This window comes from Lytechinus pictus, unplaced genomic scaffold, assembly GCF_037042905.1.
Source record: "Lytechinus pictus isolate F3 Inbred unplaced genomic scaffold, Lp3.0 scaffold_19, whole genome shotgun sequence".
Lineage (NCBI taxonomy): Eukaryota > Metazoa > Echinodermata > Echinoidea > Temnopleuroida > Toxopneustidae > Lytechinus > Lytechinus pictus.
This window is the reverse complement of record NW_026974140.1, coordinates 19,307,884-19,379,972: the sequence shown is the minus strand read 5'-3', so window position 1 is coordinate 19,379,972 and position 72,089 is coordinate 19,307,884. Positions and strand designations below refer to the sequence as shown.

At 34.0% G+C, this 72,089-nt stretch overlaps 1 protein-coding gene across 4 annotated transcripts; it reads left to right on the top strand.

Moving 5' to 3' along the window:
* Window positions 1–15,838: 15,838 nt before the first annotated feature.
* LOC129260737 (probable phospholipid-transporting ATPase IA) lies at window positions 15,839–67,675 on the top strand. Of its 4 annotated transcripts, none has more exons than XM_054898690.2 (36): window positions 15,839–16,947; window positions 22,716–22,857; window positions 30,689–30,788; window positions 32,698–32,796; window positions 36,049–36,094; window positions 37,553–37,593; window positions 39,986–40,059; window positions 40,692–40,895; window positions 41,250–41,361; window positions 41,776–41,832; window positions 42,495–42,603; window positions 43,161–43,288; window positions 43,786–43,952; window positions 44,501–44,561; window positions 45,336–45,444; window positions 45,907–45,989; window positions 46,626–46,675; window positions 47,621–47,690; window positions 48,004–48,088; window positions 48,399–48,451; window positions 49,216–49,350; window positions 50,013–50,103; window positions 50,420–50,574; window positions 51,336–51,418; window positions 52,099–52,393; window positions 53,131–53,205; window positions 53,605–53,727; window positions 54,414–54,554; window positions 55,120–55,176; window positions 56,245–56,352; window positions 57,229–57,317; window positions 58,375–58,476; window positions 61,284–61,325; window positions 63,569–63,660; window positions 64,106–64,149; window positions 64,565–66,215. In XM_054898690.2, the coding sequence occupies exons 1-36, from the start codon at window positions 16,875–16,877 to the stop codon at window positions 64,640–64,642; spliced, it is 3,573 nt and encodes a 1,190-aa protein (XP_054754665.1). In that variant the 5' UTR covers window positions 15,839–16,874; the 3' UTR covers window positions 64,643–66,215. The 4 variants fall into 4 exon arrangements, with proteins under 4 accessions (XP_054754665.1, XP_063970606.1, XP_054754666.1 ...); XM_064114536.1 differs by lacking the exon at window positions 61,284–61,325 and adding an exon at window positions 59,534–59,548; XM_054898691.2 differs by lacking the exon at window positions 61,284–61,325 and adding an exon at window positions 59,459–59,473.
* Window positions 67,676–72,089: the final 4,414 nt, after the last annotated feature.

The window sequence follows — 72,089 nt, the reverse complement described above, 5'->3', positions numbered from 1 at the left end:
AACAGGCCCAAAACGAACAACAACAACAACAACAACTCAAAGTTAATTTTTGTTTGTTTCTTTGAAGGGGTAATATATTTATATATGGGTCATTCCACGGGGTTGGGGCAACAGCACTTTTTTGTGTTCCCTATGAATTGTTGGCTTTATCCTGAAAATGTGTTTGGCGTTTGGATGTTGCAATGTGGTTTTGTTGGAAGGCAGTTATGTAAGCAATTACTTGATGCAGAAATAAAAATGTTGAACCTCATTTTTTTTTTATGGTGAGACTTTAAATGATGATGTCCAGACTCTTTTTTGGGGTACCAAGTGTGACATCCAAAATGGTCATTTTCAGTTGAAGATATCTAATCAAAAGATAAACTTAGTCAAATTCAAATGGCCATGATTGAGAAAGCAACATTTGTTTAATAACAAAACAGTAATGGGATAGCAAATGAAAAGAGGCTTTATATCATAAATCATTCCTACAACATCGCATACCACCGTTACATGCGATGTCCGCGTTTATTTTTTCTGTAACGGCGGTAAAGTGGTAAATAACTAAAAGTCAGAAATCATTCTTTCCAAAGTTATGTGTCAGAAATAAAGGGCAGGCAGTAAGCAACTTTTCATCAAAAGATTAGCTTTGAAAACCAATGTTAATGTCATGTAAATTAATCGAGGGTCGCCGATGTTTTGGGCGATGTCCGGGCCAAATTTGTAACGGTGGATCACATTTCATCGCGTATGTAAAAAGGAGAGACCGGAGAAGAGACCGTCGTTGTATCAGACGGACGGGATGTTAGCCGAAATCCACGTGCACATGGACGGCTATGATATCGGGTGTTTTGCAGCATTGCAATTGGGAATCTTCCCGCAATGTCCGTGTAACGGTGGATTGGATCTCCACGATGTTTTCCCTTTCAAAGCGACGTAAGTACGGAGATTTATCCCGATACTCGTATTTTTAAATCAGTTAAACCTTATCTTAAAAATGTGAAACTATATTATCATGCAGAAAATGTTTTTAAGATTGAAAAATCTCGCTAATTTTTCATAATCTTTTACTACAGTCCCACATGTATCTTTTCGTGTAAGTAAAATATGTGATTGAGACATCGCCATGTTTGTTCCAGATTTGCTAAACGGCCCCAAAGAAATAATGTTTTTATTACTGTGATTCCGTGCAAACATGTTTTGAATGTTAGCTGACATGATTCAATCGCAATTTAGTTGATTTTTTTTAAACACCGAAATATGTTATTTCAATAGGCCAATGGATACTCAAAACTGCTCTATCCCCGATGATCATGCTGTCTTGCTGACATCTCAGATTTGGTACAAAATCTCGCCTTGTTTTACTTGGCTCCTACTGATTCTACGTAATATGGGTATCAAAGACCTGATGATCAAATTTGAATTTCCCCCAAAAAATGAGAGTTTAGAACCAGTGGCAGCGCCACGGGGGAGGCAGGCCCCCCCCCCCCCCCATTTTTTTTTTTTTTGTTTTTTTTTTGTTTTTGTCAGCTGATCCCAATCCGAAAGAAGGGGGGGGGGGGGCAAAATAATTTTTCTGTTACTACCCCCTACACATAGTACATGTGCTTTGTGTATGATGAAGCATGGCCATAATCCAATTACTAGTAATTCTTGGCTGTAGGCCTAACCTTCCCAAAACTTTTCATCTTGTTGAATGTTATACTTTTCAGCACATTCTTTTTTTCTCTCAATATTTTTTCAATATTTTGTATTTTGATTTCTATATATTCAATTGTAAGGAGAGGGGGGGGGGTTCGTTTTATCAGAAAGCAAAAGCCTGTGTGATTGTTTTCAATGTGATTTTTTTTTTATTGCAATATAATGAGATTTTTTAAACATGTACAAGTGAACAAAAGAAAATGTGACACAATCAAGTTTGTTTCACAAGTTTATTTGCTGTATCAGAAGGTAAATTGCAAATTTGAATTCCATTAATTCATTTAATTCCAATAAAACATACATATATTATGTAATTGCTTGAACAATTAAACTTCAGCGATGAAAATTAAATAGGATGGTCATAAAAAACTAAATGGAATTGTCTAGATAACCACCCTTGATTAGAATGCAGAATAAAATTAGATTAAATTAATCCATTGAGAAATGAAATTGAAGTACAGATAATTTATGAAAAGGTAATGGGCAAGTAATTGTATTGTGAAAACAAAGTAGAACACAACAACACAAATACAAAAACCTTCTATAAAACGTAACTTTATAATTATATTTAATTTATGAACTATGAAATGATGAATTCTATTTGCTATGAAAAAATACAAAGTGAAGGTTCCTGTGTATTTTGCAAGAACAGATCAGATTCATTGTCCCTAGTAATCCACCCCCTTTAATGAGAAAATGTCAAGACATAAATAAGTAAATGATTTGATATAATATAACAAGTATTTGCTTATTGCTTAAAAAATATAGTCAAACTTCCAAATACTATTTTTCTCAACTACAGGTAGCCTCTATTCAAGGTGAAAATGTATATCTTCAGTACATGAAGTGTCAATCTGGTGACCTGTACTCCTGGCCTGATGGCGAGGCACAATTCTACCTCCATCCACTTTGTGACATTGACAGAATCCTCTTCCAAACTGAAATTTCTTATTGGGTCACCAGTCTTCTTGAAGTTCATAAACTTGTAACCTGAATGTAGAGAGAAATATTGCATGTTAATTTTAATAGTCAGGTTTAGTGTACAGTGTAATACATTTTTTTGCATTTGCCAGTAAGAAGTTTACCAAAGAGTTCTTGCAGTTATATTTTTTAACATTAGAATAGCTTAGTACATTTTACTTTCTCGCTTACAACTCTGTTAAAAAAACAGAAGATATAAAGGTGGTGAGTTTTTTAAATTAAATTTGTCCACTAAGTACTTTACAATTGTCCTTTTCGCATGTTGGAACTTAATGTTTTATCTAATGTATGTAAGTTCCAGTGATGACATGATTATATTTTAATTAATGTCACTTCTACACTACCATTTTGAGGACATGATGTCCATGTAACTGAGGTAAAACAAATTAGAGTTAACAAATTGAACAAGTTTATATGTGTAAGGTATAAATGCGTTGTCCATGTCTTCCATGTCAACTTTGTCTTGTTTTGTCTTGAAAAACCATAGCTTAGAAGAACTAAACTAGTACCTTTTCCCTACATATTTTTCACCTGAATATTGTATCAAAGGTATCAAAAAAATTTGTAATTGTGTATGAATAAAAAAAACATTTTACCTGTTCATTGATATGAATTACAGAAGCTTGCTTGTAGATGTTGTATTTCTACACTTGAGTAAGATGAGTTAACTTGCATTTAGTGTGTTGATACTAGAAAAATATGTCAAATATTCAAGTAATGCTATTCAATATGACCATTACAAGGACATGATGTCCGTGTAACAGAGGTATCTACATTTGAAAGTAATATCTTGAAGGAGATATTTCAAAGTAATAAAAGATTTGGAGATCGTAAGATAGCACTGTTTCGTTTTTTCCCCTTTAGACAGAAACATAAATGTTTCCAGAGACAGACGGAAGTGGAACCTTGAGGATTAGTATGATTTTAAATATAATGTCAACAATTTTTGTACATTTTTCCTTGTTTAAACTCTAATTTAAAGTGCTTTAACTTGCAAAGAATTTGACATGCAAAATGTTTTTCTTCTAGTATAATCAATTGAACTTGTGCAAATATTCTAAGGCAGAAAGGGTAATTTGGTATGTAATGACCATTAATGGATCTTAACTTACAATGCTTCAAATTATACCTCTGTTACAGAGACATGATGTCCATGTAACGGTGGTAACACCAAACAAAAATAGAAGGTTAGGCCAGAGAGAGTAGTTGAGTTTTTCCAAAGAGAATATTCCATTCTGTTGAGGCATGACTTCTCTCAACTATTTAGTTCTACATGCCATCATAAATTGAATTTTCTTGACTGGACTGAGAAAAAAGAACGACACATAATTTGTCAATAATTTTGTACATTTTTCTTTGTTTAAACTCTTATTTAAATTTCTTTTATTTGCAAAGAATTTGACATGCAAAATGTTTTTTTCTAATATAATCAATTGATCTTGTGCAAATAATTTAAGGCAGAAAGTGTAATTTGGTATGTGATGACCATTAATGGACCTTAACTTACAATGCTTCAAATTATACCTCTGTTACAGAGACATGATGTCCATGTAACGGTGGTAACACCAAAAATAGAAGGTTAGGCCAGAAAGAGTAGTTGAGTTTTTCCAAAAAGAATATTCCATTCTGTTGAGGCATGACTTCTGTCAACTATTTAGTTCTACATGCCATCATAAATTGAATTTTCTTGACTGGTGAGAAAAAAGAACGACACAGAACATGGCACTGGTATACACACAGAGCATCAAGTTCCATTTATTGATGCTAAATCTTTCAAAATATATATGCCATGTTGGAAAATGTGGAATAAAGTGACTAAAAATGTTGTTAGCAAAATATTTATTAAGAGGAATTGAGATCAACCCTTTTATTTTGACAGTGGGAGAGTATAGTCTAAGTAAGGATGATAAATGATGTCCGTGTAACGGTGGTATTTTGTCAAATCTTGTTTCGCAATTTACTCAAATATGCAGGGTGGTATGAAATGCCTGTAAGTGGATTTAGTTGAAGAATTGTCCCATGAAACATATGAGAAAAAAAACTTTTCATTTATTACATTTCTATTTTTTGACCCTGATGTCACAATTTTTGCCCCAACCCCATGGAATGACCCATATATAATATCACAAGCCTTATTTAAAAAGTGCGAGCTTTTTGTTTATTTTATGTATTTGTTTTAAAATTCAAACATTTTGGGCAATGTTTATGATCCTAAACGAGATGTGTATTTAACTAAATAATTGCTGCGAGCGCGAAGCGCGAGCAGAAATATTTAATATACCTTTTCATCTGATAAAAAAGGATCTGTTACCAGCAAACTTTAATACCACATTTCAATTTTCTAAAATGCCATCCTTCTAATGGGTCAATTTAAGCTCTGTTTTTCAAGCACTTTGTGGGAAAATTGTGAGGTGGATATGGATCACAGTTAAAAAGAGCTGATAAGTTTCATTATTATTACTTTGAGTTTTGACGTAGGACCGGGACATTATGTCATCATATGAAAATGATGACTATCTTCCTATTTCTCTTCCTAAGCATGAGAGCGCGAAATCTCTTAATATTATGGCCTGGAAACTGGACATTTAAAGCATTTTTGTAATTATGAATAAGATGCATGAGTTGACATATTTCAACAATCAATGCGAGCGGAAATCGCGAACCGAAATTTCTGATAAACTGCATGTGATCAAATGGGGATTTTAAGTAGTTTGTTTTAGAATTAATTTTGAGATAAACATAACTCACCAATCAAAATGCGAGCATGCAGCGCTAGCTGATACGTTTTCACAATTTGACCTGAATAGGGATATTTTGATAACTTTATGGAATACAAGAAAATAATAGGTACCTGACAAATCAAATTTTGCGAGCGCGCAGCGCAAGCAGAAAATGTTAATATTCAGACCATAAAACAAATTTTTTTACAGAACACTTTAAAAATCAAATTTGCAAATCAAACAATGAAAGTTAAATTTTCGAGCTGAAATATGTTTTGTATATTGACTTCAAGATTTGATATTTAAGCTCCATATTGAGCAAGATATGCAAATCACCTAAAAGGCGATGCGAGCGCGAAGCGCGAGCAAAAAATTAATATCCCGGCATGAAAGATTTTTTATTATTACTTTCCACGTCTTCCCCTTATCTTATTCACTCGTCTTCCTCCTTTTATGTTTCCCTTTCTTTTTTCTCCTCTCTTTTCCCTTCTTCTCTTTTTTTCTTTCTTTCCCTTTTTTTTCTTTTTTTTTGCTCCGCCAATAGGGGGGGCCCGGGCCCCCCTGGATCCGCCTATGCTGTCATGCCGTGCATACCCACATGAAAAAAAACCCACCACGCACGTGCGGGTCTCCATGTGGGTGCTCGCGTGTACCCCGGCGTCGTACGTACAGGAACGGCTCATACATGTATATCCCCCCCCCCCCAGATGGTCACACTTCTTTTGTGACAAAAACATGGGGGGGACATTTGATATTGTGTCCCCCCCTGAAAAAATCATGGGGGGGACACGTCCCCCCCGTCCCCCACCGATTGACACCCATGCAGGTTGGTGTTTCATAAAGCTGTTCGTAGAGTTAAGCACAACATTACGCACGACTGGAATATGTTCTTAGGTCCTAAATCAATTACATAGGGATATCACAAAGCACAAGAAAGGAAGGATCACCAGTCATGCGTAAAGTCATTTGTATCTTACGAACAGCTTTATGAAACACCCACCACTCACCAGGTCAGAGCTGAGCGGTCGTGGGATGGGCGGTACACCCGGTGCGGTGCTAAGTTGTGCTCACTCACACTCGCACAACGCATGTCATTTCGTAATGAATTTTGACGTTTTCATTCATCACACAAATGTGAGACTGAGAGAATGAAACACGCCAAAATCTTCACAATATAGGATGGGGGGTCGGGTGTCCGGACACTTTATCTTTTTGAAGCCTTCTTTTTTGTCTTTGGATTACACTAAAAATATGAATTCAATAATACTTGTAATCATCTTCTGTTTTGTTCTTTATAATATTTCCTAACGTTTTGTACTAAAAATTGATGAAACTTCGCTTGTAATTTTTTCCAAATGACTTTCTAAAATTGATCGTCCGGACACGTACACAACCTGTCCGGACATACAACAACTGGGTATACTAAATTTATTCATCTAACTTTACATCTTATCATTTAATTTAATTTTAAAAATGTGCTCGAACGTATTTATAAAAAGGGATTTTAAACGCTTACCTCCAAATCTCAGCCAAGACACTCTGTCCGATCCTTAATACTGCGGTGAAATTACGCAAACAACAATCGAAAGGCGAATTTTTCCTATCGAACAGTCTAGATTCAAGTCGTCGGCGCATAATAGGAAATTGTACCAAAAAAATCAACAGGTTGCATCTCACGTATAATCGCTGATGGCGCTACATCATAAAATAACGCTGAACAGCGAAAAAAAATGCAGAGCGCCTAGAACGCAACCAGCAGTACAGCTGATCTGACGTAAACAAGCAAGTTTATTAAATAATATCGCGCGCCCTCTCTGTGCGTATAGAGAAACCCAGCGAAAATTAGCTCCATGCCTGCTTCGACATTAAGAAAAATCATCGATATAAAGTACCAGAAAGACAGAGAGGAAATGAAATTGGCTTCATATCGTTTGGTAAGTTTCATATCCAAAGCTTATCTCATTTTAAATAGGTATCTATTTCTAATTTTTACAAAAGAGGAATAAACTTATTGCAAGTGCCGTGCCAGTGGTTATCCTGTGCACGGCGGCGGTAATGTACCCGTGGGTGAGTTGTGCTCTGCCTCTGCATAGCCAGGAGGCTCCTAGAGCGGGGGCCTGTTGCATGAAAGGGTCTTTCGTAGAACCGTTCTAGGTAAGAACGAGATATCGCTCAACTGTTTCACAAAGCCGATTTGGGCGATACGAAGAATGGTCCTTGGAAAGACACCTCCAGACATGTGCTACGTAGGCATGATCTTTGCACACCGCCCGCCACCGTCGGCATTGAGAGAAAATGTGTTTACGGCAAGCCACACTGACATATCACCTTGAAACATTTTTGGGGGTCATTCGATTGCACTCTGATGCATTTTATCTGGGATGGCGCCTACCTCGAGCGATGTTCGTGCAGGCTCCACTTCACTACCGCTACACTACGCTCCACCTACCCGAACATCGAGACGGTGAACCAGTTCGGATATACCGAGTCACAAAGGTGGGATGGAAATCATGTTTATCGTAAAAATTAAAGAAAACAAATATAACAAGAAAGATGAATAACTTAATATCTTACTCTACACCCGTATTTCACTCCGTTTCCATCCTCTGGTTATCCTCAAAATTTGTGATTTTGGGCTTGTATCTTTTTCCTCACACGTATTATTCACGGCTGATTTCAAAACATCGCATGCGATCGCGATCGGTCGCAGGTCAAATCAGTCATAAATAAAACATTATTTGATCTCCTTTTATTGAAATATATGATTTTATGAAAAGTCGTCATTCCGAAATAAAAGGTTCAGGTGACGATGAAGACTAAATATTTTTCCGATACTATCGATATCATACAATGTCGCGGACTTGGAAGACAAAATTGCCTTCGTGAAACGGAAAGCGCTGATTTGTCACCAATCTTCCTATCTCGGAAGAATGGTCCTAGGACGTTCCTACGTATCGCTCATCTCGTCATGCAACAGGCCCCAGGGCTCCACATAGCCTTGAGGACTCCATGATGATAATTTGGAAAGAGTTCCATATGCACCCCCCACCAAAAATAACAAAAGATTGTTGAGACTTCCGGTTCGTTCATCTCAGATTTTTCTATCATTTTTTTGTTGCTTACCTTAGTTGGGACTCAAACTCACCTCGTTTAATCTGCAGTCAAGACCTCTTCCCACTTTGCTAGCGAGAAGCGCTGATACCGGAAAGGGGTATTTTAACGATTATCAGCCGATAGTTCGACTAGTCTAGACTCACAGACCCTTTACTGACTAAATAAATCGATGCCTATGGACAATTACATGCACTCGAACCTGCTCAAAATTTGACGGAATAAAGCCATATTTTGGTATGTATTTCCACTCCCCCATCATACATGTATAATGTACTATATTATGGCTAGATATATTATTCTGAACCTTCTCCATGTTTTTATTTTCAATTTTAGTTGGGGGTGCATATGGAACTCTTGCCGATATTTTTTATAATATTTTGAAATATACTTCTTCATCATGGAGCCATGAAACTCTATCTATACATGCATACCGTAAGTAACGGATTATAAACCGCACCCGTGGATTAACCGCACCCCCAACTTTGGACTAAAAAAAATTAAAAAAATCCTCATATTTACATGCATATTTGAGGTACGAAGAAACAAAAACTAAGTTAAAGATTTCAAAGTATCCAAAGAGATTACCGGTATGCGGAAATCTGCTGTTCTTGGTCAATTCATCTACAAATGTTAGCAAGAAAGAAAGGTCCCAACATTATTGGCCACTTACACACTCACCTCACAGTCACAGTGTACACACACAGCACTGCCGTTCTTGTACATTGCAAACTACGATACGGTACCAGTACATCTTATCAAATTATGATCTGTGTCTTTCCCGGCGTAGGAGGAAGAAACATTCACATTTCTTGCATCACAACCTAACAATCACTTTCAGAATTTGTCTAGCATTCAATGTTTTAGCATGAATTTTGGATATGGGATTACAGGAAGGTTCAAGAAACAAAGAAATTTGCATTTTTTCCAGTTGTTTTTAAGGCTTTGTGCCGTCTCTCGTGCGTGGTGTACATGGTATCTTATGAAAAGCAAACGGGAAAGAAAAAGTAAGCTGGCGCGAAACGGGACTTTGGAGGGAGGAATTAAAATGAATAGCGCCAGCTTAAGTCGCACTACAACTACAATACAACGCAAGCTAGCTCAGCTCACTCAACTCCCGCTCAGCTGTGACAAAATATTACCGAGTATGCTTGGCGTCTCTTCGAACTTAGCCTGGGAACTTCGCTGCTTTGAATCGAGAATAAAGTCGAAATTAGTGTCATGAAGGTGGGTGCGTTTGTTATGGACAATATTTGATTAAGATCGTAATAATCGCTTCTCATTACCCGCGGCTCATACCCCTCTAAACGACATTGCCCTGGGCGGCTACGCCCGGCCACTCGATGTGTTGTGAACTGGCAGACGTCTTACATGTTCGGGAGAGGTTACGACGGGCTGGCTCAGACCCGTCACCGTGGATAAACCGCACCCCGACTTTTGCTTCTATCCCGCCGAGAAAATGGTGCGTTTAATAGACCGTTACTTACGGTAAGCGAGACCTACACACCCGGATGGATTTCCCTAGGAAATCCATATTTACAGGGTGACGTGAAATGGGTTTATAAGTGTGAATTTTATTGATCTTTGAACCTTCAAATGCCTAATGCGTATGAAGGGATAAAAATTATTTCACTACGAATGGCAAAAATGAGAGGTTTCTTACCAGACTGATCTCGTGTACATGTAGATCCCTCGATCCGTTTGTCAACAAAGCAAATACAATAGGCCAGACCCTTGAACCGCTTCGTTATGACGTACTTTCGATTGGCAATGTTACAAAATGCCGTTTTGAAGAACAACTTATAGATAAAAATTAATATTTAACAAATACTAAAATTTAATACGTGATAACTATTCATAATCACATATTAAATTTTTTCTCATTGTATATTAATGATAAGTAACTTGTCCATTGTGTTAAGGTAAAGCTAAAATTAACTGTTAAAGTTGTGTTGTGTCACAATGTCGTGTCACTCATGGTATGTTGTGTATAAAAAAGGACATCAAATAATTTTTGAAGCATTTTACTAGATAAATTCAGGGATAGAGTCAAAAGGTTGTTCCTGACATCATTTAGGCCTATTTTAGGCTAACAATTTTCTCCATTTTCCTAACTTCACTCCTTTTAATGGAAATATTGAATTTGATGTTGAGTTCATCTATTTTCTCTCCTCTCCATAGTCACCTCGGTTTCAAAAATCCTGACAACTTTCCATTGGTGTGAAGACTCAGATCCTAATTCATATTTTGGTGAATGTACTGAGATTAAGAATATAACAACATAATCAATCAACATAAAATTATGAATGTTTTAACAGAAAAACCACTATACATTAGTAATGGACATATTTACAATGCATAAAGTGTTGGTGATGGTTATGGTTCAAATCATACAGGTACATGTATGCCTTGAACATTCTCTGTCTCCATTACCGAAATGAGCAGAAAGTTCACCTTTCTTTTTAGCAATGTTATTTATTTGTTTTACTCATTAAGAAAGCTAGCAAAGTCAGGGATCTTATTTTGAAATTTGCAGAAATAGATGAAATATTTCAATGGTAGAGCACAATGTAGTGTACATGTACATGTAGGAGATATAAGAAATCTCCGTGAACACCAGACATTTTCAGAAAAGAAAATATTTTTCTTTTCCTTCTGATTGATTAAATTAACCTTTTTCTGCTACAAAGCTTGTATTCGAGGACATGAAATAAACAAATTTGCAAGAACTTCTCAGCAGGTGAGAATGTGCTGAGATTTATTTTGAAAGAACATTTTGGATATTGCTTGAAGCAGCTGCCAAGTTCAATACCATTCTTTGTTCGGCCACCATTCATACCACTTGTGATGAACAAGGGTCTGAACAGCAAACTACCATAAGTGGGCTGTTGTGGTCTACAATTCTCATTTGTGTTTTAAATGTATTTGAAGAGCTCAGTTGCAAAGGGTTTAGGTCCATTTTCAACAAATTTTTATGCCCCTGCAGATGAAGTCTGGAGGGTGCATTAATCATTGCCCCTGTCCGTCCGTCCCCTTACTTGGTGCAATAACTTGAAAAATATTTAATGGATTTGGTGTGTAGGTACATGTACATGTAGATGACACCAAGATACAGGCTAAGTTCAAATTCGGAATCCGCAGGTCAAAGGTCACAGCTCATTAAATATGCGAGTTGTTTTCTGCATGATAACTTATGAAATATTCAACAGATTAAAAAAATTTGGGTGTGTAGGTAGATGACACCGAAATACAGGCTAAGTTCAAATTCGGAGTCCGCAGGTCAAAGGTCACAGCTTATTAAATGTGCGAGTTGGTTTCCGCATGATAACTTATGAAATATTAAATGGCTTTAAAAATTTTGGGTGTGTAGGTAAATGACACCAAAATACAGGCCTGCTAAGTTCGAATTCGGAGTCCGCAGGTCAAAGGTCACAGCTCATTATATATGTGAGTTGTTTTCTGCATGATAACTTTGGAAATATTCACCAGATATGCCTATTAAAAATGTTTCGTGTCTGGGTAGATGACACCAAAATACAGTCGGGTCACATCAAATGACCTGACTGTCGCATCTTCTGTCAGAGATTATTATGGAAAGGGTGAGTCTTTAGGTCAAAGGTCTAAATTTGTTCATTATGTATATGCATATTGGTTTCTGCAAGATATTTAGTTCAATCATATTGATTGAATTTCTGATCGCATTACGTGGGGGCATCTGTGTCCTTTGGACACGCCAAATTTCTATATTTTTGTTGTCTCATAGACTTTTTAGATTTTTAGTAGCTCTATATAAAGATGATACCAAAGAAAAGTTGAAATTCCCATTAAAAAGTGAACAAAAATGGCAGAGAAAAATCACTTTTTTCTCAAAGGGTTCAGGTCCACAAAGAATTTTTTGGAAAGAATATTTAAGAAAATATGAAGACAAGTAGATTTCTTTACTTAGTTTTATACCCAATTTTATGTTCACATGGTATGGTATGAAAATTTAGTTTCGCATAAGAATATTGCAATATGGGAGAATAAAAAAAAAAAAATCTTGGAGTGGACCTAACCCCTTTTTCAACCAAATTTTTCATAAATTTTATTGTTTTCTGTCTCAAAAACCTATAAATTTTAGTCACTCTGATGATACCAAAGGAAATTTGAAATTCAAATTAAAGTGTCAATAAAAGTGGCAAAGAAAAATCAAATTTTTATTCAAAAGAGATTGGATTCATTTCAGTTTGCTTACAAAAGGGGTTAGGTCAACAACGATAATTTTTTAAAAATATATACATACATGTAGAAAAAATTGGAGACAGGTACATGTAGCTTTCTTTTATGCCCAATTTTATGTTCACATGATAGGGTCGTACGTCATTACAATTTGGGTTTCTCATAAGAATATTGCAATAAGTGAGAATAAAAAACATGATTTTTCTTGGAATGTTCCAAAGTGGACCTAACCCCATTTGCAACCAAACTCTTCATTTGTTGACCTGAAATTTCTGAAAATGTAATTTATTTCTTGCTTTTTTGTAATCTTTCCTTTAAATAAAAAAAGAAGAAGAGTATTGGACATTTAGCGATACTGTGTACAGTATGTTTCATCAAGCTTAAAAATACAATTTGAAAGGAAATAGTGTAGTTATAGACAAGAGCTTAATGATATAGCACTTGAGAATAGAAGTACTGTTAATAATGTTTGATACATGTATGGTATATTTATATTTGAATTCATTGCTGACAATAAATCAATGCAACAAAATTAAGCTTTGACATGTTCATGTGCAATAGATGTCATAGTAAGCATTTACTTTTAGAATTGCATGCATGAATAAACTGACAATGCTTCTGTTTATACCTTGGTCACATTTGCTCTACGGCGGCCGTACGGCGAGTCGAAAACAGCCGTTTTAATAATTTTAATTCAAAACACCTATATGTCATGTATGTAGCTGGTACAAAAAATGTTAAAACGGCTGTTTTCGACTCGCCGTACGGCCGCCGTAGAGCAAATGTGACCAAGGTATTATACACCCTTGAAAAGTATATGATTACCATTTAATAAAGGACAAGTCCACCCAAACAAAAAGTTGATTTGAATATTAAAAAAGCTTTAATAAAGGGAAGTTTACCCTGGCTAAAAGTTTATTGTAAAAATAGCAGAAAAAAAAATATATTGCCGAAGGTTTGAGAAAAATCCATCAAAGAATTATGCCCGGGGGGCCCAGTCAAATATATTGCTTTACACATGCGTGACCAAAAAAACGTGTTTAAAGGGTTTTTTTGGACGTAGGCCGTGCGTGCACTCGTTAAGGGTATCAAAAACACTGATTTTCCCCAAAAAGGGTAGTTTTGAAAGACTGGTCAATGGTCAATCGCAGGGTCAAATGTATTTAAGGTATGTTTTTTTTCGAAAGCATTTTTTAAAGACTAGCCAAAACGTGTTTAGGGTATGTTTTCCCCCCCCCCTCAAGCTTTTCCCCGGGGTCATATTCTGGCGACAACTTGTTTAGGGGCCAAAATCTGTAAAGCCCACAAAAAAACTTGTTAAGGGGGTTATTTTGCACACACAGAGAAACTCGTTTAGGGGGTGTTTGGAAATCATTTGGCCACGCTTGTGTACAGCCATACATTTGACTGGCCCCCCCCCCCCCCCCCCGCGGAATTTTATTTATTTGATTTGTGACGTCATATGTGAGCAGCTTTCCTACCTACCGTATGATTAAAAAAATCAATGAAATGTCATATTATCAGAAGATTTAAATGGTTTTTACTGTACCTTCATTTCTTTATATCAACAGATAAATCATTTTGCACTTGTTTTTTATAAAAAGAAAACAAAAATAAGTCATCATGAACCATTAAAAATTTGAAATTTATGCATTTTGTATTATGGGGCAGCTGCTCGTTATAGATGTCACATATCCAAAACTAATAGCTTCCTTAATCTTTAGGATTTTCCTTAAAGGTCAAGTCCACCCCAGAAAAATGTTGATCTGAGTAAATAGAGAAAAATCAAACAAAACGGTGAAAATTTCATCAAAATAGGATGTAAAATCAGAAAGTTATGACATTTTAAAGTTTGGCTTTTCACAAAACAGTTTAATGTAACTCAGTAATATATGTATGCAAATGAGATAGTTGATGATATCCCTCACTCACTATTTCTTTTGTCTTTTATAGTTTGAATTATACATGTACAATATTTCAATTTTTACCGATGTGACAATAAGGACCAACTTGACTGAACCATGAAATGTAAAAACAATGGTAATACTACATGTTCAGGGAGGAACAAAACTTTGTTTCACAATACAATGAGGAGAAAAATAGGAAATTTCATATAATAAAAAACAAAATAAATAATGAGTGAGTGACATCATCAGTCATCATTTGCATACCGACCAGGATACATGTGCATATTTAAACCTTCACCAATAATTTTTAAATTATGTTTTCTGCTACTTCTACAACAAACTTTTCTTCAGGGTGAACTTCCCATTTAAAACTGAAATTGTCATCAAAATCCATGTAAAATAAGAAAGTTATGACTATTTAAAGTTTCTCTTAATCTCACAAAACATATGTACATCCTGGTCGACATGCAAATGAGGAGACTGATGACGTCATCCACTAACTGTTTCTTTTGTATTTTATGATATGAAATATTCTAATTTCTCCTCATTGTCAAGTGAAACAACAATTAATTCCTCCCTGAACATTGGAATTAGCATTGCTTTAAATAATACTACGTGTACATGTACACTGTATATGATTCAGTCAACGGTTCTTGTTGTCAAATCTGTAAAAAATGAAATATTGTATAATTCAAACAAAAGACAAAAGATATAGTGAGTGAGGGACATCGTCGAGTGTCTCATTTCCATGTCACTGAGTTTTGCATAAATATCACTGTTTTGTGAAAAATAAAGTGAAACTTTAAAATGTCAGCGTTATGCTCGTTTTATTTTTCTCTATTTATTCAAATCAACTTTTTTCTGGGGTGGACTTGACCTTTAAGGTTTGGCTTATGTTGTCAGTCGAGCATGAACGGTGTGTGTGTTGGGGCCAAGGGCTGTAGTGGCTGTCGATCGAATGACTTTCAGAGATCAAGTTAAACAGCCCCCTCATGTAACCTGAGCTTACGTTACTCCGGTCAGGCGTATAGAGTTAATACAGTACGTGTAGCAGCCACCCCCCTCTCTCTCTCTCTCTCTCTCTCTCTGCAGGCAGGCAAAGATGAATCATACCCAAACCATCCATGCCCAAACCATAGAGCTAGTAGTAGCTCCATGCCCAAACTATCCCTGTAGGGTCTCGGTATTCATACACTGTACCCTGGTAGCGCTTGCAGCAGCGCTGCTATGTGGTAGTCACTCTCCCATTTTATAGCAGAAAAGTCAGTTGGCCACAGATGCTGTCCGTTTTGCATTCATTTCAGTACTGGACCTTTCTGGATTTATTGTGCTTATAAAGTGAATCTGATTCAGAGGTGTGAAATACAGCAGGGGAACAAATGACAGATTTATTTCAAAGGCAAATCCACTCAATATTGCTTTATTTTTTTAAGATCAAGTTTACAATTTAATCCATATTTTCGATGTAATAGGTCGCCTGGATATTCAATAAACATGATAAAGGCATCCAATGATATGTCTGGTTAATGCTGAAGAGACGATCATCATCGGTGTTTTGCTTCAAAGAGATATTGAATTAAAACAATTTGAACAAAGTTGTGGACAGTCTAAACTAATGCTACCTGGCTAGTTTCTAAATTGAGGATTTACTTTTAAATAGATGTCTCCAGATTTCTTCTATCATTCTGTTGTATTTATTCTAAGTGTAAATCCTGTTTGAAGGTAACAGATCTTGTGGATAATATTAAATTCAATAAATGACGTCAACATTTGTATGCTTTACATACTGCATATTGTGAGGAAGGAGTGCCATACAGGAAAATAGGAATTAAATTCATTGGTTCTTGAAGCTTGAAGGCATTTGTTTAGAGGATCCAGTTGATTAAGATTTGATGCTCTGCTGCACAGTCTGCCTGTAGCGTACTAATATCACCTCAGACACAAATCTGCGTCAGACTGTGCAAGTGTTAGTGCATTTTCTTCATTTTGTGGCAATTCAGCACAAACCCGTTCTGTATGTATACGATCAGGGGAATATTTCATAAAACAGTCAATGAATATTGTTCTCTGAGCCAATCAGATGCAAGGATATGAAGCTATAACAAATAGATTGATGTGCCTTCTTTGAGAAATTTATTTTTGTAAACTTTATGCAGGAAATATATTTTATAATACATTTGAGGATTATACACTTCATATTTGAATGTGAAGCACAAGGAAACAGTTAACATTTTTTTTTAAATCAAGAAGGATTACAATGGGATCATTACAGGAAACAAACAAGTGTCTATCTGGAGAAAACAATGCCCAAGAGAGTCAAGATGTTATTGGTAGGTTGGATTTAGGGTGTCTTTATGCTTCCATTGCAGGGACAGAATCAATGTTTTCAAACGTCGTTTCAGAATGCCGATCGTAAACATGGTTCTGGGAGTGCTGTTTATGCTGAAATTTTCAGAGGCAAAATTTCCAGTTGGCTTCGCATCATAATTTTTGTTTTTTTAAAGTTCTTTTTCGAGTGTTGTTATGGTAGACTATTATTTGAACATCAAACAATTTTCGATATTTTACTAATTGCATGGAGCTACTTGACATACATGTACATAGAATTTCCACCATGGTGAGGATAATAGGAAGACAGAATAAAATACTAAAGTATACATAAGAAAATAATAAGACATCTACATGTACATGTACAGTGTATTTGTTTATTCTAGGGCAAGTCCAAGAATTCGCGCACGTTCCGCATGGGACATTTAAGAGGTTTTAATGACCTGAAAAATAGTGTTAAATGACTTTGATTAGTTTGGATACCCTCATGATGGTAGACATCTAGGACAAGAATAATCATGCAAAAATGGTGACATATGACCTTGACATTTGAGAGAAAAGATGTGCTGTTACGTATTATGGGACGCAGAAAAAGACCATTTTGAAAACATTTTTTTCAAGTTGAGAATTCTCTGAAAGTATTTCATTTGACAACTTATAACTTCGTGTGATGGAAGTCACAACACTATATCTAAGGCAAGTTTCATGTCATTAGCCAAAACCTTCTAATTACAGACTCTAATTAAACAAATTAATAATATGTTACGTATGGGATATTTTTCCCAAATAGAGAACGTACACAATTTTCCCCATAATTTCAAAACTTGAAATAATTTAAAATATGGAAATAACAATTTTTTTTCTTTTAAAATGTTCTATTGAGACATATTTGATATGATTGAAAAGAAAATTAGCCATTTCAACAATTTTGTCCTTGTTTTTCATGGTTTCATGAATTTCTTTTGTATTTCTATTGTTTTTTGTTTTTTTCATATTTTTCAATTTTCGTAATTTTTTTGCTTCGATTGTTTGTATTAATCAGTATTCATAACAAATCAATCTTTAAAAACTAAAGAAAAGGTAAATAATCACTTTTTAGAGCAAGAGTTCTTGAAATTTGTTTTTCTCCATTCACTTTGTACACAAATCTCTCCATTGACATTGTGTGTAAATGTCCCATACGTATCATGTTGTCCCATACATACATGTAACAATTTTTCAATTAACTCTTAATTAAAAAGGAAACTATACTTTTGAAACTTTTGTGGTATAACATTTTCATACTTAATAAATTCGAACTTCCCAGAGATGCAACTGCTCCTTCTCCGAGCAGCAATGCCAGCGAGCGAGTGCCGAGAATTCGTCCATCCAGAGATTGCGAACAATGAGAAATAACTTTAAAAAAACATCGTCAAAATGTTATGTATGGGACATTCCATCCTTGGACAAGACCTAATTTGCATATTTAATTAGATGACACCACTTTTTTCCCTCCAAGGAAATAAGATGTTAGGGGTCCATGTCCCACCAATGACTATTAAATCTCACAAGTTATGTTCTGATTTTCTATGAGTTTTTATAATTATCCCATACGTAATGCCCATTTTACCAATTATGCAAATTAGGTGCCCCAAATTAGCATAAATATATGCATATCAAAGTTTTCTGAATGAAATTTTAAAATTCAACGTTTGGGCTTTCTTACCCACCAAAGATAACTTCTTAAAGATGAAATTTAGCCTTCTAGGGTGACCTTTTCTTGGACTTGCCCTCTACTGGGGCTTCTGGCTCAGCGATGTCTCCTCATCATACATGTAACTCTTGTTCCAGGTTTTTTTTTGTAAATCCCTCAACATTCATCATGATTAGAAATTAGAAGAGTAGTTATTAGAAACAGGGAGGTGAGAGGTAATTCCGTAGAGGTAAAGTCCCTGTTAGAACCATGGGACTGTATTTGCTGGCGGATTTTCATCTCACCGGAAGCATGTACCAAATGACGTCATTTAAACACGTTCACGATCGTGGTTCTCTTTATACTTCCCTAGAAACCCTTATTCTGGTCAAACAACATTTTGAAATGTACCTTTTTGTGAGTTTACGATCGGCGCTCTGAAACGTCGTTTAAATGAAAGTAAGCATGGACGTAACCATGTTTTGGACTAATCTCGTATGGAAACGCTGATTCAGGTCTGAAAAGTGGAAGCATAAACACGCCCATATACATGTAGACCCTATCCCATAAATTGTTGATAAAATGTGCAAATCCCATAGGAAATGTGTACTGTAGCCAAGCAAACAATAGCTGCGCGCACTTAATATGCAAATGCAAGGTCAGCCAAACCGTTGTATTGGCGTTGCATTGACTTTGCATGTGAAAATGCTATAATAACGTTTTGACTGATCATGCGCATTGAAATCGCTGTGAGGGTTGTTGTATCCCCTATGGTGTTTTTGTACGGGGAAAATTGAAACCGCTTAAACCGAAATTACAAGCATGTAGCTCTTTTGCGATATTTTCTCTGATCCTTAGTTTTGTGTAAAAATAAAGATACATACTTGTACCAATGTCAAGCAATTGTCTTGATCTTTCCAACCATGTATTTTTCATATGTTTTATTAAAGGCTTGGGAACTACATGTAAGTGTGAAAATTATAGTAAACTTTAAAGGTAAATGCTAGTTTTGGTAACGATATCAAAATTAGTTCGTACAGAATCCAATGAAATTACCACCAAAGTGTCTGTTTGTATAAATAAAACGCATGTGCCAAAGGATTCTGGAAGAAATTGTGTAATTGCTGAGAAATCAGCAAATAAGCACAGGATTCGGGTAGAGCGTCGGGCCCGACGCTTAAAGCAATAATTATACACAGTCCCACGTGCGCTTATCTGTGTTGGGGAAGTTCAGTCTGAACATTTTTCAGCGTAGATTTCAAGATTTCACAAATTTCAGTTTATGTAACTGTACCAGATCTAGATCCTCGATGATATACTGACAATTAAGCCTGGTTTTACAGACTTTCTCATGAAATCAGTGTTTACTGCAACTACTGGAATTTCTCTTTAAAGTCGATTTTCTTTGAAATGGCTTTGCACTGTCGTACATGTACGTGTGATACGATGGTTCGGATGTCCGCCGACGATATGATAGATGCAACTTTAGAACAGAGAGGATGATAGAGAATGGAAATAAATACCAAAGAGAAAAGGACAATGTTCAGTTTGTATCTAGAAAAAATAAAACTGATAAAGAGAGATGAATATGTAGGATTAGAGAGATCATGGGTCTATAGATAAAAATAACGTGTGAAGTACAATTACAATGTGCATGTATGGTAGTGCAATTGCTCACAGTCCTAACCTGTACAGTGTCTGTTATTGATTGTATCTTGATTGGTGATTGAAATTGATGAGTATGGAAGAGAAACTAAATTGGAGCTCTCGCTCAAGTTGCTTATTAATCAGGATATGGCGCAGAGAGAAAATTGTAACGTCCTGCGTTCTATCCTTGATTATCTCTCTCTCTCTCTCTCTCTTGGAGGTATCATGTGGCTCATTTTCTGGATATGAGACTGAGAGGGAATCTTGGTCAGATGAGTGTACCTATGATGTACTATTCTATGCATACCTGTCCATTGTTTATTTCACAGTTGAACTTGATTTTATGTATGTAGGCCTGTATTAGGAAAAAAGAAATTGAACGCCTACAAGTACAACATGAACTGTTACAGTAGGCCTACATGTAACTGGTGATGATGATCAGTTGATCACCTGTTTTTATAGAATTGTAAAGCTTCAAGGATTATTAGTGGTTTAAAACTTGAAGAATATCAAGCTTTACATGATGATGATGATGATGGTGGTGGTGGTGGTGGTGGTGGTGGTGATGATGATGATGATGATATACATGTAGCCTACAATGTACTAACAATAATGAAAGAAATTTATATCTTCAAGGTGTATTACAATACTCTGGCTTTTAGTTTTACTTGGGCTGCCTCTTCTGACAGCAAGCTTTGAAAGTGCATTCTAAATCCCTCACCTGGCTGGGTTGAGTGCAGCAATGTGTAGACAAATAGGAAATTACATCCTGCACTGTACAGTCTACATGTATCACTCTGCTGCAATCACAATCATACTGGAAGCATTGGGAGCCCGGGGGGGGGGGGGGCCACTTCCATTGACGAGTGGATACCATGCGTGACCATGGGGTCTCAAAATGCACCCTAAACACGTATTTTCCGTATTCTGAAAATGCACCCCTTAACAAGTATTGGCGTGTAAAACCCTACCCTTAACAAGTATTGGAAACAAAACGATACTCTTGGCAAGTATTCCCTGCATTGGACCCCTAAACAAGTATAGCGATATTTCAATAAATCGTTGGTTTTACCTTTACTTACATCATTGGGTTTAGTATATTACAGCCCCACCTCGCCACATCTCGCGCAAATCGTACTCTAAACACGTAGTGTTGTCTCTTGGGGCAAAAAGTACATCCTTTATAAAACATTTTAGTCTTAAGTTTTTGTACCCTCGCAAATTTGACCCTAAACACGTAGCTTTCCCAGCGAAAAGAGATACCCTTTTTCCATTATTTCAGTGTTTTTGACACCCTTATTACGTTACGTACATAACGTGCCCTATCTTGAAAAAGACATCCTTTTTATGCGTTTTTTGGTCGTGCATGGTATCCACTCACCAATGTAAGTGGCCCCCCCCCCCCCCCGGGATTGGGAGCAACAATGATGGCAGTATCATGTTTGAAATTGATCCATTTAATAAATTTTTATAATTTTACCCATACATGTGGATCATGTTGCACGGATCTTATTACAAACATCACAAGATATTACGGCATTGCTGTTTCATACCAGTACAATCATTATCAATCATTTATGATGGAGGAGTAAAATCAGTAAATTATCATTTAAAGGAGGCATGCAAATGATAATGGAAATCTTCTAGATCTTCTAGACGGGACGTATTATGGTATCACGCTCAGTGTCCGTCCGTCTGTCGGTTAACTTTTCCTTGTAAACGTGTTAACTTCGGTTTAACTTAACCTAGGCTCATATAAGTTGGTGTGTATGATACTAGCATAGATCCCAGGAAGCCTATTGATTTTGAGGTCAAAAGGTCAATGTCACAGTGACATATTTTCGTCTTCCCTTCTGAAGTTCGTGTAAACACAATAACTTTTAGATATTTTAACTTAACCTAGGATCATATTATTTGGTTGGTATGATACTAGCATGGATCCCAGGAAGCCTGTTGATTTTTAGGGCAAAAGGTCAAAGTTTGCCACCTTCCACTTCTCTTGCTTGACCGATAACTCCATTTTCCATGTTACAGGCGGGTGTGTTATGTGCTCGCCCTAGCAACACTCTTGTTGTTTTTAGGGGATAGCTATACATGTATGCATGTGGAAAATTAAGAGGTGATTACACCTCAGACTCAGCAGGTGGTTTTAGAACGCCTCAAATTTGGGAGTGCCAGGTATTTTCTGATCAGAAATTTTGCCTTGATCTACCCCAAAAGAAAATACCAGCTAGGAACTTTCTCCGAAGGGTATATTGGGGAGATGTGAATGCGGGAATAATTATTGGGTATTTTTGAGCCTGACAAATTTTTCATAATTTAATGGGGATTCTTGTGACCTAGGCGGTTTGAAACCATCTAGAGTCTGCTATTATTTTGGTGATGGAATCCATACAGTCTCTGTCCCTTAGTAAGATGAATAAATCATTATTGTTTGTCTCTTTTTTTCAGAAATGGAAGACCGCTCCTCAGTGCCTGGGAGTTCCGGTCCACCTCTGACTCAGACTGACTGTGGGATAGCACAAGATCCCGATATACGTCTCATTAATATCAATCAAGTACAACCTATTAAATACTGCTTGAATGAAGTAGAGTAAGTATCTATCGGAATGAGACCTACTCCATCAAATCCTCTTCTCCACCCATCTCCTTCACTATCTCCTACCTGTTTCAACCATTGCCATCATCTTTTTTATTATAGACAATTTTCATTTGGATAAATATTGTAGGGACAGTGGTTTCCAATAAATAAAAAATGGCCTCTTCCATTTATGAAAACCAAAGAATAATTCTGTTTTAGATTAGATCTAAAATTAAAATTCTGTTTTGTCAAAATAGGAAATGTATACAAGATATGAATTCCATTTTGCAAAAGTAAATTCATTGAATTTTGCACAAAAAGTAGGGAACCAAAACAGATTTTCCATTTGGATTTACCGGTATTGAATGAAATCCACTGCCCCTTATACTGGGTAATTAATTGATGTAGAGTTTCTGATACGATCAGTCCTAGTACTGGCAGATAGTCTTGAAACATATCAAATTACATTCAGATTTGGGACAAGCTTTCAGCTTATTGTTTTTAGTCTATTAATATCATTCTCACTGCAATAACAGGAAATTAGTTTCCTGCATAAGAGTACTCTTTCCACTAATACTACAAAAATCTAATAATCCTAATGAAATTTAGCATCATTTGGCCGACCAGATTTAAAGGGTTTGACTAAACCATTCACAATCAAAGTTTATAGAATCAAAGTTCATTACAATCTATACACTTTAGGACCATACTCGGATGTTTTTAAAAGCATGAACAAATCAGACCATTCCCTTTTATAATGTGATACAGGAAAATGAAAAAATAAACCATTATAAACCAGTGATAGGAAAGACACTACTGTAGTTTGAAGTGATCTTTCAGTGCTTGTCAGGGAAGTGAAGACTGACACAGTTGACCATAACCCAGTTTCTGCATAGAACTAGAGCTCATTCCCTTGAATCTTGACCTTTTACAAACCCCCACCTGACCTAGAATGACCTAATAAAATAGATGTTGTACACCAAACCTTCCCTTAACACACCCTAATTACAGCGTCCTGTATCCGTATGTTATTCATGTCATAGGAAGGCCTATGGGTCCGGTTTAGAATCATTAGGATTTCCTTTTGCTGATTTAGGTTTTGATTTGTGATGTGCCTCAGGTTTATCATGAACCTCATACAAAGCGGTCTTGGAAACCACATCGCGAGGTGGATTGCCGAAATAGTTTCAAATAACACTGAAAAATCACTTCCAACACCGCTTTTAGTGTCCCTATGAACTGGTTTCCACTAAACTAGTTTAAATAATGAAGTAGATGAGAAGGGGGTCAAAGTTTGAATAATTATAATTATGATAATGGGAATGATAGGAATTTTCTCCAATCGGGTACCCATTCACCTTACCTGGATTGAGCGCAGCAAAATGTGGGTAAATTTCTTGCTGAAGGAAAACACAACATGGCTTGGAATTGGACTCCCGTCCCTCAGACGAGTGTCATAACTACTACCATGATGCCCCCGGGCATGCAATTCATTCTTTGTTCAAATTAGTCAACAAGGGGTCTGATGTATATGGCACGCCCATAGGGAAACAATTATATATATATTTCACTTGAAAAAAATATGTTTCTCTTCTACTAAACCATTTCACTCAAAGAAATTTATATTTCACTTTTCAAAAAAATATATTTCACTTTTCAAAAAAAATATATTTCACTTTTCAAAAAAAATATATTTCACTTTTCAAAAAAATATATATTTCACTTTTCAAAAAAAATATATTTCACTTTTCAAAAAAATATATTTCACTTTTCAAAAAAAATATATTTCACTTTTCAAAAAAATATATATTTCACTTTTCAAAAAAAATATATTTCACTTTTCAAAAAAAATATATTTCACTTTTCAAAAAAATATATTTCACTTAAAAAAAAACATATTTCACTTTTCAAAAAAATATATATTTCACTTTTCAAAAAAATTTATTTCACTTTTCAAAAAAATATATTTCACTTTTCAAAAAAAATATATTTAACTTTTCAAAAAATAACATATTTCACTTTCCAAAAAAATATGTTTCACTTTTGAAAATAATCATTTCACTTGTTACATTTTGATTTTGAGAGAAAACAAATCCTTTCACTTTTGTTGGATAACACATGCGGCTGCCGTATTAGACCGTACGTAAAATTCATCTATCTATCTATCTACCTACATGATATATCTATCTATCTCTCTGTCTAATATATATCTATCTGTTTAAATCTATCTATCTATCCATCTATCTGTCAGTCTATTTATCTATCTATCTCTCGAACTATTTATTTTTATATCTATCTGTCTAACAATTATCTGTTTAAATATGTCTGTCTATCTATCTATCTGTCTGTCTCTTTATCTATCTATCTATCTAATATCTATTTATTTATTTTAATATATCTATATCTGTATATTTATCATTCAATCTATCTATCTATCTAATGATTTATCCGGCTGTTTAAATGTCTGTATATCTGTCTTAATTTCCATCTATCTGCCTATTTATCTTTATATATATATCTATCTATCTATCTTAAGTCTATCTGTTCAAAATATGTATGTCTATCTGTATGTCTACCTTTTATCTTTCAATCTAATATCTATTGATCTGTGCGAATAATCATGTCTGTTTATTTGTCTGTTTATCTATTTAATATCTATCTATTAAATCTGTTAAATATGTTATTCTATCTGTCTATCTATCAATAAATATATAAATCTATTTTCTCTCAATCTATATATCTATCCGTCTGTTTATCTATCTGCGTATGTATCTATCTGTCTCTGAATCTATGTGTATATCAAATATAATATCATAATCCTCCTCATCGTATTTTTTATCGTCAATCAATATCTATCTAATGTCTATCTGTTTATCTATCTAATACCTATTTATCTGTTTATATCTATCTATATATTAATCCCTTTTATTAATATATATCTATCTTCTATTGATCTATCCACCTATCATTTATCTCTCCATCCATCCATCGATCTATCTATCTATTTATCTATCTTTCTTATATGTATCTGTTTAAATATGTATGTCTATCTGTCTGTCTATTTATCTTTCATACTTATATCCACTCATTTGTATAAATAATTATGTCTGTTTATGTACGACTGACCACCTAATTCGTCCGCACGACGAATTAAAATCTAGTTTCTTTTTCACTTGTTACATTTTAAATCTGAGAGAAAACAAATCCTTTCACTTTTGTTGGATAACTCATACGACGGCGGCTGCCGTATTAGACTGTACGTAAAATTCATTCCTCACGTGAATATCCATTCCTCTCGCTGTGAAAAACATTTCACTCATGTTGCAAATTCATTTCACTCAATTGCAAAAAATACGTTCCTCTTTTTTCTCGGCCTGTAGGCGGCGCACACCATTGTTGGTGGGACGAGGAAAAGGGATGGTTGCAAAATTTTCGCTGTGCTGAGGGGAGAAATCATGAATGCGGTTGCAACACACAAAATAACGAGGATATGGGAATACCAGCGAACCCAATTACATCACTTTCCCACGTGCACGAGAATGCACCACGAGGTGGACCCACTGAACTAAAAAAACAAACACAAGAACCGGTGCAATCAACTGTTGCATTCGGCCCTATTAATCGCTAACCTTAGCACGGCCGGTCTGGCTACAACGTTTTGTAGGCATGAGGCATGATACATACACTATCTACGGAGCTGAATGGTCAAGGTATAAGTGTTGAAATTTCCCTTTTCTCCATTCTGTCTGTCTTTTACTTCATTGACATACGATGGTCGTAATGATTGATGAAATGAAGCTTACAAAAAGCTACATTTCACTGGTCAACTCACTTGTACCTGCACTGCAAAACCAAATTCTCTCCATTTTGTCCGAGACATGAAGGGGGGGGGGGGGGTCACCATCTTTAGAACAGACATAAAAAGTGAGTATACGGGACTAAAGTTGGGTGATGACGTCATCGCTCAACCCGAACAGGTTGGTGTTAGCCATAGAGATATATACTAATAACGCGTAATTAGTATACATCTCTGAGGTGTTAGCCGAGAATGTCCACCGAAAGCGACGATGTCATCACCCAACTTCAGTCCCGTAACTCACTTTTTATGTCTGTTCTAAGGATGGGGACCCCCCATTCATGTCTCATACAAAATGGAGAAAATTTGGTTTTGCAGTGCAGGTACAAGCGAGTTGACCAGTGAAATGTAGCTTTTTGTAAGCTTCATTTCATCAATCATTACGATCATCGTATGTCAATGAAGTAAAAAAAAAAAAAACAGACGGAAGGGAGAAAAGGGAAATTTCAACACTTATACCTTGACCATTCAGCTCCGTATGTATAAAGTATTCATGTCTCATGCATGCCTACAAAACGTATAGCCAGACCGTGCTAAGGTTAGTGATTGATCATAGGGCCGAATGCAACAGCTGATTGCACTGGCTATTGTACATAATCAGCGATAAATTCAAACTTTACGATTTGTGTTTATGGGCCCACCTCGTGGTGCGTTGTCCTCGCGCCGCCAGCCAGCGAACAATGGCGTGCGCCGCCTACAGGCCGAGAAAAAAGAGGAACATATTTTTTGCAATTGAGTGAAATGAATTTGCAACATGAGTGAAATGTTTTTCGCAGCGAGAGGAATGGATATTTACGTGAGGAACGAATTTTACGTAGGTCCAATACGGCAGCCGTATGTGTTATCCAACAAAAGTGAAAGGATTTGTTTTCTCTCAGATTTAAAATGAAACAAGTGAAACTAGATTTTAATTCGTCGTGGCGGACGAATTAGGGGTTGGTCTGTCGTAGATACAGAGACAAACACACATAATTATTTAAACAAATTAGTGGATATAAGTATGAAAGATAAATAGACAGACAGACAGACATATTCAAACAGATACATATAAGAAAGATAGATAAATAGATAGATGGATGGATAGATTAATAGAAGATAGATATATATTAGCAGGGGGTGCGGAAGCTGGGGGGGGGGGGCTTCAGCCCTCACCCAACACTTTTTCCCCAAACCGTGTACAAAAACGTAAAAGTGACCCGTATGATTGTGATTTTTTGCATGCCCCCCCCCCCCACTTTGAAAACCGTTCCGTGGCCCCTGATTAATAGATAGATAGATAGATATATAGATAGATAGATAGATGGACAGATAGATAGATAGAGATAGATAGATAGATAAAGAGACAGATAGATTTGTAGATAGATAGACCTATTTAAACAGATAATTATTAGACAGATAGATAAAAAATAAATAGTCCGAGAGATAGATAGATAAATAGACAGACAGATAGATGGATGGATATATAGAAAGATAAACATATTTAAACAGATAGATATATACTAGGCAGAGAGATAGATAGATATATCATGTAGGTAGATATATATATATATATATAAATTGAATGATAAATAAATAAATATACAGACATATTAAACGAAATAAATATATATTAGATAGATAGATAGAAAGACAACCAGACAGATAGATAGATTTGTAGATAGATAGACACATTTAAACAGATAATTATGAGACAGATATATAGAAAAATAAATAGACAGATCCAGAGATAGATAAAAGACAGATAGATGGATGGATAGATAGAAGGATAGACATATTTGAACAAATATATATTAATTAGGCAGATAGATAGATAGATAGATATATCATGTAGGTAGAAAGATGGATTTTACGTACATGTATACGGAGATAATACGGCAGACGGCAGCCGCATGTGTTATCCAACAAACGTGAAAGGATTTGTTTTCTCTTAAAATTAAAATGTAACAAGTGAAATGAATCTTCGTCTAAATTTTTTTTCAAAAGTGAAATATATTTTTTTCAAAAGTGAAACATATTTTTTTGGAAAAGTGAAATATATTTTTTTGGAAAAGTGAAATATATTTTTTTGAAGTGAAATATATTTTTTTGATAAAGTGGAATATATTTTTAAAAGTGAAATGTAAATTTCTTTGAGTGAAATGGTTAAGTGGAAGAGAAACATATATTTTATAAGTGAAATATATATTTAATTGATTCCCTATGAGCGTGCCATAGATGTATGTAGTATTAAACAATCTGAGGAAGATTACATGAATATAAAAATGAAAAAATAATATTTTGTATATCGAACATACATGTACATGTAGAATTAATTGAAATATTGAACAGATCTATGTTAAGGTCTGACTAGATTTTTTGATCATATCTTGATCTATATTTGATTGCAGTGTAGATGAAAGACCCTTGTCCATAGTAATCATTGAAGATGAGGTTTGATGAATATTTCAGGCCCTCATCTCCTGATAGGAGATAACTATGAAATATACTGGCAGACTGACCTTTACGTTTAAATCCCAATCACAATTTTAGGTAGGACTGAAAAAAAAACGTTATAGGTTCTGTTTCCAGCTGGTCAGGAGAAGATTTAAGGATTAATATGAATTCTGGTTTAAGATGTGAAACTTATGACCCTTAAACAAACGTTTAAACATTAAAAATTACACAACTGGGAATTAGAATTTTATGAAGCATACATGTTGTCTCTCTAGTGATAACAGTTAAGATGAAATGAATTTTAATCACATGTGGCAGAACCCCCCCCCCCCCCTGTAGTTAGACCTGTTATACCATACATGTATGTTGTACATTTGTATGTAGGCCTTCTGAGAATCGAATCTGAATTATAAATATCAAAATTGTAAGGTTCATATAGTGGCTACATGTAATCCTATGCACTCAAAATTTATGAGTGGGACCTCCCCCACCCCATTTATGGATAGAGCAAAATTTTTAATTTAGTAAATTAAAACTTAATACTAAAGTTTGAGTGCATATCCATGTAAAAGCTAATTTGTCAAAGTTTAAAATCTTTGAATTAATATTTAAGATTCGATATACACTGTATCTTATGTGAACGTAACCAATGACAATAGAAAGCTACATTGTAATATATTTACCTCTTCCAAATTGGGTTTTGGTTTGATGAAGATTTCATGGAATAATTACCAGATGGGAGCTGATAAACCCTGGTACTGAGTGGTGGGTCATAATGATGATTTCCTACTCCTTGGGAGGGCTTTACCATGATGGCATGTGTTAAATGAGAGAATGCTACACCCTGCTTACTTGACTTATTAAAATGTATGATGATAATACATGTATGCATACTATTACCCCGGCTTTAGTATGACTACCCTGATCAGGTGCTCGAGCATTTAAGAAATTCCTTTCTTCTGGGTCCCATTTACTACACCTGGGTGGAGAGTGGCTAATATAGATTATAAACCCCTTGCCAAAGGACGCTGGTGCTGGGGTGGGATTTGAACTCTTGACCTTGTGGTTCAAAGTCAGGAGAATGATCCACTTAGCCATCACACCTCTATTAAAATGTATTGTAGTAATCTTACCATTGAAAAAATCAGAAATGTATGAATTAAGATCGTGCAACTATTATTTATCCTTCATGTAAAGTGATTTGATTGAAAATATATTTTTGAATGTATCCATGCACATTTGCCTACTAATTGTTAATGGTCTAGTCTTGCCTGGGAAGTGGCAGGAGGGGGGGCATTTGTTTTGTATTAAAGAAGAAGGAATGGACCTTTCAGTTATTTCTTTATTTAGATAAGCTTGGTTTATTTTAATCTGCTTTAACATGAATGTATTATATTATTGTATTCTCTTTCCTGTATTTATTCATGAGCTCAACAAATTGATCAATAAAAATGTGGTCATGCTGCATGATTTGCCCTCATACTTTTATAATACTGAATTTAAAATGGATTAATAAAAAGAGATACTGTCTTTCTATTGTTTTCCTCACTACAGCACTGGAAAGTATACCTTCATCACTTTCTTCCCAAAGTTTCTGTTTGAGCAATTCCGTCGCTATGCCAATGTCTTCTTCCTCTTCATTGCTTTACTACAGGTAAATTGAATCATGTTTAAAAGTGAATTGAATTTCAAGACATTAATGGCAAAAAAGAAACATTTACATAGGCCTACATGTATGTAGGACCTATACCATAAATACCAATGAGGCATATTTGCCAATACTGATAGGGTGTGGAGTTTTAACTCAGTCATCCTTCTCAATTATACTATATTTTATCAAGGATGTTTTAAAATTTGCCCCATCCAATTATCGCCAGAGGTCAGTAATATCCACAGAACCAAAATCCCTCTCTACCTTTGCCAATTTGATGTCAAAACTGTCTTCCCCCCACGTACAGGTACAGTAATAATTCAGCTTGTCTCGTTGTAACTTGAGAAAACATGTTTAGGATGTTATGGATCATTAGAAAACGGATTGGTGTTCTGCACAATTTAATGTTTGCTATGTTAGGGGAATGATTGGGGGAAAAACAGGAGCAGTGCCAATTTAAGGAGTGTGAATCAGTCATCAATCAAGAACTAAAAAACACAAGCAAAATAACGGTAGGCCCCTTGGGCCCTTGCCAATTTTGAGCAAGTCATGCACCATACGAGTTTGCTATTGATTGTGGAGATATTTTGTGATTATGCATTTATATGTCGACCTAAATATACATTTCAATTCAATTAAGTTTCAATTACAAATTATTTCAATCATTAAAATAACGAAAAATTGAAAAACAATATAATATAAATAATCCCAATCAAAAAATAAATATAAATTATAAAGAATATTTTCATCAATTGCATTTGAGTGAATGCCTCTTGCCTGAAGCTGCTGTGCATATGATGACATACATGTAGAGTACTCTGTACTTGTAGTGTACAGCGTATAAAAGAAAGTGTAGGAAAAAGGTGAGTGAAAGGGGAACTGATAAGGAAAGTCATTTGCTCAGTTCTTGACACTGATTCAGATGTTAAAGTGGAAAGCAAAGTGATCTCCTATTAAATTGAACATATGGTATTCCAATATTGATGATGAAAAGAGAGTTCATTAAATCTGGATTGATCTGACAGAACTTGTACATGAGATATACATTACACTATGTACTGTGTGTTTACTTGTTTTACTAATTGTGTAGTGATAGGCCTACATGAAGTGGCTATTTTGTCCTGTTTATAATTTTTGGAGTGTAAATTTATATTTTAAGTTTGAACATTAACTACTGTACTTGTATGATGTCAGCATTACATGTAGATAGCAAAAGCAACAATCAATTGAAAACAGTGAAGCAAATTGGGGTATATTGTAGGTCACAGTCCAGGACTTTGTGTTTACACCATTTTTTTTCTCCAATCTCATGTTCAAGTATGGTATTGTCTACTGTTCATATTGTCAGAAGAGTGTCATAGAACTTCTGGTCCCTATCTTGCAACAAGTTGTGATAGTTTCTAATTAAAGGGATACTCCAGGCTGAAGATATTCATATAGACATAAAGACAAAAAATTTCAGCATTTTGCTCTGTGAATTTTACTTTATATTTATTTAGATATCAATATTTTTAGCCCAAAGTATCCCTTTAAACTCAAAGGCCTGTATTCTCAAAACAGGTTTACAAGACAATAGATTATGCAGATTTCAATCACGTTTCACTATGACACCCTTTGCCAAAAGCGCACATTCTATTAGTGTACGTGATGAAAAACATGTAGGCCCCCTATATAAAAAAAAAAAATCTGCATAGTCCATGGTTTTGTACCATGGTACAATTGAAACCAAGTGAGATTGATTTGTGCAATTAAATAATAGGAATTTAGATCAATCACAATTTGATTTTAATTTGAAACTATTTACAACTCTTTGTAAGATGGGGCCCTCATACATGTACATGTATGGAAATAGATTCTATCAAAAATGATGTTCTGATTGATAAAAATCTTCATCTTTTATTTTGTTTAACAGCAAATCCCGAGTGTATCCCCTACTGGTCATTATACTACCCTCCTCCCACTTATCTTCATTCTATTAGTATCAGCAGTCAAGGAGATTGTTGAAGATATCGTAAGTATATAGAACAACATATTTTAATTTGATAATTAAAGCATGCTATCAACATTTCCTCTACCTTTTCATGAAACAAAAACAATGGTATATTGCAATGAGAAAAATAATGATATTTTTTAAAGGAGAAATATATTGATTATGAATATGGCCTTATTATATATCAGTGGAGAGGTAATGATGTGAGGATTACCATTAGGTCATTCAAAAATAACGAAAATAATACATAAGGTGGAAATCGCCAATTAAAAAGCGCTAAAATGCCTCGCATCGGTCTCTGAATTGACTCGAATTTGATGACGTCACTGTCTGTACGAGAGGCGTGATTGGCTCTCCCACGTCAAGCTCCACTTGCATGCAAAACCTGTTGCGAGGGTACGTTTTCTCCACACTGACACTGAATACTTCGATCATGAAATGAAAGAAAACCCAGAAGTTTATCTAGATTTGGATTTTCAAATTGATGATTATGCAGATGAAGAGAATGATGATAAAGTTTCTAACTCTAGAAAAACAAAGTGACGTGGATGGTGGTAAATTAAGGGAATTACGCCGGTGATGATGAGTAGGACAATTCAACTTGCAAGCCGATTCGCTACCAACGCATGCAGCTGCTAGCTGCACCGCGGGTCAAATCCATGAAAATGAATTCCATGCAGCATGACCACATCCAGACAGAGTCTCTTTCCTCTATCAACAACATAATGAGAAGGAAAATAATAAAATAACTGTACTTACAAATAAGTGAATATATCCGAACCTAGGCTGAAGGTAAATCAACTCAAGGAATAGCAGCAGACGATATTCACCGACGATGAATTTCACGTGGCTGGAATAGATTGTCACTCGTTCTGTTAGATAAAATGTATATCTCATTATTTTGACTAAATTACGAAACTCTGAGAATTAGTATTCTACATAAAAATTAAGTAACACCTGGTACTATTTTTTTAATTACGATAAAATATTTTTGAAGCAAAGAAATTGAGGTAAATTAAAATAAGATATAAAGGATCATCCACTTAGCCGCATGCGATTGTAAACAAACAATCAAAAGCACATGGCCAGCTTGCTCCACTGAACTGAAAATACGTATTTTCAGTTCAGTGGCTTGCTCGCCCATAGAGTTGGATAAAGTGTAGCTTTATCCAACTCTATGTGCTCGCCTTGCTGATTGTTTACAATCGAATGCGAGCTAGGCGGATGATCTTTTATATCTAATTTTAATTCACCTCATTTTCTTTGCTTCAAAAAGGTTTTATCGTAATTCAAAAAACATAGTACCAGGTGTTACTTAATTTTTATTTAGAATACTAATTCTCCGAGTTTCGTAATTTAGTCAAAATAATGAGATAGAAATTTTATCTAACAGAACGAGTGACAATCTCCCAGCCACGTGAAATTCATCGTCGGTGCATATCGTCTGCTGTTATTCCTTGAGTTGATTTACCTTCAGCCTAGGTTCGGATATATTCACTTGTTTGTAAGTACAGTTATATCATTATTTTCATTCTCATTATGTTGTTGATAGAAGAAAGAGACTCTGTCTGGATGTGGTCGTGATGGAATTCATTTTCATGGATTTGACCCGCGGAGCAGCTATCAGCTGCATGTGTTGGTAGCGAATCGGCATGCAAGTTGAATTATCCGACTCATAATCACCGGCGTAATTCCCCTAATGTATACCTCTATCCACGTCATTTTGTTTTTCTAGAGCTAGAAACTTCATCATCATTCTCTTCATCTTCATAATCATCAATTTGAAAATCCAAATCTAGATAAACTTCTGGGTTTTCTTTCATTTCGGGATCGAAGTATTCAGTGACAATGTAGAGAAAATGTACCCTCGCAACAGGTTTTGCATGCAAGTGGAGCTTCACGTTGGAGAGCCAATCACGCCTCTCGTACAGAAAGTGACGTCATAAAAAATCCCCAATTTCGTGGACGTAATTCTGCGTGTTTGAAGCATTCAGAGAGAGAACTTTAAACTATCAATTAACTGAGTTCCATCGGTCTCCATGATAAATGATTTACACCATCGTGTTCTCCTTATTTTCTCCTTTAATTTGATATATGATTCTCCATTTTTACGATTTTTAATATAGTTCTACTTTAAGCGTCAGTTATGGTGCACTATACTTATATTCTTCCAGCTTTAGCTCCAGCTGCTAAAGGCACTTGGTGCATTCAAGGATTTAATCCTGCTTGACCCAAAAGTAGTTGTGGAAAAAAAATATTTTTCTGCTAGAATGTGAGATATTTTGGTACAAACATACAATATGTGGCTGATTTATCCACAGAATATTTTATTGTGACTTAGAAAAAAAATGTTTCTGTCTAAAATGATAAAGCTCCTGCAAGTACATGTACAAAACTGGCAATAATAATCTCCATTTTCATAATTGTACAAATCTGAATCACTCTATTTTTAGAAACCCTTAGAAGTAATCCCTCATTTCCATCATCATGGCCCCAATAATTGTCAGAATAATAATAATTTGTCCATCATACCTTTCTTATCATCTGATCCTGATGATACATCAATCATTACCTCAATGCTTCAAGTAACCTTGCCTGGTATAGGTCAAAACCATCTTCACCATCATATAATATAGATCTAGATCTCTTTACTCCATTGCATTCATACCACTCCCTCCTCTTATACTTGATAATACCAATGCATCACTGTCTTCATTGATTTAATTACCTTGAGATTATGTGTTATTCAGGCTGACAGCAGAAAAATCTGTGTATAAGTACATGTAGATGGTCCTTTTATTGTGGGAGCTCATAAATGGTAGGCCTACTATTAATTGATGATCAAATTTCATGCAATATATTATTAAAAAATATGGTTACTGCTATATGATATCTTTCTTCAACATGTAGAATGGTTTATAGATGATATTTTGGGATTACTTTAAGGGTTCATGTATACAGTTAGTACTAATGATTCAAACAATTGTACGTAGTCACATTCAATTTCAAACTACAATAAAGATTGAAACCCTTCTCATGTTTATGTCCTCTAATTAATTTGTTAAAGATAAAACATTATTGTTGACACTTCATTTTGTGAATAAACCCTAATGATGTACAGTATGTCTATGACATTGGGTTTTATTTTCATTTGATTTTTTTAGGTACTAGTCTCTTAGTGTTTGTGCTATAACAAGACAGTGAATTCTGATATCCTTTATTCAGTTATTGATTTGAAATTCATAATGATAATTTCCTTTGTTTTTCTTGCAGAAAAGACACAGAGCAGATGATGAAGTAAACAATAGGAAAGTTTTAGGTGAGTCTTTGCAAATTTTAACACCAATATATTTCCTTTATTTAATACCATTGTCTTTTTCTCCTGCAAACAAAATTATTTCTTTTGTGGGACAAGGTCCATTCTGGTTTAGAATATTTGAATGAAAGCAGGAAAATTAAAGCTAATCATTACTCTCTCTCTCTCTCTGAATTGGCAATGCAAAAGAAAAAAAGAAAGAAAATTACCTTTTGCAAAAGCAAATTGGGATTTTCTTCTCAAATTATATTTTTTTACTCATCCATTTCTTTTTCCAAAGTGGGTAATGATGGATCAATTGCTTCCAATTTGCTTTGAAATAAATAAAAATCCCAGATAAATCTAGAGCTAAATTTACATTACACAATATAATGTATTGTAAATGTAGCAATGTTGTAGACAATTCCATAATACATGTATTCAGCGTATGGCTCCCAGACATAGTCGATTACTTTACAAGATCACCTGTAATATATCCAAAAAGTCATCTTGCTAAAATAGGTACAACAGCTGTGACTAGTCATCAGATAAGACCTAATCCTGACTTGCGGGTTGCTAGGCAACAACATCTACTAGAATGATGTCACGGTGAGAAGGGGGGAGAGTCTGAAATTTCATTCTAATAATAGCAAAGTTATGAAATTTATAAATGAATGAGGGTAAGTGCCCAATTTGAGATCCATAGAATGATAATAAGCATCCAAGAATCTGTACAACAGTGTATATGCATACATTGTACAGATGTTTGGAAGCCGTTTTGTACCCCTTTCATAATCAGCTCTTTTACATTACACATTGAAGTTTATCAACATGCATTCCTCACTTAAAAGCAGTAAACACTGGTGATGTTTTACTTTTTATTTAATACACGCTACAAGACCATTCTCCAGATGTTTTTTAAAAGCATGAAATATTAGATTTTTCCTGTTTGGAAAGTAAACACTTTTATTTTATACTTGCTTCGTTTCGCTGGTAAATGTGGATGTATCTCTTCCTGTACAGCAGGCTTGGATCATTATTGCATTTCTTAATTTTCTGATGACATTATGGATCATTTGACCTCTGATATTACATGAAGGCAACAAAACTTATAATATCCCATTCACACCGCCAGGCCAAAGTGGTCAAACCAATTTTCTGCTTTACTGCACCACCATTTCTCTACCTTGTAATGTGGAGAAGTTTACCGCTTTTAAAGATCAATGGAAATTTTCATCTGTGCATTTCATACTGCACCTTAATACTGCCTTTCACTGCCTATTCCTTTTTATATTCAATGGGGAAGAACTTTGAAAGGGGTGTATGATTAATGTCCATGAAATACTGAGGAAAACTTGGTGTCTGGTTTATGAAGTTATAAAGATTCACAATCCTTGTGCACCATGAATGTTGTTGCCATCAAATATTTGCACTTTAAAAATCTTAAATTATTATAATTATTATTGTTTTCCCGCTAATTAGTTCTGAGGGATCATATGTGGGTTCCATTAAGATGGAGAGAGGTAAGTGTCATTCAGTTTTTATTTATTAAGCATGGTAAACCTAAAGTCAAGTCATTTTTCTTTTTTCTTTGCTCAAAACTACTCCTCCCACTCTTCTATTTTCCACAGCAACGGTTTCATGCCCCCGCAGATGAAGTCCGGAGGGGGCATGAAGGGTTGCCCCTGTCCGTCCATCCGTCCCCCCACTTGGTTTCCGCGCAATAACTCGAAAAAATATTTAATGGATTTAAAAAAAAATTGGTGTGTAGGTAGATGACACCAAAATACAGGCCAAGTTTTAATTTGGAGCCCACAGGTCAAAGGTCACAGCTCATTAAATATGCGAGTTGGTTTCCATGCAATAACTCGAAAAATATTTAATGGATTTAAAAAAGTTTTGGTGTGTAGGTATATGACACCAAAATACAGACTAAGTTCGAATATGGAGTCCGCAGGTCAAAGGTCACAGCTCATTATATATGCGAGTTGGTTCAAAGGTCTAAATTTGTTCATTATACGCATATTGGTTTCTGCATGATATTAAGTTCAATCATATTGAATGAATTTCTGATCGTGCTAAGCGGGGGCATCTGTGTCCTATGGACACGTCAAATTTCTAGGTTTTTTTTTTTTCTTTTTATAAGGATAGACATCTCTCTTTCTTTCATCCTCCTTTTATTTTATTTTGCTTTCATTTCTCTCCCTCTCTTCCCATTTCTTTATCTTATTTTCCTTGCTCTCTTCCTATCCTGATTGTGATAAAAGTGATTATCATGCTGTGTGAGATCAGTTCTACCTTTTATCTTAGCTCATAAACCATGAATCATTATCATCCAACTCACTAAGTTACATTTCAATAATGAATGTTCTATCACCTGCTCTGGGTCTGAGAAATAACCATAAAACATGCTTTAATGCAGTTATGTGACTAGAAGCAACATTTATTCACAAAATTCTCTCCTCTTTGAATATGCAGTCCAACTCATACTTTTTTTATGCAAACTGTACATTTGATCATGCTCAGATTGAAGGAGGCATACAGTAGTACTTCATACATGTAACATCTATGGATCCAGGAAGGGGAAAGGGGCACTTCTTTTTTCTTTTCTTTTTTTACTGGCAAAAAAAAAGTTATGTAGCAGAGTTTTCCTCTACAACAATTTTATTTTTTTTACCAGAAAAAAAAGAAAGGAGGCAAAGTACATGTAGGTTTCCATTCACATGGTCATTAAAACACTAGCATCTGATCACCTGCTGTAAATATCAAAGTACATGGACCAAGGGTTGATGCGCTTGATCAGTCATTCATTACAAACAGAGTTACCAACTGCTCTCACCACTACTTTGATATTAAGTATTAATATGATTGCTACTAACGGCTAAATAAACCACAGCTGGACAGCGCTCTGTTACAGTGTAATTAAAGTCACCATGGATCCATGGTATTCACATCAGATACCATGGTGATATATTCAGGGTATATCATAAAAACAGACTCAACACCCTGATCATGTTGTGGTTTTATGATGTTTAGACCCTTGCAGGGGTTCTAAATGTACAGCGCGCTTTTAAAAAAAATGTAGGGGGGTCACTCTTTAAATTAATCTCTTTCTCTTTTTGAAATAATATATTTTCAGAACAAATATTGGTGAATTCCTTTTCTGCCAACTTGAGAACCCTGTTTCTAATAAAAATTTATTTTTGATAAAGTTTGTAATGACAGGAGATGTAATCTTATTTCAGTCATGTTTTATTATGATTACAATACATATAAATTCACCCTTAATTTGGTTCAAAGAAAAGAAAGAAAAAAATATATATAGAAAGTGTCATGAAACCATAAAAAAATATCAAACAGAGTTGATAATTTCTATTTTTAGTTTTGATATTTGTTAATTGTTTTCGGGCTGCTTCTCTTTATGTTTATTATCTGTCATTTTATGGCTATATAATGAAGATGTATATTCTTTTCATAGAAGGGTGTATGCAGTTTTGTGTTATGTACAGGTAAATACCATTTAATAATTTTGAAAAAAAGTATAATTTATTGAATTTTATACTACCTTATATGAGAAAGGGAAGAGCAACACACACATGATATTACAAATGATTGTCTTTTGATATTAAACTTCATTAATATTCTCTAATACTTCTTCTATTGAAACCAATTTGACATCAGAGTTGACATCCTTTTAGAAAGGAATCTATTGATACTGCCAAGCACTATTAAACACCTGTTATTTTCAGGAAGCCAACAATTTTTACTTTGTTCCAAGTATTGAAGTGGTAAATATGTTTTACAGTGATTGTTCTCCTTAGAAGACCCTCTAAAAACATAAAAAAGAAACAAAAATTTTAAGGACATATTCATTTAACCTTCACTTTTTTCTCCCTTTTATTATTTTTTTTTCAGTTGGGGGTAGGTGATGTGGTACAGGTAAAGAGAGGAGAATTCTTCCCAGCTGATCTTGTTCTTTTATCATCAAGGTGAAAACATTATTTCATTGCTCAACCCTCCTGAATTTTGTTTAATTTTAAAATTTTGTAGAAAAATGACCTTCTTGACATGCAATGGAGAGACTTTTTTGACAAGAGAAATGAAAGGATTTATTATTATTAATTTTATTTGCAATATTCATGATGTAGAAGTAAATTTGGTTCAATCCAATCCATGAATTTGTTAAGCACCAATATCTACATGTAGTTGACAACCCTAAGACACTGATTCTTATGGAGATAGTTTTATTCAACTTGACTATAAGCCCGCATGTATCTCAATTTGATATATGTGAATGATTTACGTCAGAGAGCAATCTGCTATGCAATCATCTGGTAGATGGTTTCTTTAAAGGATTGTAATAATCGCAAATCCATCTCTATCTTTTGCATGCATTGTATTGTTATTTTTTAAAGTGTCCCTCAGATGTTGTTTTAAATTGCAATAGCTTTATAGCAAGATGGGGTGACAAACATCAGACAGAGTATTATGTAGGCTACAGTATATGGGACAGCTAACCACTTGAGTGAAGCTTATCTTGATGTTAGATCAATTGGGGTTAGGATTTTTTTATGATCACAACACCAGCCCCAATTTTCACTCTTTCTACCCTTTACATCAGTGCCCCTCAAGCTATGTGTTACATTGAGACGGCTCAGCTAGATGGAGAGACAAACCTGAAAATCAGACAAGGTTTATCTCAGACGGCTAATCTCTGCTCAGAAGCTGATCTTATGACTGTAGATGGAACGGTTGAGTGTGAACTACCAAACAGACATCTCTATGAGTTTGTAGGAAACATCAAACTAAAGCGCAATCAGACAATGTAAGTCTTATCACAGATTTTTACAGAGTTTGTGTTGCTTGATTAATTCTAAATTCAATTCTTTTTATAAGTGCATTAAAGCTATCAAAATCAGTGTCTTGTAAAACTTACTTTGCTATCAGTGAATTTACATATCCTACAACTGATATGAATTGTTAATCACCACACTCTATTTGAATTGTGAGTGTGATCAAGTTAATAATGTAGAGCTTTGAGAGAGATAATGGAAAGAAAGTTTCAGTATATCAATAAATAAACCCTTTATCATGTGTATAATGACATCTGATTAACTGATGTGTTACAGCATAATAAGCTATCCCCAATGGGTTCAAAACCCATATACTTTTCTTCCAGGGCTGTACCCCTGAGTACGGATCAGATTCTTCTTAGAGGAGCTACTCTAAGAAACACAAAATGGATCCATGGTATCGTCATCTATACAGGACATGAGAGCAAGCTATTGCTGGTAAGAGTCTGAAGTTTTGATCAATATTTTAATTAACATTTGGTATAACTTTCAAATCTTACAAAAAGCAAGGTGACTTATGTTCCCTTTTCATAAATTGATACCTTGCGAAAATTTTTAATTTGGCATTTGAACAGATTTAGGATATATACAAATTATATTCTGTCTGAAGTTGTGCGTAAGTTGTGTAAATCAAGTTGTGGCACAAAGAAAATAATAGAAATCTCTTTTCTTCCTCATTATTAGTAAATTTGTATATGCATTTTCCATTGCCAAAAATTTTTGCACAAAAATATACCATGGTCTAAACAGGACTTTAGAATGTATACAGGAATGAGCAATTGCTTTCATATACTTTGAAGTACATTGTATAGGTAGACATTCTTCAATTATTTTTTGTTTATGTTTTTATAGAATTCTAAGACTGCTCCATTGAAGAGATCAACCGTAGATAGAACAACCAACATCCAGGTAACACAAGCCTTAGTAATCGATCATACAGTTGATTCTTACAACTGATTGCTTATAATAATCAATACAATCAACCATCAAAATCACCCCTCTGATTAATCACTAAGATTTGTGCAATGAGATACTTGTATGATTCAGGGAGACCCACTGTGTGTGTGTGGGTTTTTTTTTTTACAAACATAACTAATTTTGTATTCTTTATTTCTCATAATATAGATTTGATTGTAACAGTAAAACAAAAAAAATTTAATTCACATTTAAGCTATGTTTATTCATTAAAGAATTTGAAATGTGAATTGTTGAGTAGGCATTTAAAGTTAACCCACAGACTCCTGAATTCTGTGATTTTAATATACAGGGAGTGATGGATTCAATTATGCACCAGTTCAGTAGGTCATGTAAAGAATGCCTTGAGAATATTGCTTTGAAAGAAAGATTGGAGGGGGGGGGGGAGGGGGGGGGGTGGAAAAGAGGAAGAATCAGGATACTTTACATGGCTAGTCTGTATAAATTTACAGAAGAGGAAAGGGAGGGGGGGTGAAAGAAGTGGGCATTGCTATATAGATAAGAATAGGAGCAGTGTTTATATTTACATATCTACCAACTTGCTTGCTGATATTGATGGAAACAAAGTAATAAGTCTTGGTCCTCTTTTCTTTTAGATCTTGTTCTTGTTCCTGATCTTAATGGTCCTGGCCCTAATCAGTGCCATAGCAGCGGAGATCTGGAACAAGAAACACTTTCACAAGGATTGGTATCTGGGATTTGAAGGTGAGTTCTTTATCATTAAAGTGAAATTGTGTATCTAAGAAATGCTGAGTATTGGAAATGATGTTTTCAGATTTTATGAAATTACATTTCTACCAGTATGTTGGTAAAGAGAACTGCACTCTAAATTTCTAGTTTCTTCTGGTGCCTAAAAATTATTTATTTCAATTTGTATGCTGAATACACTTGTGATATTTATTCTATTTTCCAAGTATTAGTTGTAGATTGTAATGTTTGTCATTTAAACACATGGTTGGAATGATCAATCAAATGATTGACAGAAATAACTGAAGTCAAGTGAAATATTTTTGTCAAGGTTTGATATTTTGTGTTCTTGTTTTATATATTAATGTTCATAAAATATTTGTGTACTATTGGTATAAAATTACTTAACATGGGTCCATAAAGTAGAAGGTTTTACGAATAGGAAAGATATATGATCCCTGTATTTCCACACCATAAAGTTTAATAAATATACAATAGTCTCTTGCTGTGTAATGTCTGATGGTCACAAGGTATCTATTAATCGTCATCTTGTTGATTTCTTTATTTTATTTCAGATAAAACTCCTAATTCTTTCTTCTTCAACTTCTTGACGTTCATCATTCTATATAACAACCTCATCCCAATTAGTCTTCCTGTTACATTGGAACTAGTCAAGTTTGGTCAGGCTCTATTCATCAACTTTGTAAGTTTTTACTTCATTGCATTATCTCTTTAAATGCTTCATTCAAATCTTCAGAGGTTTAGGGTTGATTGAATGGTTGTATCATGTTGGTAGTCTGAGAATGCCAGAGTATGATTTGATTTTGTCATATTTTATTAAGAACCAGTGATTTGGAACTCGGTTCCTTCTGTCTTTCAGATAAGCCACTTGGAATCCATCTTCAAAAGAAATACAAGACATGTTTGTAATCTAATTATTAGATTTGATATCAGGATTTCTCTCACTATGGTTTTGGTTAAGTGTTCCTTTTTTATATATGTATTTGTATATTTGGTTTTACTATTGGCTGGTCTCCTACAAGATGTTTTACCTATTTGGCTATAGCCTTCCTCAATTTCTATGAACCATCTTATGTGCATTGTCACACTATTGTCCTTTCTATGTATTTTTATCTGTTGATATGTAGTGGAAAATTGAAATAAATTTAATTTGAATGAAATTTGTTTTCTATCACTTAGGACCTTGATATGTACCATGCAGAGACGGACACACCAGCAGCAGCTAGGACATCTAATCTCAATGATGAACTGGGTCAGGTCAAATATGTCTTCTCAGACAAGACAGGAACCCTCACACAGAACATCATGGAATTCAAGATCTGTACCATAGCTGGCATCGTCTATGGGTATGATCAGTCTTCCAATGCAAATCCATGATATATACCGGGGCAATACATTCTCCTATGGAAAATTTGTAAAATTGTCAAAAATGAATTGCAACCTCAGACTGAAACTTATTTCATAATAAGGATAACATGTTTTTACTATAATTTAGTTCTATTCACTATTGAATTCAATTTAATTCACACATATGCATGGAAATATGAAATAATTTTTATTTCATTAAAAAAAAAAAGAATTAAATAATAAATTTGAGATATGATATCATCAGCCCACCTAATTGCATACTCATGATGATATGGGTTACCTGCATTACAAAATATTGCTATACATTTAAAATTCAAAACATTTTGATCCACTTTAACAGATTTTGATAAAATTCTCATATTTTACAGCCCTGTTTTGCCTTTTATTTTTACTCTTCTTATTCAGGTATTATAATTTTCAGCCTCGAGCACCCCTTTCACTTCTACATATAAACACTTTTTATAAGTTTATCAATATAGTTATTTTTAATGCCCACTAAGTTTTATCTTATTGATATTCTTTTCAGTGATAACCCTGATGTTGACATCTTCAGAGATAGCAAGATGGCAGACAATCTGGAATCACATGTAAGATCATGGGAGCATTTCATAAAACAATCATCAGTGATTATATTCTCTGACAACTGTTACATGCTAACAAAACCCTTGTATCTGATTGGCTCAGAGCAAAATTGCAGTGAAAATCACAGACCAATTGTTTCATGAAACACTGTCACAGAGTCTATTATTTTCTTATTATCTTTGAAGACAAGTTAAATCAAACAACTCATATCTGTATTTTATCAGGTATCTCTTATATTTATGCAAATAATTACTGTAGTCTCAAGTACATCTGACCAACAAGATCAAACAAGGGGCATATCAATTACATTTTGATGAATAGTTTATCTGCTGTGCTGTTCCTGTTTGCTAACACTCTGAGTGGCAAGATGTTTTATACAATGATGATGGTGGTGATGATGATGATGATGATGAAGATGATGATGATGGTGAAGAAGATGATGATGATGATGATGATGGTGGTGGTGATGGTGGTGATGATGAAGATGATGATGATGATGATGGTGATGATGATGGTGTCAGTATCGATTTAAGTTTGGAAATGCTCCAGTTTGCACATTTTACCAGATTTTGTAGATGAATATAACTCTTTCATAAGAGCTTTAATACTTACTCCTGCCATTGTGATACAAACAATGCTTATTCTAACCTATTGTAAGTGAGACTTTATAAATACCGCTGTATTCAACTCTTTGAAATTTGATACTGATGCCCTATACAATTTCTCTATTTATATTTATCCATCCCCATGTATATGATTGTTTATGTTAATATATTTAGTCCACAGCCCCACATATACGAATGTTTGTTACCATGATGGCTGTCTGTCATACAGTGGTTCCAGAGAAAGATTTGAATGATCAAATCATCTATCAAGCGTCATCACCAGGTAAATAAGCTAATAACTTAGTGAGAAACCATAAGGTTTTTTATGTCTACAATGATAATTATTACCAGTTAATCACTTCAGTTTATTTAGAAGACCTTGCTTCCATCACAGAGAATTGCTTCTTACATCAAGAGAGATATATATTTTTTCTCTTTGAGAAGAGTTCTGGGTAGTATTAGTGCCAACCTGTATATGGTATTTAACATTTGATCTAATATGCAATAGCACGAACTCTATGAGCATCATGTGATCAGTGCAGTAATGTATTATATACCACAGGCAACAGGAAGATCATGTGCGACCTTTAGCCAATTAAAACATCGACTCGTATTTAAAGGAAAGTGATAGCTCTGGCTTTTTGATGTACTATACAGATTTATATCAACTTGAAATATTCTTATCCATTCTTCCAGGATAATGAAGGGCTTATTGTATTATTTACCTCTATTGTTGTTTTGTTAGATGAGGGAGCCCTTGTAGAAGCAGCAGCTAAACTTGGATTCAGATTCATAGAGAGAACCCCAGACAGTGTAGAGATTGTAGTGGTAAGTTTCTCATCCATATTCAATTCAATTATTTTATTTTCCACTTTCAATTTCATATTTACAATTATGATACAATTGACATAGTAACATATAATCACATTTGAAGTACATACAAAAATTGATAACATTATTTGTGTAATTCAGTCTTAATCATGGAGGAATTAACCCAGGACAATGGGCAATTTTTTTACTGATTGGTCCCCAAATTGCCCCTAAATACATGTACCCTCAATACCATATCGGGGCAACTGATTTTTTTTTCCAAAATTGTCCCATAGCTACTACAAATATTTTTGAAATTTTTTGTTTCTTCAATTCTTTCCAGACCCCATGATTTGCTAAAAACCTAATGAGAAAGTCAATTTAACATGTTTGTACAACTTTACAAAGCCTAATGTTATTAAGTATTACCTTATTGTGTGACATGTGCCAAAAAATAGTCCCCGAAATTGAAAGAATATTTTCAGTAAGTTTTTAATAGTAATGGCCCTAAGGCTGAGCAGAATATAGCCCTTAAAAAAGATGAATTCCTACCTAATGAAATATCAAAGTACTTTGAGATATTTTCTTCTGTTTTCCCCATGATAATCATTTATCGAAAATTCATTTCTTTATATTTGATTTTTTGTGTTTCAGATGGGAAAGCAGGAAAAATATGAAATTCTGAATGTTCTTGATTTTACAAGGTAAGAGATCAAATCTAAATCATTAACACATATGAAGTGTCATGAAGAAGTATTATATTTTACATTGGTTTTATTCTCATGTGCCAAATTCCCTAATTGATTCCCTTAAATTTCAATCATTTTAGAGGAGAGGACTCTACTAATTTCATCCTCTCCACAGTTCATACATTGATTACTTCTTTAAGTCTTTGTGTAACTGAGAAAGCTTGCACTTATCTTTCAGGGAATTTATCCCTGTGGTTAATATTAAAGTTTTAGCTGTCAGATGGGGCGTTGTGATTAAAAGAAACAAAAGGAGTGGAAGGATAAGTGATCTACTATTTTGAAAATAATAGTAAGAATATCGTGCAACATTTACAACATGCTTGATACAAGTGTTTCTGAAGGGTATTGCAGATTTAAGATGGAAATGTACTAGTGATAGATCAATTTTAACTACAGCAAATCGATTTGAACTTGTTAATGCAAGAAGGAGATAATCAGTCAATTGCAAATTTGCAATTAATCAAAAGATTTGTGATTGAATTTTTTCAACCTAAATTTGACTTACAATCAATTGCAAGTATCTTGTAACACTCCATAAGTACTGTTTATGTCATTTTACTTTTTAAGTTCTTGAATGAATGAATTATACTCCTTATTCAATCACTTGTTGCCTTGTAACATATAAAGAAAAGGGTGGAAAGCTGTATACACAGAACATAATTAAAAAAATCATACTGTTAATGCATGTACAATATGCTGCACTCACCCTTAGTGAAGTAAAACGGTTCCCTGTAGGATTTAATCTTTGAAACCTTTATTACATGCAATGGTAGCTATGGGTATTAATACTGTACAGTAATAGAGTATGTAAGGCCAACAGAGGCCCATAGATACGGAGCGTTAAATGAACAATTTTACTATTATAATCATTGAATGTTTTCGGTTTTTTTTATTTGGTAGTGATCGTAAAAGGATGTCTGTGATAGTCAGAACCAGTAATGGAACTATTCTTCTCTTTTGCAAAGGAGCGGTAAGTTTAGTTTTCTTATTAACCATTCCGTATAGTTATAGAATGCCCCTATTATATACACATATTCTGCTCATAGACGTTTAGAAATTATTCTATTCTTGATCAGCTTAAAATTCTCTCTAACTTTCAAAAACATTGTAGTGGCTGTAATTATTTGATTTGATTATCATTAAGTGATTGCTCCTTACTCTATGAACATGATCAATGTTCACTTATATTTTAATATTCACTGAACTCATACATTTAGTACTGCATTACCAAAGAATAAGGAATGAGCAATACAAACAATGTGTAATCCTTTTTTTTCCTGTAGGACAATGTGATATATGACAGACTAGCATCAGACCAAGAATTCACATCAGATACTGTCAGACATCTAGAAGAATTTGCTTCAGAAGGTAAATTCAGGACTTCAATCTTACAGTATAGTTGTACAAGTGTTTATACTTCCTGTATTTATACATTTACTAGTATAGAGGTGTATAATTCAAGCAATGTTTAAATCGCCTGGCTGAAGTAGATGATACTTATTTAATAGAATATCATGATAATTTCTATATATATATCCATAGATAATACTACTCACTTACAGATATCATTGTACTTGTGGTTTTGGTTTCTATTTTGCCTTCGATTATGAAGATGGTATTGCCCATTAACAACTTTCATATAATTTACAATTTTTTTATGCTATCCTTTTTTCTTTAGGTCTCAGAACATTGTGCTTTGCATTCAGGGAGATTTCAAAAGAAGAATATGAGGTCAGTTTATTTTTGTTTACATCTCTTTTCAGAAATCTGTGTCTTTTGAACTCTATAGAAAATTCATGAATAATTTGTCTTCAATTGCAGTGTAGTTTCCCTACCTTACTTTTTGGTTGAGCCTGTCATTCCTGAAAAATAAGAGATAAAAATATAATCATGAAAATGTGTATGGTTTCATAATTGCACTGGTCTGAGCTTTCAAATTCCTGTGTCATGAGAGATATTGAATATCAGGGCTCCGTAACACAAAGCTTTATAGTTATTGATCGTAGCACAAATTTTTCAAAATTAGCCGCTAAGCTTTATGTTAGAGGACTCAAATCTTTAACTACATCTATTGGAGAAGTGTCGGAGTCAAGTGGATATGTCTCCGGACAATAGATCACAAAAATTGGGGTGTAAATCCCACTGCAGCACTATTGTCCTTCTAGGCATTGATCTGCATTTGACCAAGGTGATGTCAGTTGGTTCCTGGTAACACTTTATTCTTTAATTGCTGAAGCACTGTAGTTGGATCTATGCTTAAGGTGGAAAAATAATTGTGAAGCACCAGGAGTGTCCCATCTGACACTGTACAAGAGTATAATTATTAGTTGTAGTATTATTACATGATTTATTGCAGCCAATAAAGCCTCTTATATTGTCTGTATGACTTTACCTTTACTAGGAATGGAGTGCTACTTACTACAAGGCTAGTAATGCAATCCAGAATGCTTCATTAGTTTAGTTGTAATGTTCATTTATGACTTTATCTCTTTTAGGAATGGAGTGCTACTTACTACAAGGCTAGTACAGCGATTCAGAACAGAGAGGAGAAGTTAGCTGAAGCAGCTGAGCTCATTGAAATGAACTTCACTCTGATTGGTGCATCAGCTATTGAAGATAAACTACAAGATGTAAATATACTAAGGGGGTTGGGGTCACAAACAGTTCTGTTTGTCGTAAAGTAGAGTCCTGCTTAAATACCAATATGCACACGGTATTTATTTTATTTATCTCAATGGTGAATACAACAGTAGTATGTGTCAGTTTAGCATAATATGACCAATGCGATAATGTGTCCTATGCTGCACACAAACTGTACTTTAAGTGTGACTTCAATTCACACCTAATATCTGCATGAGACACTGAATTAAAGGTTAGTGTAAACAGAGACATAATGACATCAAGAAGATTCATCATGAATTTGCTCCTCATTAAATTCTCTTTTATATTACTTTTTTTTTTCATTATATAGTTCCTAAAATTCATACTGACATTTAAATAATTACATTGTATCACTGCAAAATCTTAAATGCCATTTACTATCTAGAGGAAGTGTGTATACTCCAATGAAAACTAGAAAAAAATGAAAGCTGAAAATAAGAATTGATTTTAGCTGGTAATGAACCACTGCCCAAGACATGTATTGAGTGAAAATTTTACATGTACAATGTAAATAAAGATGCATGAAAGCTATCCTAAATGATTACTACATCATGATGATCATGTGGGAGAAGAGACTTTACTTGACTTGTGCTTTGTAATGATGACAAGAATTATTTAAATTGATTTACAGGGAGTTCCTGAGACGATAGATACCCTACTGAAGGCTGATGTTAAGATATGGGTTTTGACAGGAGACAAGCAGGAGACCGCTATTAATGTTGGTGAGTATTCTAACCCTTCATATCCTTAAATCCTGTTTAGTGATTGTTCAAATAGCATCATGTGACCATATATAACATAGATATATTATCAATTATGTTGAAAAAAATGCCTATTAAGATTTTCATATACTGTGAGAGGATTCTAGTACTACATTAATATATTACTAGGTTGCTTTACAGTTGATCATTATTATTCCATTTTTACAGGACATTCATATAAGGTCTGAAACCAGTGGTGCCACTGTAGACATTTCATTGCATGAATAGATTACCAGGTTACTGTATAGTTGATCAACATTATTATATTTTGTTTCAGGATATTCCTGTAAGCTTCTGAACCCAGCGATGCCATTGTTGATTATTAATGAGACTAGTCATGATGAGATTAGAGAGACACTACAAAGACATATCACAGCATTTGGTGATCAGATCGGCAAGGAAAATGATGTAGCACTCATTATCAATGGAGAAGTATGTCTTAGTCTGGTTGAAAAAGGATCTCTATTGTTAATTTATTTTAATCCCATGTTTATGTCTTTTCACTATCATACCAATTAAATGGAATGAAAGCTATTGTACTTGAATCTTATTAGTATTGATTAGTAATCATCATGAGCGTTGATTCTCAGATAAGTTTTTAACAAAATGAACATCAATTTTTAGAGTAGTTTTTATAAGCAAGATTACAAGAAAATGGTCTTAAACTAAATGGCAATTAAATTTTCAAGTAGTTGTCATGAGCAACATTTTGACAAAAGGTCCTTTAACCAAGTAACAGTACACTTTAGATCTGATCATAAAAGCAAGTTGTGACCTTGTTTAAGCAAGAAAATTTTTTGATATAATGGAATTAAGTTAGAAACCATACAGGCATAAGACTGAGCAATCAACACTAATAAGCACATATCTTTAACTTTATTAGTCCAAGTTTACAATTTGAATTTTGGGGTAATTTTCTATAAATATGGGATGAAAAATCTTTAAGCTTGATTTAAGAGCTGTATGTAAACGGAGAACCATTTGAATGTTAAATATAATAAGTGATACAGCAATAAATGCTGAATTTATACTCTTTCAACATGATTTGTATAATCAACTTATTACCTCAAATTGGTTCATCTACTTCATTTTTGTTTTTTTCAAGATATGTTTGGCAGCTTTCAAAATTAATTTTAAAAAAAAGTAAAATCAGTAAAGAAGTTACTATTTTCTCCAATTCTACCCCTATCTAGGCTCTGAAGTTTGCTTTATCTTTTGATCTACGCAAAGACTTCTTGGAACTGGCTATGTCATGCAAGTCGGTCATTTGCTGCAGGTAAAATATCTACCTTTTTTCATACATGTATTCGACTGTAGATTCTCAGGCTCACAACATGATTATTTTGGTTATACATATTGCCTATGTATGGCATGAGAGCAATCTCAATGGTGTTAATTGAAGATCATACATACCTCATTATAATACATAGCATTCATGCGGCACCGATCATCTAATTGCCTATTGAGAGGCGCACTCTATATTACCCCCATCTTTACCTCCAACTGCAAGGCGCTTGGTGCATTCAAGGAATTAATCATGCCAGGTAAACATTTACCTCACCTGGGTTGAGTGCAGCACAACATACATGGAGATGTTGTAGCACAGAAGATAAGTCTTTGAAGTGATAATCACAGGGTCTGTGGTTCACATCTTACTGTAGCACTCACATCCTTTGGCAAGACATTATTCTTCATTTGCCACTCTCCACCCAAGTGTAGTAAATGGGAACCCTGTTGAAAGGAATTTCTTGACTGCTCATTCACCTGATCAGGATAGCTGTAATAAAGCCAGGGTACACAGCACCTTAAAACATTGTATATATATATATATAAATGTTGTATACTGTTATTATTATTATTATTACAATTGTATAAAAAGAAGGCTCTATTCTTCTCTGAGTGTTGGGTTAGTTTGGTTGGTGACATTTGCATGTTCTGCATTTCTTTCTTGAATAGAGTGACTCCTCTTCAGAAGGCGGAGCTTGTTGACCTTGTAAAGCAGAATGTCAAAGCCGTAACCCTTGCCATAGGAGATGGTGCTAATGATGTAGGAATGATACAGGCTGCTGATGTTGGTATTGGTATCAGCGGTCGTGAAGGACTTCAAGCAGCTAATTCATCAGATTACTCCATTGCTCAGTTTAGATTTCTTCATAAACTCATGTTAGTCCATGGAGTCTGGAGTTATAATCGTATCTCAAAGGTCATCTTATATTCATTCTACAAGAACATCTGTCTCTATATCATGGAGGTATGTACACTCTCAAATTGTCAAATATGATTTTTTTTTTTTAATGTTTCAAAGGGTGTATTTGAGAATAGATGTCAGTAGCACCAAATGATAAACTAATCATGTTGCAGGCATTACAGAGGACAGTTTTCGATAAAGAGTGGAATAAAGGTTAATGGTCAATAGTATTTACATAATTGTTAGTCCATTGAGTTGGAAGTTATATCTTGAATATTCATTCTACATGAACATATGTCTCTGTATTATAGAGGGTTGTACACTTTCAAAATAATCTAGATATTTACCCCCTAAACCAGTTTATTTTCACCATTTATAAGGAAAAAAATAAATACAAAGATAAAGGAGACAATTGATAAAGGAGACAGCACAAACAAAACAGAGTTGTGTAAAGAGCTGCCCACTGGTTACAATGCAAGTCAAATACTGTGAAAAAGGGTACATGATGAATAGTGTGAATAACATATTAATCCTGAAAATATGATGTATTTGCGAATATAACAATTGAAAGAATATGTTAATATTGTTCAGATATCAAAAGGTACTTGTGAGAAGAAATGATTAGCACATCATTTTGTTAAAACATTCATGTTGCAATCAGTGTACAGGAAAGTGAAATTAAAGGGACAAACAGTTAAAATAAAAGAAATTTTAATATTTGGATCCTTTATAATCTGAATATCTTTTTAATAATTACCCATGAGTGGTACAGTTCTGTGACTGACTATCTTTTTTTTCAGTTCTGGTTTGCGATAGTGAATGGTTGGTCAGGGCAGATCCTCTTCAATAGATGGGCAATTGGTATCTACAACCTGGTAAGTAGTGAGTTATTGTTAACCATATTTTAAACAACAGAAGTTGATATACAGGTGAGCCTGTTTAAGCCAAATCTTCTCAACGTTTGGCAACTTTGACTTGACACGCATAAATTACACATGCTTTGGACAATGTGGTCATGAAATCTTACTTCGTAGTTCAACTTTGAGTAGATCAACATAATATACTCACTTGACTGCAAATAATTGTGGATCTCCTTCGTTGATATATTTGCATGGACATTTACATGTAATTTAAGTCTTAAAAATTAATAATTTCTTCATGAAAGGAGATAAATGTTACAATAGCTTGATTCTTCACAGCTTAGGATGATGTTCATATTCAAATATATCCTTGTTTTGAGTATTACCAGTAAGATGATGATATCTTTTAAACAGGTATTCACAGCTTTGCCACCCTTTGCCATCGGTTTGTTTGATCGTAATATCAGTGTAGAGAGTATGAAGAGATTCCCTCAGCTTTACAAATCATCTCAGAATGCAGAGTACTTCAATTCAAAAGTAAGATTCATCGACTTGATAGGGCTTGACTACAGTCTAAGTTGTGTGTTGATGATCATGATGATAGTGATCAAGGAGTGACTGTGATGTTGATGGTGAGGGCGAAGATGATGATGATGATGGTGATGATTATGATGATGATGATGGTGGTGGTGGTGCAGGTGGCGGTGGTGGTGATGATAATTGAGAAGAAATTTATATGTTAAGTTTGTATTAACAGTCATGAAGTCGACAATATTTGCATTATTTAAAGCATATTTGTCAAGTTTTAAAAAGTTGTTAAAGGGAACAACTGGTTGTGGATTAAAAAAAATAATAATTTGGCATCATGCTAGTGATAATAAACAAGTTAAGGATACTGTTTATACACATGTGCCTGTTACTTAAAGAGTTGCAATCAAACACTACTCCAGTAATCAAACGCAACTTGATTTTCAACCAATGAAACGCAAGCAGTATTAACCTGATTTCTTTAGTTGCGTTTAGGTGCATCTCTTTCAGCAACAAGCCCCAGATTAGGCAAATATACTGTGAGAATGTACAACATGATGGACTGTACTTTATGAGAAAAAGATGAAGTTCCAAGGACTTTAGGTTGTGTAGTGCCCCCTATAATTATACAATGGACGTTTTGAGATTGGAGATTCGAGAATGAGAGATTTGTTGTTATTCTCTTTTATTTCCAGGTCTTTTGGATGTGGACTCTTAATTCTGTATTTCATTCTATTCTCATCTACTGGTTTGTGGTAACCTCAATGCAACAAGATGTTGCCTGGGGTAATGGCAAAGCAGGAGATTATCTTGTTGCTGGCAACATGGCATACACGGTAAGTTCAGACTATCTACTTGTGTTAGCCTCAATGCAACAAGATGTTGCCTGGGGTAATGGAAGGCACTAGACTATCTTTTTGCTGGCAACATGTCATGGCATATGCGGTAAGTTCACACTGTGGTAAACTTGGTGTACCTGACAAGACTGTGATGTAGAATCGTCCTTTCTTTGAAATTAAGAGTGAATAAAAGAATATGTTGATGAACAATTTGAGCAAGCCTTCAGCCAGTTGGTTTCAAATCAAAGCTGATTATGAGACGTATATGATTTTATTGCATTTAGGAAATTATTCCCCATTTATACCTGCATAGAAAAAAATAACAGAAATAAACTCCATCATAAGCTTGTCATTTTTCTTTGCCAGTACATTTTGGAGAAATAATTGTTTGTCTCCCTAAATTAATAGTATAGGTTTTTCCCCTTTAACAAATTCTTAATTAGGTTTCATATCAGAATGTGAATTATGATGATGAAAATACTATTAGAGTAAGCTTTGCATGACTTTCCTATTGAAATGCATTAATTTACTTAATTTTACTAATATTTGTCATATCCTGCAGTGTGTTCTCGTTGTTGTAACTCTAAAGGCTGGTCTAGAGATGGATACATGGACATGGGTAATGATTTCATTCATTGTATAGGATTAATAAATATAGATGACAGTCTTTTGTATGCTGAAATCCTTTTTAATAGTAAAAATCTCATTTAGATTGCATTATTAAAAAAATTAGTGGTACTCTCATTATTTTTTATGCATTAATGAAATTGCAGTACAATACCAGGATATTTCTGTGATAGTATTTGAGAGGGTTTTAATGAAGGGGGGCATTATGAAGGTACCTTATAATGGCAATCAATTGAATGATAATAATAATAATATATAGCATTTAGAGTGCGCCTTCTATCTAGTTTCCTATTCAGAGGGGCAGAGGGAATTATTACAAAGAGAGGGGAGGGGTAGTATTTGAAATATGATGAGAATAGATATGTCTTAAGATTGGCTTTGAATGACTCGATAGACTTGGCAAGGGAGATTAAGGAACTAAGATTAGCTTCATCATAAACAGCATCATTATGATGAAAACTCAAGAAAAAAGCCTGCATCTTTCATCGATGCACATGGCAGAAAGGTCCAATGCTGTAAAGGAATACAAAATCAAATAAATCACTTAATTACAGACGTATTATTTCATGTGGAGCTTTATGATCACATACTGTCCATGCAAGCAGTTGTCTCTGGAGCAGTGTCATTGAATCTACCATTTATTCTTGAAATGAAGAGCAACATAACGGCTGCTCTGCGAAAATCCAGGCTAATTATGCTGCATTACTGTAGAGCACTATTTGCCAGCGAATTTTCATCTCACCGCAAGCATATACCAAATGACCTCATTTAAACACGTATACGATCGTGGCCTTGTTTATACTTCCCCAGAAACCCTCTGGTCAAACAATGCTTTGAAACGCATCTTTTTGTAAGTTTACTATAGGCGTTCTGAAACGTCGTTTAAATGAAAGTAAGCAGGGACGCAACCATGTTTTGGACTAACCACATATGAAAACGCTGATTATGGCCTGAAAAGTGGAAGCATAAACACCCACCAAGAGACTTTAGACAATTGTTATTAGCAATATAAGCAAGTTTTACTATTATTATTAATTTGTCTTGATTTGTTTTGTTTCAGCCTGTCCATGTCTCATTATGGTTTGGTTTGATAGCTTGGGTAGTATTCTTTGGTGTCTACTCAGTTCTCTTTCCTCTCATCTCATTTGCATCTGATATGTTCAATGAGGTAAGCATATTCATTATCTGTCTCCAATGAACAGAAAAGGTTACATTTCAATGTGAAATTCGGTATAACAATCTCAAACTTGGTGGACAACGGGATGGTGTTTAGTTGTTTGTAAAGAAACAAACGACTTTACTTACGACTGGAACACATTCTTAGATGCTTAGTCTGTTACATATGGATGTATCATTTAGTACAAGAAAGGGTCACCAGTTGTGCCTATATTCACGCTTACTTATGAACAGCTTTATGAGATTGCCCCCTACATTCTAATAAAATGACCACCCATATATTTGTATGTACAAATGGAAATCATGTGCAAATAATTTTTGTAAAACTTACTGATCACTGAGAAGTGAGCAAAATACATGTCAACAATCATGGCATTGAATAAAAAAAATATGAAAATGTGTGATTGCTGAGAGATGAGTATCGCATACCTGCCAGATATCAAGATTTTTCCAAGCAATAACATGATATTTTCCTACATGTCCATGAGGTATATTCAATGCTACATTATTGTGAATGTCAATGAGTCACAAGTAATCATTACATGCAGCAGGATGAACATGGAATGTGTACAAAGCAATGAAATATTACCTTTCATCCATTGAATAATCATTCACATTTCATTTTACTAATGTGCTTATATATCGATAAGCTATGATATAGAAATCTATTAATGACTCTTGATTGATTTATTTAGGTCAATAGAAACCTCACGCAAAGAATAGTATTTTGTGCCAAGTATTACACATTTGTTTCATCTACATTATGTATTCATTAGAAATTATATATATTATCTTATCCAAGCTAATATACTGTACAATTTCAAGTAATTTGTGTATTAATCCTGTATCATGATATTTCCCTTTCCAGGCTCAAATGGTTTTCTCCAGTACTATCTTCTGGATGTTATTACTTCTCATTCCTGTTGCAGCTCTCATTCGAGATGTCGCTTGGAAAGCGTAAGTCTTTTGAATCTTTTACCTGGGTATGGCAGTGCCACAATTTCCTTTTATTGAGAAGAAATACAGTTTCTTATAAAATGCCCCATATTTTATCAGCCGTCTACAAGCATTATAGATTTATGCAGTTACACTACTACCATTCTTATTTAAAACAAAAACAAAATATAAAGTAGCTAATAAGTATTTCTAATGCATACTTTCTAATGAATCATTGCTCAAGACGCTACAAATAAAATAAACATTGAAAACATGACCAGACAACACCAGTAAGGTGTATACTGTTGGAGTATTATGACATTGATTTCAAATTCCCATTAGTAAAGATGTGATCAAAATATTATTGCTGATTCAGCCCCCCCCCCCCCCCCCCCTCCCCTGTTATGAGCCACTAGTGAAATTACAGATAGTATCTCTTGGTATGTATTTGTTTAATAAAGAATGCAATGCTATTTATATCAAAAGCTACATGCAATGTTGATATTGGCTCATGATGGAATAAAAAGAAATACATCAAATTAAACATGAATATTGTGTTCTCTTGTAAACGTCTAGCTAAACATTATAAAACTTACAATGTTAGGCTAGACAGTGGATTGTACCCTTTTTAAATAGTCTCATTTGTACTGTGTTATATGGAAAAAAAGCCATATAGCAAAGTCACCTTGCCATAATATCAATAATATTTCATTTATTTTTATTATGTGATGTTACTTATCATTTTACTTTTATTTGTTTTGGCATCACCTGTGCCTGGGAGGTGAAAAGTGAACTGAATCACTGTGACCCGCAGGTGTCTCCTCCCGATATAACTGATTTGGGGAATGCAGGTGGACCACTACACCTCTTGAGCCATGAGACTTGTTAATGATTACCATTTCAAATTAAATCAAAACAAATTACATGATATGAAAGGAGCTTGGCTGTGTAACCATGGGAAATCTCTGTATGCAAATGTATCTTCATTTATTGACAGTACATAGGTACATAGTGGTGATGTATTACATGTATATTGTGTAACCTTAAATTTAAATGGAAATGTCTGATTTATCAACAGTTTTAGGCGAACAATGTACAAGACTCTTGCAGAAGAAGTTCAAGAAGCAGAGGTTCAGCATATTGATCCAACAGCCATCATACAGAAATCTGTCAAGAAGAGGTGGGTCAAAGGTCGAAAAAAGAGTTGTAATGATGAATCATAACATATTTCATATAAACCTTTGTATTGCTTGTAGGATACATAATGTATTTATCCTTTTGTATTGTTTTGTTTTGTTATACCTTAGTATTTTTTTGCATGAGTTTGCTACCTATGAATGAAGATTCTTATATATTGTGTCTTCATCTATCAGTCATTCTGTTACATAGATATCTTTGTTGACCCCAACCACTTCAAAAGCATTATGTTTAAGATCAATTCATGTAGTAAAATATAAATATATGTAATGCTTGTATGTGAAGGCATCATAAAACCCCTCTCAATTGCTTCAGGAAATATTTCATTATAGACCACACATTTCTGCGGGATTGGCATGAAGGCTTTCATGACCAGCCACCCCAAATAGCCCAAATAGCATTAAGTCTTCAAAAAGAAAAAAATAATACATTGTCTAAAAGATTAATTCTTCGAAGTATCAAAATTTCAAGTTGTAAAGTGGAAAAGAAAACAAGATACAAGAGTTTCGCATAAGTTTTTGCGGCCTGCTTGGAAGTTTTTATTGAGATTGTACAGTGTGCACATATCATGCTTGAGTGAACCTGGGAACTGCTGTTTTCTTCTTGTTTTTTTAAGCTCTTGCTTAGTCTCTTCTGCATTCAATCAAGTACTTGTTTGGGTTATAACTAATTTTAACAATTTATATATCATTTTGAAGCTTAAGATGTGCATTTTCAAGCTCAATTGAAATCTCAAAATTCATTTTAGGCGACTTATACTAGTAGTTGGTTTGGGGGTGGCTGGTCAAAGTTGCTGATTTGTGACATTTCAAAAAAAATCTGCACCTTAGATACGTGTATGCCATTATACCCCCGAATGTTATCATTCCAAGCTTGATATGAATTATGAATTGAATGTTGAGCTGGTCAGAGTATTGGATGTTTGAAAGAGCATGATCTTTGTATTTTATTTTTGTCTTTTATAGATTGCATGTATACATGTAGGTATTCAATGTAATTTCCTTTGTTATTATCTTTTGCATGCTTTATATCCTTATCAGCCCAAAGCCTGTAAAGTATGTTGGGATCTTTTAGTGTGGGAAAAGTCTGAGTGTATCTAACTCTCTTAAACCAGTCCCTTTGTGTTGTGTTCGATTGATTGACTAATACAGGTTTCTATACAGAGGATCTAAATTTTGTATAAAAAGTGGGGTATTTTTGTGCCAATCAGTGATTTTGGAATATTGATAATTAACCTTCCTCACCAATTATTGTGCGGGAAAAAAAAGACTTTGATCATGGCATGTAGCTGTATAACAAAAGTTTTGACCAAAATTGTTAGGTTCATGAGACATAATGTAATCTGTAACAGAGCATAATGCAACAAAGCAACACATGATGTTATTATATGTCATAACCTTTAAAAAAATGCTTCAAAATAGAATACAAAGTTTCAAGAGCAATATAATGAAATGTGGAAATAACAAAATATACATCCAAAATGAAACAAAATCAATATGTTGGTTAATATCTGTAGAGTGCTGGGATTTGTTGGGAGAATGAAAAGGGTAGCAGATAAGACTAATTTTTCTTAAAACAATTATACAGTACATGTTGGCATTGACCTTAGTTTGGTTTTATGCTAACTAGACTTTTTATGTTTACTTCTTTAACATTCGTTAACAGAAGAGTGAATATTGTGTCTTTTGTTTTTTAGTAGATATAGATGCACAAATTAACATTTTGTTTTACATGAAAGAAAACAGAATTATTAAATGTTTACATTTCAAGTCCTTTCCATTAATTACTTCATATCATTTGAGATTCTTTTCTGGAGGATTTCTATTTGATTTGCGGATATTCCTATTTGAACCCTTTTTTATTAATAATTGTAAGGTCTTGTTCTCTTGTTAATTCATTTTATTGCTGAATATGTTTCTATTTCTTAACCTGTTGTTTATGCTATGTTTGTACTATATTATGTTCTGAACTATGAACTTGATTAATGACCTAAGTTTCTTGATCTTGTTTTTACTATTATTATGTTATTACTGTTTTCTTATTCACAAGTTCATTGTGTACAGATAGACAATGTAAATTTCTAAATGTACACAGGTCGCTATCTCTCCACTTTACATGTACACTGCTTCAGATGTGTTTAAATTCTCCTCTGTAAATGTCATTCTTTGTGAAATTTCAAATCATTTTGTTCTTCTTTTTTCATTGTGTATTGCTCATTATCATTACAGTACTATCTCTCAGTCAGTGTCACTCTTATAATTGTTTGGAGTTTATTGTGTGATATGGCATTTTTGACATATATGTATAGATTTTTTCTGGATCAAATTCATAATCTTTGGTAAAAACTTTAAATATCATTATTTTAAGGCATTTCTACGAACATAAAGGTTGAAACACATTAAGAGTGTTTCATAAGCTTTCATAATATTAATAATAAATGTGATTAGTAAGGTGCCATATCCATTGTCATCAACACTTTGATCTGACAAATTGTCCAACTACTTGTTGTATCTGTACCTTCTGGTTATTAGAATATAATGTGAATTTCTCTTCATGATTATAGACATAAGACTTGAAAATCAGCAGTTTAGCTTGCAAGATTATTCATTATTTATTCATGCCACGTCATTTTTCTATATGTTTTGTCTTGTGTTGTGATATTATTTTGTGTTGTTTCTCTTTATTTTGATGACATGTTGAGTCTTGCATTGTTCTTTTTGTGATGTTAGTGTACATTGTTCTCTTTATTATGATATCATGTTGATTGTTATATCATTTTCTTTATTGAAGTGTTCAATACATTGGCAATCGAGCTTTGAAAGCTAGGAATGGGTAAGATGTCAGCATGGCTACAACAAGGAATGAAATAAAAACAAGCTTTATATCCCATATCTCAAGCATGTATTCATATTGTTTGCTTCTTCTTAATATGATTTTAATGTTATTGCGCATCAATCACCCCCCCCCCCCCTCAACACTGCGTCGTATAGCTACCCTTATTATAAAACAATGAAATCATTAAATAATTACAGAAGTTACTTCTTCATAATATGATTTTAATGTCGTTGCATACATCCCTTTTTCAACAGGAGCTTTATAAAGAATATAAAGTTATGTTCACTAGTGGAGCTACCCTATATAAAATGAAATCAAGTTAATCTTGTTGTTCAATAAGTCATGTGATCAATAGATCATGTATTCATTGTCTTCATCCAACATTGTAATACAAGAGTCAAATCCTCACACAGCATCCTTATTCAAAATATCATTTCTGGGATTCATTCAGAGATCACAGAGTCACCAATATTCAATTCAAACAAATATTGGTCAGTGAATCATTTGGTAAATATTAGTTTGGTAGATATTCTTTTATTCTATAAAGCATAATGACATGAAGTCATAAAGGAGTTGTAAAACAAGGAGGGAGGGGTACAAATACCCCTCCTAAATTAACGTAATCAAACAAAAATAAGTGCATAAAGTGCACACTTACAGCTATTAATATGCATACACACGAATAAGATTGAAATTCCCTCAAGGTTGAAATATATTTGTGATTTAAGGCCAATATGATTTGTGTCATTTCCCTGTTAAGTGTATTATGGAGCATCTTGTCAGTAATTTGTTCTGAGCCAATCAGATGCAATGATTTCAGACAGTAGCTTTTATCAGATGTCAATCAAAATCACTGACTATGCTCCCACTGTCATCTTAAAGTTCATTTGTTCTGAAAATTATATTTAAAGATTATTTAACATGCAAATTTGTTTTGTTTTTTCATGTGCTCATTCGAACATGATTCTTTTCACTTTCTAGTTTATGTCATCAAGAATTGCTGCTTCAGATTACTATTTCATAATATTTATTAGGAATGTGACACTTATTTTGTTACTTTTGGGCCCAGTAACATAATGCTTATACCTCGATCACATTTGCTCTATGGCGGCCATACGGCGAGTCGAAAACAGCCGTTTATTCAGTTTTACTCAAAGCACCTATGTTTAGTTGGTACAAAAAATGTTAAAATGGCTGTTTTCGACTCGCCATACGGCCACCATAGAGCAAATGTGACTGAGGTATAAGTGATTGATCATGTGGCTTATTTTACAATCTATCACACATAATAATCAATACAATCAATTGTAGAAATAAGCCCTTTGATCATTCACATTCATTTTGTTAGTGGGGCCCTGATTGAACTTCTTTATTGTCACTAATCTATATCTAACTCCTAACTTTTTTATCAGTTTCACTTTCAGCTACAGCTAACTGCAATTAAATCATTTAATTTAAATAATTTTGCAATAATCATTGCATTAAGCAACCTAACTTTCACATTAACTTTTTGCTGAATTGCTGTTTCTTAGTATAGATGTCGAATGAACACCTGGGTGTGTTTAATTATACTTACTTTTTCATTTTACATTTTACACAATAATACTTTAAAAAATGCACTGCCACTAAAAACTATGAATATCATTCAAAAAAACGAAATGGAATTGGTAAGCTTTCAGTGCTTATATATATTTGAAGAAACTATGATAATTCATCAAATAAAGTTATGGTAATATAAAGGATTATTTTCTGCTTCATTTATTGTACATTCATCACATAAGAGCTAGATAAGATGAGTTTCAATACAAATTATTATAGGAGTAAAAAGTCATCTTCTTAGAAGCAGAAAGGCTTATGATTTGATGCAGGCTTCACGCCCTTCTGGCTCTCAGGGTTACGCCAATTCAGCTACACACTGTTATTAGCAGTATTCATCATTTAGTAATGATTTTAGATATTCCTATAATATGAAGTTTTAGCTGTTTTTACTTTTATTTATTTATTAGCCTCCTACTAATTCTTTTAAACAATTATGACCGAAATGCAGGAATTTTTCCAAAGCATCTCTCTACTATGATATGTTACATATCTGAATGTGAATTGGAATAATAAATTGATAAAATACAATTGAGCTCCCCCCCCCCCATTGCCATTTGATGGTTTCCATAAATGTTGATGAACTACCTTGCACAGTATCAATATATATTTTTGTTTATGTATTTACCTTTGCTGCTTTGTAGTTTTAGTGAAACTTCTCGGCTTCTAACAAGATTGTTCAAACGATCGCCCAGTAGCACCAGACATCTTGCTGAGGAGGAAGGTACACCAAGACGTAAGTTATTTCCATTAGGATTTTATCTTCTCTTACACCATACATCAACTGTTTGTCTTGTCTATGTATGTGTAACAGTCCCATTATACATGTTCATTGAAAGCCAATCTAAAGCTCTGGTAAAATGTCAATAATGCATATTAAATTCTAGTATCATCTAATATTCCAATCTGCTATGGCTTTTGAATTGTATACAGTTCATCAACAACCAATTGTATGAAAGTTATGAACAAAGATAAGAACAACTTAATAAACATAATTACTTATCATCTTGTTCATGTTATCAAGTGATTTTCTTCAAACTTCCTTTTTATAATCATGATCTTTTTTGTTATTTTTTTTCATTATGATTTACCAATGTGCCTTCTACCGACTATCATACTGTGAAGCTGATACTATTGAATGTTTGTCTGTTATCTATCAGTAACTGTTGTTTTTCCTTTAGATGGATTTGCATTTTCACAAGAGGAACATGGTGTCATTACTCAGGTAAGAATATCTAAAAACGAAATCCAAAATCACCAAAATAGCCCCCCATAGGGTCAAATTAGTCTCTCAAATGACTCCAAATTAGCCCTATGAAATGATCAAGCAGCCACCGAAGTGACCAAAATAGCCCTAAAAAGAAGAAAAAAACCCTCAAAATGACAGAAATGGTCCCAAATGGCAAAATAGCCACACGTGTCCCAAACGAATCCTAATATGACACCGTCTGCCCCCCTTAATACCCCCCCCCCAAAAAAAAAAATCAATCAATAATCCAAAATGACCAATTAGTGCTCAAAATCATCAAATTACATGTCGCCCTAGAAATGTTAAAAATAGCCCGTCAACAATTACCTGAATACCCCCCCCCAAAAAAATAAAAAAATATTGATTTATTTCTCTGAAATTTCTTTTTCAGGCTGAGGTGATCCGAGCATATGACACAACCAAGAGACCGACAGGTGCAGTGGTTATCCATGAAGAGCCAAACAAGTAATATACGCACTTGTTTAATGGTAGTCAGAAGCTGCTTGATATTTTCTTTCAACCACTATGTGTATCCCATTTATTACCATTGGATCCGTTGAGTGACAGAAGGATGCTGTCTATTTTTAGTAATGTCATACCAGATTTTGATCAATGATATGCTATCTAACTCGGGAAGTTAAACAAGGAATATAACTTCGGCACCTCAAGTAGACCAAGACTAGGACTTGGACCAGGGTCAGTCAAGTACTGCAATGGATATGGCCTAGCTATTGGAGTATCCCCATCACAAACATAGTCCACCTCTGTACATAATGATCATGATTCATACCTGTAAAGGATTAGGAGTATTATTTTGTCACATATATGCATGAGGTTTTCTTCTCAGATTCCTCCAACTCCCACTCTCTCTCTCTCTTCCCCCCTCCCTCTCTGTTCCCTCTTCCTCTCTCTTTCTGTCTACCAATGATAACAGGGTTAAATCTCTAGTACTATGAACCACCCCCCCCCCCCCCATCTCGCCTTTTATGCATAAACAGGGTCAAACTTGTTCCCCAACTCAAGTGTAATGGTTGCTTACTGTTCTTTGTCTATATACCCCATGATTTGAGGCATTATTAATTCTTCAAGTCCAGTTGTTATTGAAGATACTGAACATTGTAAAACATAGACTATGAGGCCAATACTCATTTCATTTAAGTAATTTTACCTGATAAACACTTTAAGTTTAGGGATTGAAGTTTTGAGCATTAGTTTACTGATCCCTATTTTTTTTCATGGTATCATGTCAAAAGATTTAATCTCATAGGGGAATGTTGAGAGTAAAGATGATCAGGCATATTGATGTTAGATATCTAAAGGAATCATCTTTTAAAATATTGTATGATAATTCTAATACAAAAAATTTAAAGAATTTTAATTGCCATGACGACATCGAATTGTAGGTTGTTTGATGAATCATAAACATGATACAAGTGGTTTATTAGCCAACAGAATGCGGTAAAAAAGATGCAATATTCTAATTTTAGGAAGAAAGGTATAATTAAGAATAAACATCTGTGTGAAGGAGAGGAGTAATGTCTTCTTTATAATAATCCATCCAGCATTGTTGATATAATTATATAAATATAAAATATTCTTTGTATTAAGATGATAGTCATCTTTGTGGATGTCAGTGTCTTGCTAGCTGTATGATATGCTTCAATTTAGAATTGTGATAGAATTACTTGATTGAGAGATGGAATAAAAGATATAGGTTTAGTCTGCTTAAATTGACCCCCTCTGTGTTAAATATTCACCAAAGTCTCAGCAATTTTCAGACCAGGGTAGCATTTAAAAAAGAAATAAGATTACTTAGGTTAGGCACCAAAACGCACAAGAATTTGAATGGGTAATCTAATTGAAGGATACATGGTAGCACGCATCCCCTGTGCAAGATCTAACCAATAACATAATGTATTATATACTGTACCAAATGCATCTGGAAATGTAATTGGATTGTTAGTTAAAATTAGGGTTTATGACTACCCTGATTGTGCAAAGAATTTGTTGTTTACATCTTCTAAGTCAAATGTTGATCAAGTAAAAAAAAAATATATTTTCCCAAGAGATAATGACCTATGCATATTCATGTGTTTGTATAATTGATGTTTATTGCTCATTGTTCAATATTATCTAAGAACTTGTATTGAAATCAATTTAAACAAATTACCTTTATCAACAGTAATAGCTAATGAATTTTATTTTGGGGGCATACAGCTGTAATTTGGGCTACTAGTACTCTTTTTTTATTTGTAAATGGTGAAATAATAAGCACTTTTATTGACAATGAGGATCATGAATATTCATAAGTGTCTTTGCTTGCCTAAATGATGTTTAATGAAGATGTATGTATATATTGCTATATCAGTAAACTTGTTGCAATGAGATATTCATTTTTTTTATGCATTTGCCAAAAACTGGCTTAAAAAGTTCAAATATATCATATGAAAAATGTAGTGGCATGCATTGAAACTAATGTACTTCAGAGCTTGAATAGATTGTCTATAATTGTTATGAGATGTTTTGTATTCTTTTATAGTGTAGTAAGGAATATTATGAAGTAATGTGATTTGTTCTTACAGACTACATAATTTAGTATTCATGTTGTTATCATGAATCAATCCTTTGACAGCTTTTGCTACTCTGAGTGTTTAATCTCAAAATAAAGCTGTATGATAGGGATAATGACACCATACAATTTATCAATGTATAAGAGCTCTGTAGACCTGTGCGCCATTCAACTACATTTATGTACACATGCACAACCCCTAAAATGGGTAGTTTTAGCTGGTAAAGATGTGATGTTTTGTGGTTGCCTTTATAGCGTCAAACATGCAACAACAGGGGCCGTTTCATAAAGCTGTTCGTAAATTAAGAGCGACTGGTTCCTTTCTTGTGGTAAGTGGTATGTACGAAAATGTTCATTGGCGATGGTTTAGCACGTAAAAAAGGTTCACCAGTCGTTCTTAATGTTGCTCTTAACTTACAAACAGCTTTATGAAACGGCCCCCAGAAAAAAAATTTGCAAAAACAATATATTCCTGAAAAATGAGGGGGGGGGGGAAATAATACAAGAAAAAAGGGTATGTTTATACTTTCTAGAATGTATTCACTTTTGTTCAATGCATCTTTTTCCCCTCATATTGGTATATAAATATGTTTACATGGTTATAAGGGGCTTGTTTTAGAGGGTTTTGAGTATAAAGCATACACAGAACAGATGGAAATAACAGAGTATTATTTTGACAAATGAAAAACATTAATTAGTGGTCTTTTATATTTAGTAACGTATGTGGCACCATTGAATCTATTGCTGATTTTTTTTTTTTGCAGTAAATGTACTTGCAAACAAAGTCTAGCCAGTATTGATCAAATACTTGCAATAATTGTATATCCTTTTATCTATAATCTGTTATAATTGAAATTATATTTTATTTCAAAGTATTTTTGTCATGTGAAAAGTGATCTGTTTCTTGGATGTGTCTTTGTTAGTTTGTTTATTGCCTGGCAACATTTTACTAGAATACAGCATTGATTAAAGGGTTGTAAACCCAATACATGTTGATTAGAAACCAATTAAGGGGTGATATTATACCTGTATTACTATCCTAATTTAGTGTTCATTTATGATTGTGTTTTATGTTTGAAAATTATGAACTTATTGAATTTAGTTTTGTAAAGAAGATCACATTATTGTCATTCTTTGTATAGTAAACAGAGGCTTATCAAGAAACATGCAACTTTTTGAGAAAAAAAAATGCTTACCTAATGACTGTACAGAATATTATTTATCCATGAAGTATTTATTATATCCTACTTATTAATGATATCACTATTTAATTTGAATCTTCAGTCTTGCCTGCTATCTCACCAAAAATCAACCAATCACATTAAGCATTGATTAGCACAATATTTGATGTTTGAGATATCCACAAGATCTGTATTGTTGGTAGTGTTTCATGAATCATCTTGCCAATGATTTTCATTGACAAATTTGCTGTCAGCCAATCAGATGCAAGGATTTCAGTAGCTTGTAACATCTGTAAGTGAAATTTACTTAGAAAACTTTTCTTGAAATTCTCCCCATCTTTTAAGTGTGCAAATTAAATTCCATTTTCTTTTTTGTTATGCTTCACTATGCATTAATATATTCTCCATGAGCTTACTTATATGTCATTCTCTGGGCTAGAGAAATCAACCAGTTTAGTCTTATGTCACAGTTATCAGAATATCAATTAAAAGGTTTGTTAGGTTCTAAAGTGAAATGTCCAATCCTATACTACATTACTTTGACTAAAGGAAACAAGCAACTAAAGCACAAGTTTAATGTGTCTGGCATTAACAGAGATGCCAATACATAGGCATGATAGTTAAACAAGATGCGGTGGGACTATGGGAATATTATGCAATTTTGTTCAGTCGTGACCCCCATCCCTCCTACCACATACAGTGTATAATTATAATATTACAATTTACCTCATATGCCCCCCCCCCCTCCCCCATAATGTTCTACCTTGCATTGGCAGCTGGTAAGACTAATAATGATATGACATTTATTCATAAAATTGATGAATACATGTGGTATGTATATATATTGATCAAATAACATTGATTCTTTACTAATATTTATACAAAGTCTGTTATATATAAGTTATCTTGTTTTATATTTTGCATATTTGTTTCTACATTTTTACAAAATATGTAGTGAACTCACAACTTTATATTTTATTGAAAATTAGACGTTTCTTATATCTTATGAGATGGGAAGAATGAGAAATAAAATCAATATTAGAAAGGGTTCATTAATTTTAGATTTTATTCATGATTTCACCCTCATGAATCTAATAAAATGCCAGCATTGGGTAAAATCAATTTCTTTTAACTATGCATTTGACATAAATTTAAATTTGAGATTGAATTCAATTGATAACAACCTCTTTGTATTTGTAACACACACCCATAGTAAGATGTGTCATCTAAAGCTGAAGTCCCCCCCCCCCCCCTTGGTAAATCTTGGTTACTCCCCTGAGTGAAGAATCACAGTAATTTAATAGGATTTTTTCTGAACACTTTACATTTGAGTTCTTAAAGTGCAATACATGTATTCAGTTTCCATTTTTAACAATACTGGCAATAACCCCAACATGCATGCAATTATTTACAAGATTAAAACACTCCTCGTTAGTATGTGATCATCATTGAAGCATTAGTCATCTTTGATATTCAGTTTTAACCTGAATAGTATCCAAGTTTGCACTTGGATTGACTTTTAATTTCCAAAATCCATGACCACTTGTGGATGTGGTTGCATTTTTTTTCTCAGTAATCTTAAATGCATATTCCATATATACAATGTGGCATGGAATTATTTATTTATTATGAATAATACTATTATTTAAATCATATATGATTCAAATTTGTATTAGTAATTCATATTTTTAAGAAATTTATATGAGTACAATAAACATGGACCTAATAGGACCATGGCTAAACTAAAGCTTAACCTATACCTCTATTTTACATTTAACTTTATACGTTGTAATACTTATTTTATATTTTATTAATTTGAGATGTGCAGTGACAGGAAAATAAATATAATGTTACTATCTTATAACATAACATTATTTGAATGTACTTACCCCTCTAGGTATATCCTAATGTAATCTTCTTTTTTGTAAAATGAAAGAAATGTATCGCTTCACAGATAGTTTGTGTTAATGAGACAAATACATAGAGCAACAGACTAAAGATACTATGTGTGGGACTATGGCTATGGTACTTGTACCAGTGCTATAGATATCGGAACATGTATCTTTGAACTCTGCAATTTTAAGTTTTAAATATTTTTCATGTTTGTAGATGAGTACATCTGCCTGGAAAACAACATTCATCTTGCTTTTAGAATCCGCATATAGTGTGTGTCAGAAAGTCTTGTTCATTGCTAGCAGAGCAATGCTGTCATCAATGTTCAAATTGTCTTCTGAATGATCTGTACATAAGTCTCAATGCTTTCAAATGATATGTAATGTTGTCTAACTTGTCAACGAATCAGTGTCAAATCTGTGTTCTGTGAAGAAAAAAAAATGTTCTGTAATAAATTGCTAATGAATATGTAAATGGTTTCATTTGATTTTGTTGTCCTATTTTTGTTTTGGGTCCTGTTTAGTAAACACAATTTCTATAAACAAGTTTACTATCAGCTAATCAAATGATTTTACTAGCTTTAAACTGTTATTACAAATTTGTTGTTACAACATGTTTTACAAAACAGGTGCTTGATCTTAGATAAGAGAGTTGGATTGAACTATCCTTATCATAACTCAGAGAGGAGTTAGAAGTCTCTGGAAGTCAGCAAATTCAAAAATACTTTTTTTTTCAGAAGTAAAGAGTAAAAAAGAAGACCTGGAATTTCCTCTGGAAAGTAGTGGAAAATTGATTAATGATGAAACATAATTCTCTTAGTTAATAGGGTTTAGGCTTTAGCTATCCTTACATACATATTTGGATCTGGCAATACAATCAGCTGAGAATTTCAAACAGTGCTGGTTGGTTATTGGTCAGTCTTATGACTGAAATTTGTATGATATATTGATTTTGATTGGGCATCGCAAAGTTTGTGATTGATCGCTTCTTTCTTGTAACAGAGCCTTGTGGCCTGTTTCATAGAGACGTGTGATTATTGTTACTCGCTATTATGGTAACTTACATCGAAACTTTGAATTTAATTGACTTTTGAGCCCTGTTAGTTTCCATCATGACAATTTAACATATTCTAATAATGATACTAATGATGATGATAGTAATAATTATGATGATTATAATTATGATAATAATAATCATAATAATAAAGGCAGCTGTAATGCGCAAGAGCATATCCTAAGGCACTCACTATGCACTTTACATAAACTAACATTATAACATTACTCCAGAAGAAATGTAAATCATTTAATAACATGTAATGTCAATATAAAGGCTCTACAGGGTGTTTAAAAAAAGATAACCAAAGTTAAAAGGTCAACTATACCAAGAATACATGTTTTATTCTTCATTACTGAGTAAGTCATCAATTTAAATTTGACAACTTGCATCAAAATTGTAATTAGGTCTTTCGAAGGCGAAGGATTACAAAACCTACTTTATCCAAGTGTTGGGGTTTAATTATACGAAACGAACTCTTGTAAGATTTTGGTTTCATCATAGTTTCTCCCAGCAAGTTTCACTGAAATGTTATTTCTTCTGCAAACTTTTTCGCGAGTGAATGCAATGTTGAGCACATCTTTCGTGAATTGCAGGCACATATTGGGCATAAGATTGATGTTTTTCATATTGTTCCCGCAATGGTTAGAAGAACAGTGCAAGAATTATTAGCGGGGGTATATATGCGTCGAAGGTATTTGTGCAAAAGGTAGGGATGAATGATGTGCTCACTAGAGATTGAAGCTCCACAGTGGTTATATAAATAATAGTCATTCACAAAAAGTCAACAGAGGGGTATAGCATTTCATTAAACTTAATGAAAAAAAGAACACGATGCAACCCAAAGCTTACAGATAAAGATGCTTTCAGAAAACTTTGAAAAAAGTGAGATTCGCACTCTTCAAATTCCAAGGACCATAACTCTGTGATCTGTGACAGTGGTGATTCGTGATATTAGTCGTGATGGTGATGTGTCAAATTAAATTAGATGAGTTATTCTGTATTGTAGAATAGAAATAGCAAGAATAAACTATGATTTCTTGATATTCATGTAGCTTCGGTTAATTTTTTTTAGAAAGACCCTGTATATGCTCTGAAATGGGAGACGACTTTTTATTTGAGTGTGCCTGTAAGGTATTTTTTAATGGACATTACATGTTATTAATGATTTACATTTTCTTCTGATCTGAAAAGACTTGTATGTATGAAAATATGTGAAG

Bases quoted from the DNA above. Each gene is read 5' to 3' on its own strand.
- LOC129260737 (XM_054898690.2), top strand. From the start codon at position 16,875: ATGGGATCATTACAGGAAACAAACAAGTGTCTATCTGGAGAAAACAAT. The intron at 52,394-53,130 runs GTATGTACACTC...CTTTTTTTTCAG, and splicing joins TCTGTCTCTATATCATGGAG to TTCTGGTTTGCGATAGTGAA. The intron at 63,661-64,105 runs GTAAGTTATTTC...TTTTTCCTTTAG, and splicing joins GGAGGAAGGTACACCAAGAC to ATGGATTTGCATTTTCACAA.